The 52,738-nt window shown below is 31.1% G+C and overlaps 1 protein-coding gene, 1 long non-coding RNA gene, 1 other non-coding gene and 2 pseudogenes across 4 annotated transcripts; 3 read left to right on the forward strand and 2 right to left on the reverse strand.

The window, feature by feature from the left end:
* Nucleotides 1-12,680: 12,680 nt before the first annotated feature.
* Nucleotides 12,681-17,664, forward strand: LOC112805921 (profilin-1-like; annotated as a pseudogene).
* A 623-nt stretch (nt 17,665-18,287) lies between these two features.
* Nucleotides 18,288-21,207, reverse strand: LOC112697539 (vacuolar-sorting protein BRO1-like; annotated as a pseudogene).
* Nucleotides 21,208-21,412: 205 nt separating this feature from the next.
* Nucleotides 21,413-23,990, reverse strand: LOC114924161 (uncharacterized). The gene is made up of 6 exons (XR_011874651.1): nt 23,377-23,990; nt 23,085-23,285; nt 22,376-22,562; nt 21,811-21,944; nt 21,585-21,720; nt 21,413-21,474 (listed from the first exon to the last, which is right to left on the reverse strand). It is a non-coding gene; the product is annotated as an uncharacterized lncRNA (long non-coding RNA).
* A 2,193-nt stretch (nt 23,991-26,183) lies between these two features.
* Nucleotides 26,184-26,256, forward strand: TRNAF-GAA (transfer RNA phenylalanine (anticodon GAA)). Its single transcript has one exon. It is a non-coding gene; the product is annotated as a tRNA-Phe (tRNA).
* A 17,971-nt stretch (nt 26,257-44,227) lies between these two features.
* LOC112697542 (uncharacterized) lies at nt 44,228-46,941 on the forward strand. Of its 2 annotated transcripts, XM_072221469.1 has the most exons (3): nt 44,228-45,075; nt 45,172-45,635; nt 46,615-46,941. In XM_072221469.1, the coding sequence occupies exons 1-2, from the start codon at nt 44,451-44,453 to the stop codon at nt 45,618-45,620; spliced, it is 1,074 nt and encodes a 357-aa protein (XP_072077570.1). In that variant the 5' UTR covers nt 44,228-44,450; the 3' UTR covers nt 45,621-45,635; nt 46,615-46,941. The 2 variants fall into 2 exon arrangements, with proteins under 2 accessions (XP_072077570.1, XP_025606556.1); XM_025750771.3 differs by lacking the exon at nt 46,615-46,941 and having other exon boundaries at nt 45,172-45,914.
* Nucleotides 46,942-52,738: the final 5,797 nt, after the last annotated feature.

Consider the following 52,738-nt stretch of genomic DNA (forward strand, 5'->3'; position numbering starts at 1 on the left):
CTTGATAAATACAACGAGTTATAACTCAAATGATATAATCTTTCTTCATTTTTATCCTCACTTAGAAGTCTCGTGTTCAAATATCACTCTTAATTTTTTTAAAAATTATAATGCTTGAAAAATAAAATAAAATTTTAATATTACAGCCCAAGATTTTACCGGGCGACGGCTCAGCCATGGCTAATGAGCCAAACTGATCGCGCCGTTGGTAATAAGCGTTGTATAGTAGTACAACCTCCCGTCTAATATACTGTCATGTATAACAACAGCTTAAAACCAATCTTTGGTTTCACATGCAGTAAATCTGTAATGTCATAAACCCACACCTTAGCTTCATAGTAAAATAACTATAACTTAAAATAAATCAAAATATATTTGTAATTTCTTAAAACCAAGCGCCACTGAACCGTTTAGTGACTGTTCAAAACTGCTACAATAGCCTCTATAACTGCCACAATATGTTAGTTGTGCCGTAGTGATGATTAAATCTTTTTTATTTTTTAAACCATATATTTAATATGATAAATAATAAGTATTGGTACTATATAACTTGTTTTTAAATAAAGATAGTGCGATAAATAATTTATTTTAAATTTTGTATTTTTTATTATTAATATACAAACAACAAATTAAAACAATGAAAACTATTATAATGTGAAAAGAATAATATTTAAGCCAAAATATTCAATTAGTATTAAACCACTTTTTTACATTAGTCCATGATAATAATAAAAAAGTCTCGTACCAGTCCATAAATTTAACCCAACAGAATATATAAATTTCACCACAAATTTAGTTTTTATTATTTTATCTTATCTTGTCTTTATTTTTTATCTTTATTTGTTCTTATCTTTTATAGAAAATGTGCTATATATATTTAGCTTTTACCTTTATAATTTATCAATCAAGAAATACAAAATATAACATTCTTTATTCTCTAGTTTTATTCTCACTTAATTTCAAATCAGAAGTAATAATGATTTATTCCATTAGCATTTATAATAATAAATGAGATCATCTATATAAGTCATATAATATGAAATAGCTAATGTGATTATGTGATTATGATCAATTATATGTATTTCCCATAAATAGATTAAGAAATTATAATTTTCTAACAGTTTTCTACATGGGTTATACATATATATTTTTCTAACATAATTAATCAAATCTTATAAACTTTATGCGCACATCTGAATGCTATTTTAATTCCCTTATTACTTTAACAATCTGGTCCATCTCAAATATCAGTTATGGAATTATCGCAGCTTTTGTTACATTAATGTCGTGACAAAATAACGATGATTACCATAGTAATATACTCAACGATATAGATCATATTTGAATGAGAAAATTCAGAAATTACATGAAAAATGATCTCATGCTTATTTCTAATTGGTCCAACTTTAATACCTTTATGAGATTATAAGCCAGAGTAAAAACAAACTAAATACTTTATTGGTTCTTTAATCTTCCTCAACCAAAGCCTTTTTTATTCTTAATAGGGCTAAATTCCAACTCCTCTAATGGAAAAAGAGTTACAGAGGCAACTTTGATATGTTGGAGACCAAAATTCTAAAGTCATTATTTATATTTGAGTATGACACCATTAAACCCTAAAACCCAAATAAAATAGTATCTCTAGTTTTATTCTCATTTAATTCCAAATTAAAAGTAAGAATGACTTATTCCATTATAGCATTTATAACTATAAATGAGATCACCTATATAAGTCATATAATATGAAATAGCTAATGTGATTATGATCAATTATATGCATTGCCCATAAATATATTAAGAAATTATAACTTCATAACACCTTTCCGACAGTTTCGTTTGCGCTTTCTTCCGGCAGCCCTAGCTCCGCCACGCCTCTCTCTTATATTATCTTCCTTTGCGTCGCACGCGCCTCCACGTGCCTCCACGCTTTCTCTAAAGATCGCTGCTTGCTCTTTCTCTCTCTCTCTCTCTCTCTCTCTCTCTCTCTCTCTCTCTCTCTCTCTCTCTCTCTCTCAAGCGCAACATCTTCTCTATTTCTGCTGCCGGTAGTCCTAGCTTCACCACGCCTCTCTCTTTCGCGCTCTCTGAAGCTCGTTGTTTGCTCTCTCTCCCTCAAGCACAACATCTCCTTTTCTGTTTCTGCCGTCTGTAGCCCTAGTTCCGCCGCGCCTCTCTCTTTCTCTGTGTCACCGCATTGCACGTGTCTTTCTCAACCATTTCATCGGAACTTATCCAAGCTGCAAATCATTGACATCTTTCATCTACCAGTTTGCTATAACTTTTGAATCAGCTATAAGAAAAAAGGTTGGTTATTTATATCGTGGCGTATATATATAATTGATGAGGTCTTTCATCATTAGAAGTTTGAAAATCTTGAGTCCTATTGTGTGTCCCCCCGTCACATTCCTCATTTTATGCTGATGTCATGTCCAACAATTATATAACCGAGTCAAATTATTAACTCCCCATATAAATATAGATAGAAAAAAAAAAAATTAAAGCATTATTGTTGTGGAATTTCCTCTTTTGTGCTAGCAAATCCTGTTGATTAACTAGAAACATTTACCTTCTGGTGAATAAGAGGAGGGACAAGTACTGTGTAAGTTAATACTAATAATTAGTTTTGACTTTTGATGGTAAAATTGAGTAAGCTTATGTAATCAGTATAATTGGATTATGAGCCAATCATTTTGAATTGGTTTATAAATGATTTTTTTTATTTTTAGCGTATAAAAAATTATAATATTTATATATTTGGTCGATATAATTTTTAAAATTAACTTGTAATTTTTAAAAAATTATTTAAAATATTTATAGAAAAAATAAATGAAGTGATTTCTTTTATAATAATTTTTTTTGTCATTCTCTTTTTAAAATAAATACTTTTATTTGTGACTAAAAAAATTAAATGCAAAATAAATAATTTATTTATAAATTATTTTTAATATAAACTCTTATGTTTTAATTTTTTTAAATGGTTTAATTAAATTATTTATCCCATTAAAAAATATAGAAATAGAAAATAGATTAATAGTAGAAGGAATATAACATAAGTAGAAGAAAAATATTGTAGTAATCATATGCGAAAATGAAAGGGAAAAAAATAGTTGTATGTAAATTTGACACAAATTCAAAAAAAAAGAAGTTTTTTGCATGAAGAGATATATAAATTATATAATTATTTATATTTTCTATTTATTAATTTAGACTTTTGAAATAAATATTTTATAATAATTATTTTAATAACTGTGCATAGCTAAAAAGACCATTAACTTGAGAAAGAGATAATATTTTTAGAATATTTATTTATTTACAAAAAGATCATGAAGTATCATTTTTATCTAAATATTTGGGATATAAATATTAATATTGTCTCTAATTTTTTTATCCTATTTATTTATACTTCAAATATTTCAGAAGTAACTCAACGTTATTCTCATATTTAACCCTATAAAATACTACTAGAGAGTGCATTTATTCTCAAATAAATCCTATTTTTTTATTTAGTGGAAAAAAGAACCTAGTTTTACTTTTACACGGATAATTGAAGAATACATACTAATGATCATGAGTTGGAGAAAAAGAGGATTTAGTATTTCAAATCTTTTATAATTTAATAATGTTTCTTTACTTTTCTGTTTAATTTTATTGATGTAATTTTAAACTTCTTTTGAATTTATTCAGAATGGTTATATCATTAGAATTTGGAACATGTAATATTTAAATGAAAACTCACATATAGTTATTTTTTACGTGAAGTAATAGCTTTTGCGGTAAAATAACTTCAGAACTCAAGTTATAGTTTTAAAATAGGATTTTTCAACAAGAATACAAGATTATATTCTGTACCAGTGATGAAATTCAATATTCGCGGCTCCGATAATTGCTACATCTTCTGTTGTAAGAATAAAATGTTTTATGGAATTCCTTCTCTTATTATGAGGTGATTAAGCAGATGATGACGTTCCATTGTTGATTCAGCATATTGATTCTTCAACTGCAAATAGCTTTTATCATCGCAACTTCATAGAAAATTCGGCATCACGCAATAACATAGCTAGTATGGTTATTAATCTTTAGACAAAGAAAACTATGATAATTTTTAGTTAGTCAATATTAGTCTATTTTTTTAATTATAAAAATTTTTATTTTTTAAAAAAAATTTAAAATTTAGAATTTAAAATAAAAAAATATTATTTAAAATTTAAAATTTAAAGTAATTTTAAAAAATTAGTCAATACTAGCTGAATCTAACATTGCTCTTGAATAAATAAATGAGTTCGCATTGTACAAATAAAGGCTCTTTATTATTTTGTGGAGTTTATAGCCAATATGGCGAGAGATGATCTTTATAAGAAACTCCTCCTTTATGGTCATGGTCAAATTAGTCAAACAAAGAATAAGTGATGTATGTTACAGAAGTTATTTTGATACTTAAGTAATATATGTTATGTTACATAAATTCTTCCATATCATTAATTTTATGGTTGAAATTATTTAGGTGGCAACATTATCCAAACTCGCGAATATCTACTCCATTTTTACTCGTTTAGGGTGAGTAATTATTTGTCTCCGTATCGGAACAGGTTTTAACAGAACAAATTTTTGGGCGGAACGGGGTCGGATTTAAGTTAAATCCGTCCCTATCTGTCCCGTATATATAGTATATGTAATATATATAAAATAATTAGTAAATGATTAATAATATTGTATTATATTTAAATTTTTATTTTAATTTATGTTATGTATGTAAATGATGGTTATATAAATTTTAAAATTTAATTTTATTTGTTGGATTTTAATAATTATAGGGACAGATAAGAGCGAAATAGATACCCGCAAAGAAGAATTAGGATTTAAGTAACATTTTACTACTCGCAAGTAAGAGTAGGGTGAGTTCGATACGAATTTCTGTAGACAAAACAGAATCGAATAAGACAAAAATCCGCTCCCATCCGTCTCATTTTCACCCCTAAAATTATCATGTAATTTAGCTTAATTATAGCTCGAAATGAGAGACAAAAGAGAATGTCTACTAAAAATTTTTGCCATACTTTTATTTTGCAGCACTTTTTAATTTCTTTTCCATGAGCATTTAAAAATTTATCTTTTATCATTTTGACTTGTCATAATTGTTGTCATATTAATGGTACTTTATTATTATTTCACAATACAATTTTAATATATGACAGATAACATTAAACGGAGAGGAACAATAATTTTTTTTATTTATTTTTACTTTTTCTATCTGTAAAAATAGAGAGAAAATAAAAAATACATTATAGTTTACTGGTATAGCCATCAAAACCATACAAATATTGTTTTCTCAGTTTCTCGTTACAAAAACGATATTAAATGCATACATTAGTAAATTTTTGTTTCCTGATTTAATTCTGTAAATAATAAACTTTTAATTTAAATAAAAAATTCCTAACAGTTGAGGACATTATTATATTTCAAATAGTGTTTGGAAGCTAGTGGTCTTGATTATTTCATGCATATATAGATATCAACGCCGGATTAAGTGGGCAGTTTGGCATAATAAATTCATGTACCCTATACCAACCTAGCTAGCAATGCAGATTTTTTTTCAGATCAAAACTATATTCATAATATGTTAAGAACACATGCATTGTCTTGTACGTCCAAAATGTTGAACGTTGAACTGTTTGAGGGAATTATAGATGTCACAAATTGTCCCATTAAAATGAAGCATATTCCTTGTGAAGGAGGAAAAAACAAAAACACAATCTGTTACATATGTCAATTTTAATTCTGTGTTCCAATTATTGATGATGCTAGCTAGCGGTGTCTCAAACTTTGTAACCAATGTATGCATATTTGAAAAGTTAGAATTAGGCTCTTCATTAATGACTAATGACTTAATGAGTGTATCGCTATGGGAGTAAGATACAGAAAGAGAAAAGTAATAACTTGAGGATTTTAATATGCACCACCAACTATGACGGGTTTAGCCGTTTATGCTAATTAGGTTTTTGTTTCAACTGGGTTTAGAGCGGACATATAGAGCAATGCTACGGATTTACGTTGAAGATTGTGGGGGCAAGTGTCTCCATTGAAATTTCATAAAGTTTTATGTAGTGTATGAGATAAAAATTTACTTGTTTTTAATGAATAAATAAATGAGTTTAAATTTGATATACTGACCGTATAAAACGTTTTATACAATTGTATAATTATATCTATTTTTGAATGATCATTTATACAGTTAATATGAAAGATAGTTACTCTTACTGATATAGCATTATTTAATTGAATGCACATGTAAAATTACTTTACACTGATAGTGCATCAAAATTAAATTCTAATAAATTTGACCCCACTTTAGTTTTTGTCTTTTTAGTGTATCTCCCGTCTTCACAATGTATAGAGAGAAGATCTCACTATCTAATACCGAAGATAAGTGTGAATAGAAGCTCTGTTAGAGTTTTTCCATAAAAAACTGTCCGAGAGAAGAGGAGAAGGGTAGATCACAGAAGAAAGGAAGAAGGACTATCGGAAGAGAAGTATTTTTGGAAAGCAGAGTTCTATGTCCAAGAATATAAGACTGGATGATTGAGGAACAGGCACAAGGTAAAATACAAGGAGAAGTTGTTGTGGAGGGTTGCTTAGTGACAACTTCTGCAGCCCCAGCTAGCGGCACCCGTTCTTTTGCGGATATGATGAAAGGGGGAAAGAGGATAGAGAAGGAACTGAGCCCACTATGGAGAGAGAGAGTCTAACCTTAACGAAACAGAACAAGATAATGATGAATATGATGATGAAGTGGTAATAAAAAAATGCCTAATGGCCTGTATAATTTGGTAATAGGGGAGCACATCAAGAGGGCGATTAGAGAAGAATGGTGAAACTTGTTAATTGTAAAACTCCTGGGGCATAAAATTTCTCTAAATATTATTAGAAGGAGACTAGAGGTTATGTGGGCTAAACAAGACAGTTTGGAAGTCATTGACTTAGGTAATGAATTTTTTCTCGTTCATTTCTTTAACTCTGAAGACTTGGATCACGCGTTAATGGAGGGTCCTTGGAAATTTTTTTATCATTATTTGGCTGTTCAGTTATAAAGACCAGATTTTGACCCAGCATCAGCCACAATCAATAACACATTGAAGTACAATATCACTTTGTTTGGGAAGTAATAAAAGAAGGAAGTTTTGATATGCAGAAGATTCACACTAAAGATAACCTAACAGATGCAATGACAAAACCAATCAACACAAAAAAGTTTGAATGGTGCAGATCCTCATACGACCTATGGAATACATGAACAACATGAATTTTGAAAATTTATCAAAATTAGCTTTAAGTGGGAGATTGTGAAAATTAGTAAAGCTAATTTTAGAAAATAAATAAATAAATAATAACTAAATAAAATGAAAGGTAATAAACAATCCTAATTTATAACATTTGAATTTTAATGGTTGAAAAAGAGAAGAATTATATACCTCTAATTGACGGATGGTTCATATTGAAGAGACTCACCTATAAATTGAATTTTTCTTTAATTCATTTCAATCAAGTCATCCAGATAGAATAACATAATATTTTTTTGAGTAATTTTTTCCTATATATGATAGAGAGAAGTGTGTTCTTCTTTTGTCAAGAGAGAATATTATTGTAGTCTCCTTGTGATAGAGAGAAGTTGTAATTCTCAAAGAAAGTTATTCAATTGTTTCCATATTTTATACAAATTTCTAATTTTTCATCTCTATAATTTTTGCTGTGTCATTTGTCTGGTACCTAACATTACTGTTGTTATTGCTGCGCATTTTTTTTTTTATCCTCTTCCTAGTGATTTTGTAGCATTATGCATTTTTTTTTCTTTTTAATTTGTTTTTATTTATTTTTATTAAGAGAGTAAAACCAAAAAAATGATGAGAGGGTAAAGTAAGAAGAAGATGATGAACAAAAAAAGAAGAAGATGATGATGATAATGATGAAGAAGAAGGAGGAGGAGAATTTTGGTGTATTTTGGATTTGAATTTTGGTGCATTCTAGATTTAATTTCAGTGAATTCTCAATTTAATTTCGGTGCATTCTGGTTTTAACTTGTTTTAAACTGAGTTTGTTTTTGTGTCATCATCATTAAGAAATTTCGATGCATTCTGGATTTAAATTGTTATACATATAAAAAAGACAACAATAATGACAATAACGATAATAATGATGATAATAAAGACGGTGGAGGAGGAGGAGGAGGAGGGGGAGGAGATCGAATAAATTCAAATGAGAAAAAGAGAAGGAGATGGAGGTGGTGGTGTGGTGGTAGTGGTGGCGACGATGACAAAGGAGAAAGATGAGAAAAAAAATAGGAAGAGGAGAAGAAGAAGAAGATGATGATGATGATAATAATGAAGAAGAAGAATGAGAAGGAGGATGAGTTTTGAGTTATCGTTTAGTAACTTCAGTGCATTTTGTATTTAATTTTGGCGCATTCTAGATTTAATTTCGGTGCATTTTGGTCTGAACTTGTTTGAACTGGATTTGTTTGTATGTCATCATCATTAAAGAATTTTAGGGCATTTTGGATTTGAACTATTATACATATAAGAAGAAGACGAGGATGATATCAATAACGATAACGATAACAATGATGATAATGATGATGGAAGAGGAAAAACAGGAAGGCAGAGATAAAAGAAATTCAAATGAGAAAAGAAAGAGGAAGAGGATGAGGAGGAGAAGAAGATGGAGGAGGTAGCGTCGTGGTGGTGACGACAACAATAATAAAAGAGAAAAAATAGAGGAGAAGAAGAAGAAACAAGAGCAATCACGAGTGAAAAAAAACACAGATAATTTAAAAAAAAGTCCAAAAAAAAAACTGTCAAAAGACAGTTACATATAGAGGCGTATTTAGTAGCGTATGAATGTTAATTAGGTTATACTAATGTAGTTGGACTTGGTTGAATAATTAACTTAGTTATAGAGTATTATTCTAATAAAAAAATGTTAACTTCGTAGTAATAATAATAATAATAATAATAATAATAATAATAATAATAATAATAATAATAATAATTTGTTAGACTCACTATGAAATTTTAATAACGGCAATTAGTTATTTTAACTTATTCTTCTTGGAAAAAGAAGTTTTAGTCTTATTTATTTATTAAATAAATCAGGCCAAATTAGAGCAAATTTAGGGTAAAAATTAAGGGTAGTGTTACGGTGAGGAAGCAATTTTTTTTCCTCACCTGTTGAAACGTACGTGCGCAAATGAAAAATTAACGCGTGTGATGTGTGTCTTGATGGAGGAGACAAGATCTGCAAACTATCAATATCTATGTTGCGTGTTAATAAAAAAGGATTAATTAAGTAAAACTGATTAATAGTTAATATTGTTAATTAAGGGCATGGGCTTTTTTTACTGGACTTCGAATATTTTTGTTATTTGTTTGGTCTTTAGCTGATTGTTGCTAGTTTTGGTGAATGTGATCATTTATTTGTTTCATATGAAAATTAGGCTTGGAAAAAAAATAACTGAATGTAAATTAAAAATATGAATTTAGTTTGATAAAAAAAATTTCACACAGAACAATGTAAGAAATATTATTGAAATTAAAAATTAAATAGATTGAATTTAAATTAATAATTTAATGGGATTCAATTTGATAAAAATAAACGTACTGCTATTATTTTTATCGTATAATTAATTATGTTCATTCGTAAATAATTATTTATTTTTGTTTTGGAAATAATTATTTTTTGTAATATACATAAGAAAAAAATCAAATTTTTTATCTTTATGATAATACAAATAGAGAGTTTTTATTATGTTAACATGACGCTCATACATTAAATTTAAAAATTATTTACTTAGGTGTTGTCACTAGAAATCTTTAAAATTTTATTTATAAATTATAAATTATTATTTTTTAGATTGTCACTTTTTGAATTTTTAAATATGCTTTATTAGGTTATTAGATATTTAATTTTTTATATTATTGAACTAATTTAAAAAATTATTTATAAATTATTTACGTAAATTGTTATTTTTTTAATTTTTAAATTATAGTTATATTTTATTTTTATTATATAATTATTACTCTTTTATTTAAAAAAACAAATAAATTATAATTTTTGAAGAAACTAAATTCACATAATAATTAATATGGATTTAAACCAACGTATCATTATACACAAACTTATGGAATCGTCAAGTATCTTATAATGGTGAATTATACTGTAAAGATATAAGTTTACAGATTTTTTTTATGGGATGAAAGAGAAATTAAAAAAGGTAGGACTCACACTTTGAATAACAATAAAATAATAAAAAATAATTATAAAAAAAATTATTTTCTCTCTCTATACCACTTCAATCTATATAGTAGAGTGCCCTTTTCTTTTTCTATACCACTTCAATCTATATAATAGAGTGCCCTTCCTATAATATGGATTTAGTATTGTGAGTTTTGACACTCTCAATGCTACTGAATTTGATTACACCTAATTGGTTGGTAAGTTTATTGTTTTAGAAAAAATAAATTTATTGATAAATTTATTTATTTCATCGATTTTTTTTTTGCAAACTTATTCACAACAAACTCTTTTTATCATTTTAAGTTATTTGCTTAGGTTGTTACTTTTTTAAATTCTAAGTTATTTGCATTTTATTCTTTTAAATTATTATTTATTATTTATTTCGGTTGTTATTTTTTAATTTTAAGTTATTTGCTTAGGTTGTTATTTTTTAAAGGTTTAATTATTTTGTTGGTCTCTATAGTTTCACCAAATTGTTAATTAGGTCCCTATACTTTTTTTCTTTCAATTGGTCCCTACACAAAAAATAAATTTTGAAAATAAGTTCTTCCTAGTGTAAAAAATATTAGAGTTAACTGAATATTTTTTCTTAAATTGAAGATATTTATAATAAAAAATTTAATTTAATATTTGACCGCATGTATTTTGGTAAAAATATTATGTTAATTTTAATATTTTTAACATGAAAATGACGTAACTACAAAATTAAAAACAGTGTAGGGACTTAATTGGAAAAAAAAGTATAGGAAGCTAATTAAAAATTTGGTGAAACTATAGGGACCAACAAAGTAATTAAACCTTTAAAAAATAACAACCTAAGCAAAATAACCTAAACAAATAACTTAAAATTAAAAAATAACAACCTAAATAAATAATAAATAATAATTTAAAAGAATAAAATGCAAATAACTTAGAATTTAAAAAAGTAACAACCTAAGCAAATAACTTAAAATGATAAAAAGAGTTTGTTGTGAATAAGTTTGCAAAAAAAAATCGATGAAATAAATAAATTTATCAATGAATTTATTTTTTCTAAAACAATAAACTTACCAACCAATTAGGTGTAATCAAATTCAGTAGCATTGAGAGTGTCAAAACTCACAATACTAAATCCATATTATAGGAAGGGCACTCTATTATATAGATTGAAGTGGTATAGAAAAAGAAAAGGGCACTCTACTATATAGATTGAAGTGGTATAGAGAGAGAAAATAATTTTTTTTTATAATTATTTTTTATTATTTTATTATTATTCAAAGTGTGAGTCCTACCTTTTTAATTTCTCTTTCATCCCATAAAAAAAATCTGTAAACTTATATCTTTACAGTATAATTCACCGTTATAAGATACTTGACGATTCCATAAGTTTGTGTATAATGATACGTTGGTTTAAATCCATATTAATTATTATGTGAATTTAGTTTCTTCAAAAATTATAATTTATTTGTTTTTTTAAATAAAAGAGTAATAATTATATAATAAAAATAAAATATAACTATAATTTAAAAATTAAAAAAATAACAATTTACGTAAATAATTTATAAATAATTTTTTAAATTAGTTCAATAATATAAAAAATTAAATATCTAATAACCTAATAAAGCATATTTAAAAATTCAAAAAGTGACAATCTACAAAATAATAATTTATAATTTATAAATAAAATTTTAAAGATTTTTAGTGACAACACCTAAGTAAATAATTTTTAAATTTAATGTATGAGCGTCATGTTAACATAATAAAAACTCTCTATTTGTATTATCATAAAGATAAAAAATTTGATTTTTTTCTTATGTATATTACAAAAATAATTATTTCCAAAACAAAAATAAATAATTATTTACGAATGAACATAATTAATTATACGATAAAAATAATAGCAGTACGTTTATTTTTATCAAATTGAATCCCATTAAATTATTAATTTAAATTCAATCTATTTAATTTTTAATTTCAATAATATTTCTTACATTGTTCTGTGTGAAATTTTTTTTATCAAACTAAATTCATATTTTTAATTTACATTCAGTTATTTTTTTTCCAAGCCTAATTTTCATATGAAACAAATAAATGATCACATTCACCAAAACTAGCAACAATCAGCTAAAGACTAAATAAATAACAAAAATATTCGAAGTCCAGTAAAAAAAAGCCCATGCCCTTAATTAACAATATTAACTATTAATCAGTTTTACTTAATTAATCCTTTTTATTAACACGCAACATAGATATTGATAGTTTGCAGATCTTGTCTCCTCCATCAAGACACACATCACACGCGTTAATTTATTGCTTACCCACATACGTTCAACAGGTGAGGAAAAAAAATTGCTTCCTCACCGTAGCATTGGCCAAAAATTAAAATAGATAATGTCTGTCAGTTACTAGTAGCCAATATGCGTGAGAGGATGGTAACTAGCAGAAAGTAATCTTAGTGAAATTGTGAAAAGGGTCTCTCAATTCATGTCACGGGTACAAAATTTCATTAAAAGGCATTCCACTAAGTTTATTGGTACAGAATAAGAAGTCACATAAAAAAAAAAATCAAATAAACAAAGGCAAGTGAGGGAGTCAAAGGTGATGTGTTCGTTAGAAGAAAAAGTGGTCAAAGCCAATCATACTGCACCCAATGATGGTGTATTTGTTGAATATCTTCAGTTGAAATGACAATTATAGTTGGCACATGTTGGATCAATGTTCACTGGAAGGCTAATAAGTCATATATAATTGATAACTAGAGTTTTTTATTTTCTTGCAAGTATTTGAAGAGCAAATAAAAAAGTTAAATTAAGTGCACATAAAAGTTTAATTTTTTTTCTATTCATATTTTGTTTTTTAGAGTAAATGTCCATGCATCTGTCTTTAATAAGCTCAAGTGTTTTGAGTTTTTATAATAAGTACAATAAATAATTTATAAATAGATCCTAAATGGGGTTTAATAATAATTATTAAATTTTTATTTTTACCATAAATATTTTTAAAATTCATTTAGATAATCCTAAATTTGTTATCTTCACTCAGTGACTAAACCCACTAATACACTCTCTGCTCTCGTTCTCTTTTCTTTTCACAGAATTTACTGCCGTCGTCAACGATCTCTACCCACGGTCATCAACCTCAACAATAATTCCTATCCATTGGCTTTCTCTTCCCTTTTCATAGAATCCACTGTCATCAACCTCTCTTTCTCTTTCCTTTTTACAGAACCCACGTCTACTGCCAATTTATTTGAGAATTTCCTTTTCAGTTTTAGAGTGCCGTCGTTCTTTTTGCCTTCATCGTGTTCCGCATCTTTCCGTCGTCCTCAGCACTGTCCCCCCTTCATCGTGTAACTAGGGTGTTTGTAAAAATGTCTCAACTAAATTTGATGGATCACGCACCTTCCATGCCTGGGAAACAAAAACCAATGAAATCGTTGTACATTATTCTGTTGGAATTTTGTTCTTTACGTTGTTGGTTTGGATTTTTTTCTAGGGTCGATTTGTCATAATTTTGGAAGAACAAAATTCTACGTGAAAAATTCACTGACACGTCAACACTCTACCCTTTCTCAATCGGTTGCTAGGAATACAAAGACCATTGTTTTAGGTGGGTGAGAATCACTGGAGTAATTTTTAATTGCTGGAGGCGCTTAGTAATTCGTCCAAATGATTAGGAATTAAAACGAGCATACTCTTTTTTTATGATCTTAAATGAATAATACATTAAAGATAACATATTTAATCTTATAAATTTTTTAAATTGAATACATTATATTTATTTAGTTCAATGTATATTTAAATTCATATCACATAATTATAAAACAATTTTCACCAAATAAAAAATTCTTAATCTATACTCTTTATAATTACAGAAAACGAAAAATTGGAGCTTTCTTTAATTTAAATAAAAAATTTTACTTTGAAATATGACAATATAATTTAATTTGTAATTATGTGCTTACTATTAAAAAAATCGTACCTTTTTTTTTAAACAGCAATCATCTAATTATAAACTTATCTAAAATATATAAATTTTATTTCAAATTTTATCTAATACTATGTAATGGATTTATCAAATAATTACAATAAATAATAAAAATTTACATATAGTTATTTTTATGTAAAATTAATAATTTATAATTTTTAAATAATAATTTAATTAAAATTATTAAATTATTTATAATATTTAACTATTAATTTCATGTAAAAATAACTATATAAGAGTCTTCATCACTCGTTACTCTCTTGTTTTCAAAGATAGTATTCATTAATATAAATAAGATTGGGAGTAGAACCATTTACATAATACCGGATACAGGGACCCAGACAAAGACAACTGGTCCTATGTTTTTTTTTTTTTTTTTTTGTACACAACTGCTCCTATTTTGTGACCAAGAGAAAGGGGTAACGGCTAAAAAAATTGAATAGTTAACTATTGCCCAATATAGACTTTTGGTCGTTTTCTCAACATGATATATGTGCTTTTTATTTTTGGTCTTAGCATATATGTCTTAAATGCAAAGCCGAAAAGGGAGTCTTAAATTCTATATGGGCTATGAAAACAGTTCATGGGCCAAATTAAAAAAAATGGGCTCTTAAATCTAGATTACTTTGACCCAAAACAATAACTGAAGTATTTTAGGCCCAAAAAGGATTTACCCAAGGTCCAAAAGATTAAAAAGGATTGTAGTAAACTCAGACTAATGACGAAAAACAAAATTAGACCAAATAAAATAAGACAAATGACACCCATACCAACAAAAAAATCAATCAATGCATGATGAAAACAAAATATTTGATGACCCAAAAAGAAAAAAAAAAAACAAAATATTTGAAAACAAAAAAGAGAAATGTAATTCTTCGTACTATGAGTCTATGACCCAAATAATTAAGGTCAGGGTGTAGAAGAAAGGTCAGACCAAAGTCACTTAAAAATACTAAAGACATGGGTGAGTCTATCCAACTTATTCAGGGATATCACAATTCGTAACCGATCCGAATCCGAGAGCAAGTTACTGTTCTCTACCATTATTCGAGATATTACTTACATATCAGTAATTTTCATGAAATAATTTTTCATGTAATAAGGGAAGTAACTACCCATTACGTACCATAAAGGCTCTATAAGTAATGTTTTAAGTTATTATTTTCTCCCACAAATATTCCATCAACTGAGGTATTTCTTATTTAAATTTATCTAAAACTCTTGATTTTTTATTGAGTCTAAATTATTTACTAAAAAAAATGTTAGGAGTCTAGAGATTTTGTGATTTATAATTAAGGTGTTTGCTACGGTACGATGATAAATTAATACGTACCGATACGTTTAAAATGTGGACAAATAACAATAAGTCATGTGGAATTTATTTTCCACGTCAGCATTTAATTTTTTCTTTTTTAAATATATAATATATCACCACTTTTACTAAAACACCCTTTTAATTAAATAAAAATAAAAAATATTTATTTATTTAATTTTATAAAAAGACTTAAACATCCTTACTTACTTTATTTGATTAGATAAAAATATCCTTTTAAATTAATCAAATTTTAGAATTCATTTAACAATTAATCTTAATTTTATAATTTTAAATAATTAAAACAACAAAACAAAAACATATTAAAAAAACAAAAAATCAAAATTGTTCTTCATCTTCTCCAATTCTCTTTAACTCTTGATTATTGGTGCCCCCTCTAAAGAAAAGCAGTTAAAGACCCAAACCAAAGCGACAAAACCCTAGCCCGGCCGCTGTCTCCGGGTTCTCAGCGCTTCCGCTTCTTCCTCTTCCCCTGTCCGAAACCAGGTAGCTCGGCACGTCGTACCCATTCTCGCTGGCTTCTCTGTTCGTGGCTTGGAGCAGTTCGCCGTCGGATCACCGCTTGCCGTCGTCTCGCCGGTTGCCGTCGTGGCAAACCTACGTCGATGACCACCTTCTCTGCGAAATTGAAGGCAACCACCTCTCCTCCGCCGCAATCGTCGGCCAAGACGGCAGTGTTTGGGCTCAGAGCTCTAATTTCCCTCAGGTTATCTTTAATACTTCTCAATTTCTCTCTCCAAAACTCTCCTTCTTTCTTAGTGCTTTGTTTTCCAGATTCATCTGTTCTTTTTTTTTTAGTTAATTTTCCTCCGATTTATCAGATTTGATTTGCATGTGACATACTGACATATCCTATGGTTTTGGTGTTAATTTGATACATTCACGCTTTAACCATAGCTGTTTAGTTTTATCAACTGGAGCTAATTGATTAATTTTTCAGTTTCTTAATGTTTCACTTGTTAAGTGCAATTTATGCTATAAATTAAAGCTTGGAGAGAGTCATTAGGAATGACTTGGAGTTTGGACTATGTGATTATCTGATATGAGATGCATTCCTTTTTATTAGTATGTAACAACATAAGATCAATCATACACTCGTTATTGTTATATATGAAATCGGATATTCACATCACTTGTGCAAGTAACATGTGGCTGGGGATTTCAAGTGTGTTTGGTTCATAGCACAAGTCAAGTGATCCTTGCAATCTGAAATAGTTTTAGTTGATCTGTTCTTGATTGGTCTTTTGTGTTGTGCAGTTCAAGCCTGAGGAAATTACTGCTATCATGAACGACTTTGCTGAGCCTTGATCGCTTGCCCCCACCGGGTTGTACCTCGGTGGCACCAAATATATGGTTATACAAAGTGAACCCAGCGCTGTCATTCGAGGGAAGAAGGTACTGACTGTTTCTAATTATAGCTTGAATTTTGATTGCACAAGTTCATCAAAGAAAATACAACAATCTATGATAATGTGAATCTGCTAATCTGATTGAGTAAATTTATGATGTAATCATGGATTCAAATTGTGGTATGTGACTGCTTTAGGCCATAGCTCACAATGAATCAGCATCAGCGTAAAACTCATTGCTGCACCATGTCCATACCGTTGTTACCTTGATGCTGGTTTTGGCCATTGGTTGTTAAAATCTCAACTTGTCCTTGTCATGCAGGGTCTTGGTGGTGTTACCATTAAGAAGACGAATCAGGCGTTGATCATCGGAATCTACGATGAGCTGATGACTCCAGGGCAGTGCAACATGATTGTTGAAAGGCTGGGTGATTATCTCATTGATACGGGTCTTTAAGTCTTCTTTGTTATTTCATGTTATCTGCTTGCTTATTTCACTGGCTCCTATACAAGGCTTCGCATCGATTTGCCAAGAGAATGCTCGATTGTATTGTAATAATATTAATTAATGGTTATTCAAAGTCATGGGATCTGCGTCTAGGGAAGAAGTTATGGTGCTTGAGAAGTGAATGATAACTATAATCTCTGTTGTTGTGATTTTTAGCGGGTATCTGTATACATTTTACAAGTGGTTTTAATGCTACGGGCATAGATTGGCATAACTTTCTAAAACCTTATATCTCCCATCCTTTTTCTTCTCAATTTTATCTATGCCCAAGGAATATAATGTTATTATCATCACTGATTCACGGTTCTGTTAGCATCATAGTATATTTCCTTTTACTCTTGGAAGAAATGTTACACCTAATAGTTCTCATCAATTTTGAGATTTCTAAACTGTGTTCTTGGGGTGTCAAATTATGAGTGGAGAAAATGGAAAGGGATAGAAAATAGGGACAAAGAATCTCAATCCATTGGCTATGGACTTTTGATTAAAGTCTTATGTCTGCATTGTGTCTCCATTTAAAATTTGACACATGCATAAATTTCATCTCCGTTTTCGCCAAGAATTTGGCACTCAGAAACAAATAGGATAGAAACAAATATTTGACTATCCACAAGTACCAAAATATTCATGGCTTGACGCGCACAAGTTTTCTTTAACCTCAAGAACCAGATGAATTTTTTATTAAACATGGTTCAAATAAGATGTTCCCCTTAGGCCTTAACAACATAATTTCTTTTTTAATTCCCTTGTATTTCTTGTGCTTCTTACGATCCAACAATTTCCTTTGTTGAGTTTACGGAAATATACAACATAAAAGTTCACAAGGGACAATCCACATAGTACATTCTTTTAGAGACAAACAATCCCGAACATGATACTACTCATCACCATAAAAGAGGGTAAGAAATCTTTGAATATGTAGTGATACAAGTATATGTTTTCTGACGAGTTGGCATGTATAAATGGGGGAACCCCACTCTGCATAAAGTAGAAAATTGGAAATAAACCAACTGTACTTACAACATTTTTTGTATAAACTATTCACAAACCAATGACAATGCAAACTAACAAAATACAAATCCAGAAACGACCCAAAAAGTACATACCAATTCTCCACGCTGGTCTAAAGCTTCAAGATAACAGTTATATCTAAATCCAATTTGTTGAGGAGATAGCTGACGGAAAGAATAATCTCTCTTATTATAGAAGACGGTTGGATAACACTATTGCTGCTTATAGTATCCACCTTGATGAGGTGGAGGGTATGGAGATGGAACGGTATATGGAGGCCTGGGAACAGAACCAGGTTGCTGAGCCGGCGCATTATAGTATGGACCATGCCATCCAGGATATGCAGGTTGGCCATACTCTGCTGGTGCCTGCTGATGAACCTGATGGGGTTGGTATGGAGCGGCAGATGTTGGTGGAATGTGGTATGGAGGTGGAGGCTGATGCGCTACTGAACCATATGAGGGAGGGGGATGTCCGTAGGAAGAAACCGGAGGCTGCTCAGGTGGTTGATAATAAGGTGTTTGGGGACGAGGATCTGTTTGTTGTGTACTGGGTCTTTGGTTTTGGCTTCCAACTGGTGGGTAGCTACTACTAAAAGCACCTGAGTTTTTATCTTGGAAACTCAGACCAGCCACTTGTCTTTGAACATCTTCAATCATTTCTCTGCACTGGATGTTCCTTGTCATTACGAAGTCATTGCTCTACTGCTTTACATTTGTGAGCGCATCCTATCGAACAGAAATTTGCATAAATAGCAAGTACTTGTTTTCAACCATATATTTAATCATACTCAGATAATTTCTTGCATAATAGAATTCAATCAACACATAGTTGATAAGTTCTAACCTGCAGAGTAACATAGAATTTTAACCCTTCATTAATGTTGTCTTTTATCTCTCGAAACTTGGCTATGGCAGCTTCAATCTGCTTATAGCATTTTTCACGTGAAGCTGAGATATTATAAGGAAACCATGAAAAGATCAACCATCAGACAAGTAGGGTGACTACACCAAAAAAAAAAAAGAAAGGGTAGCATTCTGTATGAAATAATAAGAGCCATTTCAACTATTACCACTGAAATAGAAAAGAAGGTCCATTAATTAATGCATCAGTTTAAACAATTTTCTGTTGCTGGTTAATATTCAGTTTTGTGTACATTAAAATCAGATTCAATATTGAGGAGAACAACCAAATAGATATACCTTTATAGTCTTCAAGATTGAAGAGAGCCGAGAATTCATCATTCTGAGCCTGTAAACAGAAGCAAACGGTTGTTAGAATCACATGATTGAAGATTGTTGCTTGCTCACAATAATCAATGTAGTAAGTAAAAAAGGAACCCCAGAGAATTTTGTATTAAAAAAAAAACCACCAAGACAGTTTGGGAAATATTTCTCTTAGAAAGTTCTAATATGCATCAATTCTTTTTAAGCGAGCGCACATAATGCAATACCTGGATCTGCATCAACAGTTGCTCCTGTGCCTCAATATTTGAGCTATTTCTTCACAAATATGGTCATATTTTGCTATTTCCTTCTTAAAGAGATCCTCATGAGAGCCAGTGGATGTCATCAACTTTGGTAATATATCATCCTGAAGATATTTTTAGAAATACAAGCAAAGATAAATAGTACATGTTATAGATTCATGAATCACGGATTACATAGGATGGAAAAAATTCCACAAGAAGCATCCTAATCAGGTGTACCTTTCTTTTCATCTCTTTAAGCATGTCTTCAAGACCAGCCCTTTGGGCTCCAAGAGTTTCTACTTGCCTCTGAAATAGCGAGCACAAAATTTGATAAGAATTATAAACACATCTAATGCCAATGTTGTAGTCATTTTTTAAAATTATAACCCTATGAAACAATTAGAACATGTATTACTAATATTCCTTTTGTAAACTGAAATCCCTTTTCCTACTGCTAACTCTAATCAATACTCCATTGTCCCACAATATGACACAGATAGGATGAACTGAAGGACTGTAAAACAAAAATATTACTGAAATTGCCAATATAGCAAAAAATTTGTCACATATACCAGAAAATTCTAAGAGAAAAATAACAGTCATATAAATTATTGATTCAAGAACTGGTAGTGAATCTTATTCTTTGAAAATCATAATACACAATCATAATTCATAAAATAACCATAACAGGACCAAAAACAGCAACTAACCAGGCTCTGCTTGAGAGATCCCACAATAGCATCTTCATTTTGATCTAAAGACATAATCGGCCTTGCCAAGGTTGGAAGTGCGGATTCAATCTGGTAAAGTGCATAGGAAGTTCAATGACTGAGCAACATGTCCTAGCCACACCAAGAGCCAAATGAATCATAACAAATAGTACAACAATTTACCGGGCGGGCATCAAGGATTGACATGAATGCCGAATTTTCTCTAACCGAACGCTCAGGGTTTAGGGTTGGGTTTTTGAGTTCTATACTTCTTTCCAAGTTTTCAGAGGGAGAAAGGGCCAAAGGGTATCTATCGAAGAGGGGTTTTTGATTTCTGAATCTGTTTTTTTTTTTTTTTAATGAAGAAATAAAAACGACGGCGTTTGGAGGCCTTTCGTTTTGAACCGGTAACACTCCAAAAGCCGGGCTGGTCTAAAGCAAAAAGTTTGTACCTTGCAGCAAAGAAATGAAGGCTTCAGCAAGATCCGGTGTCAAAAGAGGAACTTTAAGCATCAAGTTGATGTTATTTCCTCCAATGTTGACAGCAACAGAAGCATGGATTCTCACCGTGACATAGAGGGCACCCAAGCTGATCATTCTGAAAGCAACAACAACATTTCCATTCAACAGGTGACTCACATGAATCAAAATGTAAGTATTTCTTCCTCCCATTATACAATGGTTGCCCATAAGCATAAAGTACTAGGTTTAATATTCTTTCATTGATCAGACTGCTACAAAGGAGCTAAGCAAGGAAAGTGCTATGGCCATGATAACAGTTACTTCAGAACAACAAAGTCCAGTTTCTGTTCTTGATCTGCAATTTTACAGTGAAGACCCACCTTCTCCAATAAAAAAGAAGACAGAAATCTCAAAAGATTTAGGTATATTCTACACTTAAGTTTTTGTGATATTCACATAAAATCATCTATAGGAAAGGAGTTTGGATTACATTTTAACTCTTTCATATTTATATTTCTACAGATGAAGCTTTAGCCACTCCTGATAACATAGGGCATGCATTGGACCTTCCTCTTTCATTCAATAACACAAAGGCCAACTTCAGCAATGGAACCAGTGATGATGACCTTCAAACTCAGAATTTGGATAAAGTTCTTTGGCAAAATGACGATAATAGCGAGAAATTCACCAATTGCAGAGAGAGAAAAGATTCTGACCGTAAATACATAGTAGAAATATTGCTCGCATCAGGGCTGCTCAGTAGCCCCAGCTTAATCCAGGCAGTTCATTCACCAGGTCACCTGATAAACCCAAAGTTGTTCTTTGCACTTGAACTATGAAGACAAACAAGCTGCAGTTCAATATGAAGCACAATGCTGGGAAGATTCTTAGGATAAATAATCTTGAAGAAATGCAAAGAAAACTCATATTTGATGTTGTCAATGAGATTCTAGTACAAAAAATTAGTGCCTTAATATATGTATATTTTGGCTAAAAAATAAGTTTGAGATTCTTAATATGCAAGGAAACAGGCAAGCATTGTTTATAAGCCTAAACCAGTACAAGTGATGTGATGATAAATAAATATTTGAGCCTTAATCATTTAAAGAACCTTTACAACTCATGAAACAGCTTGAGTTATATGAGAAAGTGGCAAGAAATTTAACTTTGTTAACCAAAATATCATATAATAAAGCACTCTCAATCATTTTTAACTATGTCACATCACAAGAATGGACATTGGATAGGACCCAGCCAAGTTAAAGGCCACAGGATGCATACCTTTGCAATGGAAACAATAAGATCAATGTCCTGCAGGAATGCAGAACGTGTAATATGCCAGCCATTATCAACACGCTGTAACATGGTTACCGTGTCCATCGGGTTCTGGATAATTGAGTGATAGTTAGGAGCATCTTCGTCTGAGACTGGATAATGGAAGAGATTATATCGCTTGTCATATAATATCCTGCCACAGAAACAGAAGAGACAAAATCAGAGAGCCAGAGAGAGAAGCTTTATGTGTTCAATTAAATATGACAATGGCCCAAGTGAAGCCAAGAGTTCATGAATTTAGAACATATTAGTTGCACTTGTCTTACTTGCAATGCTTATTCGTCACATACTCACATCAGTTATATCAATTTAAAACAATTTATAGATATTTTGGTTGGTGTATTTTAGATAGCATTCAGAGCTTGGTTAATAATTAAGGACTTTAGGATCATTCTGCAACAATGTCATTAGAAGTTTAAGACATCAATCAAACCAAGAACAGGCCAAAAGGTTAAGAAAAAAATGTTTTGAGAATTGCATAGACCTAGTAACAAATCTGGCATACTGAAGCATCCACAAGTATGTTAACCTAAGAATCGTTTAGGAGTCATATAATTTGTTTACTTAAAGGAATCACACAAGCTAGTGTTAACCAAAACATCATCAATCATGTTCTTGTCACTGCTTTTCAAGATATAAGCATGAGCCCACAAACCTAAAGACAAAGCACCCAATCCAGTACAGGAACTAATCACACTTTGCATGGTGTAACCGTCAGGATCATGAATCCTCTGCATCTCACAGAACATTCTCAATGCAGTGTCATACTCACCAGCACTTGCATAAGAGTCAATCATGATGTTCCATGAAACCTCACTTCTCTCGGACATTTTCTCGAACACCTTGTGTGCCAAGTCTAGAAACCCACAAGTTGCATAAAAATGAATCAAACTGTTACAAATATGAGTATCCGATTCAAACCCAAGTTTCAATACATGAGCATTTACCTGTTTCCCTTCAGAAAGAGAGAACAAGTAAGCACATGCCTTTAATACAAAACGGTATGTGTAATTATCAGGAATAACCGCTGCACTTTGTTGTTCTCGTTCCATCATTAACATTGCTCTGTAAAGTTCCATGGACTTGTGTTTTTGATCTGCGGTTCTAGCATAGGCTCTTATGAGTGTGTTCCACGTGAAGGAAAAAGGAACAGAGATAGCGCCGGCGACGATGGAACAGAGCTGCTCGACGGAAAAAGGAGGCGACCCCGGCGACGATGGAACCGAGCTGCGCGACGATGCTTTCAAAGCTGAAACAGTAGCTGCACGATGGTGGAACAGAGCTGCACGATAACGACGGTGGCTTCGAAGCTCGTTTCGGCGACGGCGTCGGGAGATGGACGGAGGTGAGGTAGTGAGATCGATGACGGAGAGAGGAAGGAGGAGCTCGAGGGTGATGGGAGGGATGGGTTCGCGTTTAGCGTTGTGTGGAGCTAAGGTTGCTGGGTTGGGTAATTAGCTAGGGCATCTCAGTAGATAGGAAGAGGAGAGAAGAAGATGAAGAAGACGAAACCTTCAGACAGAGGCCTCAACGAGAAGATTTCTGAATGCACATGAAGAACAATTTTAGTTTTTTATTTTTTTAATATGTTTAATAAAGATGAAGAACAATTTTGATTTTTTGTCTTTTTAATGTATTTTTATTTTGTTGTTTCAATCATTTGAAACAATAAAATTAGAATTAATTGAATTTTAAAATTTGATTAATTTAAAAGGATATTTTTGTCTAATTAAATAAAGAAAGAATGTTTAAGTCTTTTTATAAAATTAAATAAATAAATATTTTTTATTTTTATTTAATTAAAAGGGTGTTTTAGTAAAAGTGATGATATATTATATATTTAAAAAAGAAAAAATTAAATGCTGACGTGGAAAATAAATTCCATATGGTTTATTGTTATTTGTCTACGTTTTAAACGTATCGGTACGTATTAATTTATCATCGTACCGTAGCAAACACCTATAATTAATAATTAGCTATCATTAATATTTTTAATAGTGTGAAATTATATCTAATAGTATAGAATTATGAAAATAGATTCTCTCCATTTTTTTCACAATTAATAGAGTAAAATGTTATCTCTCACTATTAATTTTATAAGTGAGACCAAACATAAATATAAGAGAGTAACAAAAAGTTAGAGATCACACTTTACACTGTCAATTTTTTTAATAATTGAGAGGATTAATTTTTTAAAATTACTCACTTTTTCTTTTATTGATTAAATATTGGCCAAATTTTAATAAAAATATTACTCTCCTAAACTTTTTCATTTAGTAATCTGTTTTAAATACATCTTGTAACAGTAATATATATATATGTGTGTGTAATTATTGGTAGAAAATCATAAGTCAAGGTTGCGAGAACCGGACCGGTCAATGAACCGGTGAGATTACTGGTTCAATGGTTTAATAGTTCGACCGGGGTTCAACCGGTTAATTAAATATTAAATAAAATTATTAAAAAATCTAAAAATAATTTTAAATATATTTTTAATAAAAAACCGTTAAAAACCGGCCGGTTCGACTGGTTTACCGGTTAACCAGCCGGTTCGATCGATTTTTTACTGGTTTTTTGTTAGTCGGTTTTTGAGCTTACCCGGACCGGTTAACTGACCGGTTCCCGGTTTTTCCGGTTGAACCGGCCGGTCCGGTCCGGTTTTCAGAACAAAAGGTACGAACAGCAATTTAAATCAAAGGGAAATAAAGTGCAAACTGTCAAAAGCAACAAAAATTTAAAAAATTTTAATTGATAAATAGTATTATAGGAAATATTAAAGGCACACCACCACCACCATCGCCACTCCTATCGCTGTCACTGAAATATCCACAATTGTATCTGGTAACTATTTTTTTTTTTTTTTTTACTTTTTTACCTACTAAGCACTTTAATAGATAAGACAATTGGCTAAAAAATTTTTTAAAGTTTTTACATACTTAAAGCGATGATTAAATTTGAAACACTCGATTAATGTTTGAATAAAATCATTCTATTCCACCACACTTCTACAGCTTCTCCGTCGTTTAAGAAAGTACAATACAATTAGTGATGAATTAAATCAATTAATCATGCAAGGTAAACAGTGGAAAAACAAACAAAAAAGACCACAGAAGAGGTTCTTTCAATTTGTTGCCTAATATCACCCTAACACACACTCACATCACGCACAAATTCAACAAAATGTATTCGATGCATAGTCATTATCAATATTCACCATCCCCTACCATTTTTTTTTAAAAAAGACCAATAATTGGCAATTATTCAAGCAAGAAGCTTCTCTCATTTACCATGAAACGCGTACCTGTTTTGAGTGATTGATTGAACCTGCCATATTCTATCACTTCATATATTCATTAACAGATTAATATTTGTTTGTTATAATAATTAATGTATGTATTCAATCAAAACTTTTTTAGAATGACAAACCACGTGTGCATCCATTCTTTCGGTTTCTTTACATTCTTAAATTACCCGACAGTTCATGCTTCACCCTGTTCTCAATTATATGCACGCTTGTGAGTCATTTCTCAAATGATGTTTATCATATTTGCAAGAACTAATCAATTTAGGTTGATCTAGTGATTAGTGTATTAGTCTGTTTAAGTAAGTTCGAATCTTATGCAACAATCTGTTAACCAGCCATAAAATACTTCTTGGCCTACTAGAGGATATCGCGAGAACTAAAAATAAAATCCCAAGAACTATTATGTATGAAATATAGATTAATACTAAAAAATTCAATAAAACATCAACAGCGGGGATAGCTCAGTTGGGAGAGCGTCAGACTGAAGATCTGAAGGTCGCGTGTTCGATCCACGCTCACCGCATTAGTTGTTATAGGCTTTTTTTCTCTACTAAACCTTTCAAGAAGGAAACAAGAGAGGGTGCAGCAACGTATGATTGAATTGCTGGATTGTTTGTAAAGCCTAACGTAGCTCTCAAGAAATGAACCAGCTGGCTGGCAAAAGAAGACAAGCTACCTCTTCAATCTATAATAAATCAAAATTCATCCTGTCAAAATCATATACATAGTGTGATCTTATATGATTACGTGAGTTTATATGGAGGGGTCGCAATTCAAATCCAATCTTAGCGTGTGTGTATATATAAGTAGAATAATTATTTTTCACATGACGTTAATTAAGATTATCTATAAAAGTAAATTAATTATACTTATTTATATTACATAAAATAATAAACAAGTGGCACAAAATAAATAATAAGAAATTAAATATCAATAAATCATATAAATGGATTATTATCCTTTTTTTGTTGTATATACGAGATAGCAATGTTACTTTTTTTTTTTTGGTGATTTGACAGCAATGTTACTTGGTCAATAAATATTATTATTTTGAGTTCGTATTAAATAAACAATAATTTATATCACATTTATAAAGATTTGTACATAAAAAATATATATTTTATATTTATATTTTTTATAATTTACAGCATAAATTAACACAAGTTGCATTCATATTTATTAAAATTTATATACATAAATTAATATAATTTAATTTGTGCAGGCTAAATAGTAAATACTGGCTAAAATTATTAAAAACTGCTAGCTTCAGAATTTTCTGTTAGGAAATTAAGTTCAACGATTTAGTTATTAACTAATTAGTTAGTATTGCAAAGTTAATTACCAATAATATTTATTATTTTTTATTAAATTAACTTATTTATTTATAATTTACATACTAAATTAAATTTAAAAATATTATTATATATTAAGTTTAACAAATTTTTTTAAAAAATAAAAGAAGAAAAGTTCATTTATATTTTTTTTAAATAAATATAATATGACAATGAGACAAATAATATATACATTTATATATAATTTAAAAAAATATTTATGGCCTTATGGGGTACCTTCTACCTGGGTCCGTCCATGTCCGATGATAATTTTGGGTGGAAACAAAAAATGAAAAGAAACATTAGAATGGGGATATGGTTCAGCATGTGATGTGATAGTGCTCACACCGAATAAGACAAGGTCCACTTGTCCAAAATGCATGTTAGTGGTTGTGAGAAAAATATACAAAAGAAGAAGATATTAACTATGATTCAAAATGCTTTCTGGATCTGAACTGGTTTAACTTTTGCTTTTGGAAAAAGAAAGTTATTTTAGATTTGTGATCAAGAATTAGAGTCATGTTTTACATATGTACATGCATGACACAAGGCAAAAAAAACTAAAAGCCATTTTGGATGGCTTTTTATTGATATATGCATGGAAAAGTTTTTATTTTTCATAGTACGCATAGATGAAAATTTCTCTCAAATTACGCATGGTCAATTAGTAATTTTTTCTCACAAAATAAAAATAGACACTATTTTATGCAGGGTAGCTACGAAATGGGTGCTGACATCTAGGGGTGCACGCAGGACGGATCGGATATGGCCAAAATTTCGATTCGATCCGTGTTAAAATCATTAGATCGGATCGGATCGGATCTAATATCCGCAGTTTTTTAGGTTGGATCCGATCCTATCCGTCGGATCGGATATCAGATATATCCGTAAAACACAAAAATATTTTTAAAAGCTTATTTTTATTAAAAAATATCAATAAAATTTATTTTTTCTATTCTTTTAAATATGCTTACTCTTAAAATAATATTAAACATACTTTTTTTAAATAATATAACATATATGATAATTATTAGTTGAAATAAAATATAAAAAGAATATTTAGTTATTTATTTCTTTATTTTTGCGGATACGCGGATATGCAGATAGCAACACAAAATCCGCAATCCAATCCGATTAGTGTGCAGATCCGATCCGATCCGATCTGATCCGAAAGCCTTGCAGATCGGATCCATATTCGCAATTTTCAGATTGAATTCGGATAAACACCGCGGATATGCGGATCGGATCCGATCCATGAACACTCCTACTGGCATCTGACATACGACCATGCCAAGCTCACCTACTACGAAATGGAGCACTTCAAGACTGAACACACGAAGTGATATAGAATAGTGGATATATCATGGATTTTTGAATATCTATAGAATAGTGGATATGTCATGGATTTTTGAATATCTGAGAACATGCAACCTATTTATTAATTAACTACAATCATTAAAAAATAGAAAAATATCATTTATGTTCAGTAATTTTTTAATTAAAATTAGTTTTACAATAAAATGAATTAATTCAATATGATAAACCATTAACAACTCCTTTAATGTTATATTTGATTGATTGATCAAGGATCCTATCGAATGGTGATGGTAATGGTAATGGTAATGAGGAATTGAGGACGTTGAACCATCTAAAATTTGGCTCATTTAAAAAACTATTGTGTAGGACAAGCCCCACGTACCACACATTAATTGTTCAGATTGACGCAACGTGAACTGCACAACAACAAAATAAATGACAGAGTTTAGTATCTATTATAATTTAGTATTCATTAATTGTCGCAACAATTAATAAATACTAAATAAGGCAAGTTATGGCTAGTTTTAGTTACCAAACATTTTCGTATAATTTATAAGTGTCACTGACACTTGACTGATAAATGTTATTTTTTTAAAAGAAAGTCTTTTGTTGTTTGAATAAAAATCTCAACATAAATGTTAATCCTTGTTATTCATATATTTTTATCATTGTAATCATTGTCTTCAAAATTCAAACTCTATATATGGGCTTCTAAAATTTCAGCTAAATCATAACATCCAATCTTCATATTCTTTTTTTTCTCAATTTTAATTTTTTTCTCTATGCTAGTTACACTTCTAGTCTTTTATAATAAAATTGTATAATATAATAATATAAATTTGTATTATATAGTATTTTTTATTATCTTTAAAAATTTGATTCAAAATAATAAAATTATATAATATAAAATTGTACTATTTAGTATTTTTTTCATTATCATTGATGATTTGATTTTAAATAATAAAGTTCTATAATGTAATAAAATTATATATGATGAGTTTAGAAAATTCTAATTTAATTTGATGATGATCAAACATTATTAAAACAATAAATTACAAAATTATTAATTTGATATATGTTAATTTAAATAATTTTGCTATGCAGATTTTTGTTTTGGACTGAAAAAAAAAAGAAATATACAGCAAACCCAAATTTGATTAAAAATTATCAGCATTGATATAAAATTATTTTGATCCTTGTGGCCAAATATTTTATTATGAAATTGGGCCAAAAAACCAAATTAAAAACCCAACAAAGAGGCTAGTCCAAAACCAAAGGAGACGGGGCACAATGCATTTCTTTAACTTAATAAAACCTATTCCTTTAATTATGCTGCATGCTTCCAACGGATCTCATTCTTACTATGTGGTAAAATTCATATTTTATCAAGTGAAATTAATGCAGACATTTGAAATAGGAAAGAGAAAAAGGGATTGATTAGATAGCACTAAGTGCTACACGCTACCTAAAGCAAAGGGAGTGGAAAAATTAATTTATTCTTATTCTCTCTTTGTTGCATTGATTATGGTTCATAACATCTCTTTCTTCTCTCTCACTTCTCTTTTTCATTCGGCCATATCAACACAGGAAAAGCATGGAAGCTATGGCTAGATACCGAAAAGAAGAAGAAGCAAGTTACAAGACCATTGTAATGATGACAAGAAAAAGAAAATAAAAAGTATGTTGTGGCTGAGATCTTTACCAAGAAAGGTAAGATTTGGTGAGGTAACCTCAAGCTCTCCATACCAAAAATGGAAGAGAAGATTTTAGTCAGAGGAAGAAGATCCTTGGAGAGATGGCTTGTTTCTGATTCTGCTCAACCACCACAGGAGGTAGCTATAGTGGCTACGTGATGGAAGAGGCAAAGGATGGAGCAGATGAAGCTGTCATCATCATGAAGCATCAAGGACTAGGAGTCCATCTTGGAGTGCAAGGCAAATTGGAAGGCTCGGATTGATGATTATTGGTGACCAATGAAGAACCAGAGGTAATTGCATGTTGGTTATGGCATTCGGTTACTTCTCTTCTCTATCTCTGGCCGAACCGATTTGCATGAAGAAGAAGAAGATTAGCTTGGTTCTTTTGGTTTCAACCGTGGAGGCTTCTCCCTCTATACATAGGGAGAACAACCAGGACTTGAAGTAAGGAGTGAGAGTGCAAGGCACAAAGTTCTCCGAGCTACCTAAACTAACATATATTCTTCTCATTCAATGTATTCTGTTTTGTATTTTTCTATTTAATTTTGTCTGTCTTGAGTCTCATGAAAAAGACAAACAGTGAGGTTTGTAATAAAGAGCCATAGAGCGAAAAAAGGCAGAGAGTGCAAAATTAAAAGAAAAAAGTCATAGATGTCCTTAGAGTTCCTTTGTACATTTGTGTTGTGTTTCATGATTCTGTGAGAATTCTCTTACAAGTTGGGTTAGCACTTAGCAGCTGAAAGCTTGGCAGTGACCAAGTCAAGTTTAGTTTTGGGTTTAGATTCTGGACTTATCCCAGATAGGAAGGGTAGTTCCTAGGGAGAATTGGTGTTTGTAATCAAAGATGATTATAGTAAAATTTCATCATTGTTGTGATGGAGACTAGATGTAGGCTGCACTGCACTTAGCAGATGAACCAGATATATCTGGGTGTAATTTTCTCTCTCTTTTACTCCATTTCTGTTTTTGCTGCACAGAAGATAAAATCGAAAAATATCTCGTACCGGATCACGAGATAAAAAGAAAAAGTCTCATGACTGGATACAAGACAAAAATAAAAAAGTCTCCAGAAGTTGATCCAAATACCAACAAGTGTTATTAAGTAAAAAAGGGGGCTAAGATTCAACTCATCTTCTCTTAATCACTGAAATAATCAATATAATATAATTTCAGTCGTAGAATGGCCAACTTGTGTGTGCCACCAGTGAGTTAGCCACTTCGTATGTGTTAGTCTTAAAGTGCTCTATTTCGTGACCGATGAACTTGGTATGGCGTATGTTAGATGGCAGCACCCATTTCGTGGCCACCTTACATAAAATGGTTCTTATTTATATTTCGTAGGTGAGGATTACAAATTGGTAATGCACAATTTGAGATGAGTTTTCATCCATGTGTATTATAAAAATAAAGAATTTTCCATACTTATATCAATAAAAAAGCCCATTTTGGATAACTGTTCATTATTAGTAAATGGTTGTTGCAACTTATAATAATTTCTCTACTTTATTTAGTTTGATCTTTTAAAAAAATTGCTTTACAAAGTTCAGCTGCACTACATCACACTAAGTGATGCGTGTGTCAATTTGAGATTAACTTGAAACATGAATAGAAAATTTCATGAAATCATTTTTGTGTGGATTAATACTGATTTAATTTGTTACTCAATAAGAATTAATTCCAACTTAATTACCCGATGAATTATAAATTCTAAAATCTTATTTATCATTCATTTTTAACTTGTAATCGATCACCATTATTGATTTAATGTCCAAACAATCATAACATTAATGATCTGATATTCATTAGTTTCGTAATATATATCGATATAAAGTATTTTTTATTTCTTAATTAAAAAGAACTCTCTTATGTTTTTATATTCTTATTCTATATTTTATATTCATAAAATTATTATATTTTTTAAATGTTTATTGGCTTGAGTATTAGATTATCTTTTGCGAGAAATAAAAAAATTATTATAGAGGGACAAAATTTTAGATAAATTTTTAAATTATCTATTTTAAATTATACTTTTTCATTACATAAAAATAATTTACACATAACATGTAATTACTGAATTGGCTTTATTCATACATAAAGAAAAAAAATCTTATAATTTTCTTTTATAATTTTATTTTTGATATGATAATTATTATAAAAAGGAGACATAACAATATTAATAATACATTATAAAATTATAAAATATCAATAATTTATAATATATTTAGTTAAGAAGTTATCACATATCTTATTAATTAAAATTAGTTCTTTCAAAAGATTTAAAAAATCTAAAACCAAATCATAAACTATTAACTATTTAAAAGACACAATATCCATATATAAAATACAAGATAAAAATATCAAAATAAAACTATTACCGAAATAAATTAGGATGAAAAAGTAAGGTAATTTTTTTTCTTTTAAGAATATAAATTTAGAAAAAAAAACTTATGAGTATTTTTTTATAAAAAAAATATTTAAAATATACTATGTGATTATCAAAGTATAATTATGTAAATCATTATTAATATTTATATAATAATAATATCTAAATATTAAATATGTTAATATTAAAAGAAAAAATGATTTTTTTTTAAAATAGGTATAAAGATAGATATGTAAAAACTAATTTAAAAAAGATAAAGACTTGAATGTATAATATTAAATTGGTTAAATAAAAAATATTAATGAGCTAAATAATAATAATTGACAAATAAACTCATTATAAAGTAAAAAAAATACATATAAAACTATTAAATTATATATTATTATTTCTTTAAGCATATATCTCGTATATAAATATAATTTCTTAAAATTTTAGGAAGTCGAGATCACTATTCGCCCTCTCTACCTTGATCCTTATTTGCAGTGACATACCACATTTTTTAGGTTCTACTCTAAATACAATTGTTGAAGAGTTTTCAACAAAAAAAAAACTTTTAAATCAAATTATGAGATAGATCGAAATCACTGCTTTACTTCTCCTACATGCTCTACAAAAAAAAAATTTTGAACAACAAACACATTCTCAATCAATTATACGTCAAAGAAATGTCGTCAACCCCAGACCAAGTAACATTTTTCTGCACTCACATGCTTTTAATTAGTTACCCACACAAAACCAACTTTAATTTGCATGGAAGATAGATTTATATATATATATATATATATATATATATATATATATATATATATATGCGCAAATTTTATAATAAGAAATTATATATTGTCAAAATGTTACTATACTACGGACTAAATATATATTTAATTTGTGCACATATATCTGTTTCCTTCATTTTTCTTTTAATTTGTTGTCGCAAAATGAATTGATTCTTTCTTTTAATTATTTAGTTTTTGTTTTCTTCTGATGGTTTTGATCAAAGTATCTTACATTGATGTAAAATTAATTAATCTCATAATTAAATTGATCTATTGTGATAGATATTTTTGTACTTAAATGTTCTAATTAATGTTTAGTTACTTTTTGCATACTGCAATAAGTTTGGTGCTGCTGAGAATATGATTCTTCATTTTATTTATATGGTTTTTTGATGGAAAGTTAACATATAATTTTAACAAAAAAATTAATTATTACCCTTAAAAAATACATTATTTCTTTCTAAAATCTTTTCATTGTCCAAACACACTTACCCTTTTCCCCCAACAACTTCAAAGAATATATTCATGCGTGCCATATATAAGATTCGTTTTTACCAATAATCTTAACTGAGACGCAAGATTAATATATATAATTTTGGGATTTCCACGAAGAATACAAGTTAGTTGAGTATAGTAGTGTGTTTGATTCCATTTTATTATTTCTTGAATACCCCCATAGTGTAATGTTACTCCCGTGGCCGTGAGTACTATGATGGACCCCACAAGATCTATGTCTACTAATTGAGCAGAGGATTTAATATATAGCATATCACATTATCAAATTAATTAGAGTAATCACCCAATCCTGTTTTTATCTATTTTTATGAAGGACAAAATGATTTTTATCGAAAAAAAAGATATTTTGATTCTCAATCTTTTTATTTTGGGATAATATGATTCTTTTATTTAAAAACTATTTAAATAATAATAAAAATTAATTTTGTAGGAGTTTTATTTGTATTTTGTGAGGGGTTTTAAACTTTCACAAACTATTAATAAGTTTGTTTTTGAAAAATTCCTTCACTAATGGTGGTTAAGTGAAGAAAAACTATCAATGAAAAAGATGCCACAAAAAAAAAGTAATTGCAGTACAAATATCTTTTAAAAGAAAAAAATAATATCGAATAAGAAATGAAAAAAGAAAACTTTAATGTTAATAATATTGATATTGGTGATGATGACCGTAGAAGAGATAATGATGATGATAAAGTAATAAAAATAATAGAAGTAGGAGTAATAATAATGAGGATGAAGAAGGTAGTAGTAGTAATGGTAATAGTTGGTTATATTATTAAAAATAATTTTGTGGAGGTTTAAAACCCTCCACAAAATACAAATAAAACCCCAAAAAATCAATTTTTATTATTATTTAAATAGTTTTTTAAATAGAGGGATCATATTGTCCCAAAATAAAAAAATTGAGGGTCAAAGTGTTTCTTTTTTTTTTACAAAAATCGCTTTATCTTTCGTAAAAATGGACGAGGATCGGGTGTGCTTTACTGGATTATGAGAACCGGGAGGGGTTAACAAGGATGTGGTGTCAGGCCTTTCAGAAATCGGACCGTGCGACAATGGTTTCCCAAAACCGAGGGTCCGATTTGGTGCCTAGAAAACGGATGGTCCGTTTTGTTGCATGGTGGCCACGCGTCGAGCAGTTGTAGCTCCCCAAAGAGGTTGCCCCATAGACGAAAGTGATGGATGCATTAAGGAGTCTCACCCACCATCCGAGTTATTTCATTCAGCTATCATTTTGAACCTCAAAACTCCATAGTTGTGCTTTCTTCCTCTGCTGCTGGTGGGTTTGCATGGTGAAGAAGAAAACAAAATGCCAAAAAAAAATAAATCTAAAGATGTTGATCGCTCTGAACTTCATATAATACACTATCTTAGTCATTCTGAATATGTAAGTTTATTTTAATTTTTTTTTAAAAATTTTATTATTATAAATATTATTGTTAAAATTTAATTATTGTTATTATTGTTAAGATCTGAACTTAGAATTAAGCATAGAATGGTTAGGACTATTTCTAATAATTTTCTTTAAATTTTTCATGATTTTCGGATATAAAAAAATTATTGTTAGTATGTTCATTATTATTATTGTTAGTGTGTTGATGGTATGAACATTGTAGGACGGGGCTATGTTGCAGTTTAAAAAAAATGCAATAGTATACTCTTTTATCGCTTTAATAACAGCTTTCCTGGAACTGAATTCCATCCCAACGGCAAATTCACCATCTGCGACAAGAGGAATTCCTGCCACCACGACAACCATAAAACCAATTTTAGAAACACAGATATTTAAACATTCGAAAATTAAGCTACAACATTTTTCATTGCATCAATTATGATCAAAACCTCCAAAATAATTGTATTTAACTAATTTACTAAATAAATACTAATTTATATTCAACTAACCGGCTAACACATACTAAATTTAATTTAACTAATTTGCTACTTTACCATTATATACTATTAAATACTAATTTATATTAACATAATTGACAAATTCACTAATAAATATTAGTAAATACCAATTTATATTTACTTAATTCACAAAATTACCTCATAAGTACTAACAGATATTTAATAAATTAACTTCATAACGAATAAATTTTAATTTATACTCAACTAATACAATAACTCCCAACTAAATTTCCTATCTTAAAATTAAATACACAAACTGGTGAACAAAATTAAATACTTGGTCCAACTAACTATCAACATATATTAATAAATAATTTCAATCCTTCTTATGAGTTTGGAGAATTACGTACCTGAACTGATATAATCTGGGAACTCCGGAACATGCATGGCTTCCAATTCTAAAACTCGCATGAATGATGGCTCCTCAAACGGCACATTGTTTGCCAGTGCAGTTGCCACGTCAGACACATCTGGAGCTATAGCTCCCTCACCTGCAACCCCATCTCCATTTGGACCAACAAATTCATAGTTGCTTTCGAACTCCTCTTCACTGTCACTATTGTAATCTTCCCGTAAAATATTCTGGTCGGCCTCAGATTGCTCAAACTCAACATACAGCTCGATGAACAAGAGTTGACTCCGATTTTCAATATACATGGAAAACATTTCTTGCATGCTCGCTTCGTCCGTTACGTATTTCGTTTGAAACTGGACAAATCCACCAAACACTTGTATAGGATATCTATACAGAATACAAAATATTCTTCTTGCCCTCTGAGAATTAATCTGTTCACAGATCACACCTTTGAGCTCTTCAAATGAGATTGTGAAAGGAATCACAACATCTAATGGATTTTCACAAACAAATCTGACTCCTTCAGATGTTTGTAACAAAATCTGACCAAAATAATACACCTTTAATAATACTCTGTCACTCATTTCTCTCAATCACATTAACAAACTCATAAACTTTGGTTTTGGCTTTTTAACTATCATGCGAAACTAGTAAAGGATACAGGAACTAAGAACCAGACTAAAGAGACGTTGAAGAAGAAGAAGAAGAGAATGCGAGTTGTTCTTAGGGTCAGATCCGGTTTCACCAACTTTTATTTAAAGCCCGAACGAAATCGGACCATGCGATTACGTGTTTTGCATTCAAAAAATTAATAAAAAAAACATATCGGACCCTCCGATTTCTTAAGCCAACAAAAAAAAAAAATTTTCCCTCCATCAACTCAGACCCTACGATTTACTTCATCTGGATTCACACCATCTCTTCCTTCACAAATCGGACCTACCGATTTGCTGTGCCAAAATTGAAATTCATACAACTCGGACGGTCCAAATTGTTGGGCCCAAAATTAATGAAAAAGCTGCCCCACATCCTTGTATTGCACCCCAATGCCTCCATATCCGGAGAAAGCACACACAAAACCACGGTATCAAAAAAATTGACCCACTAGACTAAAAGTTATTATTAGTTTGCACTTTGAATTTTAAGTAAAAACTCAAACTAATCCTTAAACTATTTTTGAGTGACTACTTTAGTCTTTTATTTTTTTTTTATTAACTGTTAATTTCTAAACTTTGATGGTTTGAAGTAGGGATGAAAATGTATCTTTTTTACAAATTTAAGAAACAATTAATACTATTTTTTATTACTTAAAAAATAATTTAAATATTATGATTAATAAAAATATTAGTGTATATATATGCTATTGTATGCTATATATTATCCTATATTATATTATGAAAAATATTATACAAATCTAAAGAAAGACAACCACCCCCAGAAAAAAAAAAGAGAGGTTCAGAGAACGACGGACATAGTTTCAGTTGACACACAAATTATCATGAACTAAGAATATTCTCATGAATACGACATATTACATAAATATAAATTGTGTAAGATAGAAATCATGTGAACTGAGTAAATTAATGACTGATATATAAACGATAGAGTAAGTTTTGCACGAGCACAATTGGACAAACCTAAGAGTGATTTTTTATTTTTGTTTTTTAAACATACTAATTCACAAAGAAGTATGTGATGAGATCCACAAAAGATGAGTCAAGTCTCATTTTTTTATTGTGATTTGTATCCTTAAATTTGATGCGTTAAGTTTGTATATGTATTAAAATATTTCTATGATATATTATCATTTTAATTTAAATTTTGTCAAACTAACTTTATGAATATATATATATATCTAGACACCTTTATGGACTAATAAACATAACCTTTCCTATTGAAACATTACTACTAATCTACTATGTCAAATTTAAATTAAAAATAACGCTTAATTAGAATGACAAACTAGATATCTACGTATCTAGTAACCGGGAAATAAAAATAAAAATGATGACAACGATTTGTTACTTTTTTATTTCAATTTAAATTTTCATATACTATATATATACACAAGGCAGTAGTCAACTTTATCTGTCCGTTTCTAAAATCTAAAGCCAAATAAAGATTTACTAAATTTATTTACTTATTACTTGTCATGAAACATTGAAACATTTACTAAATCGGTAGATCCTTCGATGTCTGGGTAACTGTTTGTGCCTGTTTTTTTTTTTTTTTTTTTAAAAAAAACCCACAGCCACTGGACAGTTAAACGTATAGGTAATTAATGTTGTTAAACGGGTTTCATTTTTGCTTAATATGATGTTCCGATCCATTGATATATAATATATTTGCTTGATTTGTTTCATTTAAGGAAATCCAACAATGTCTGGGCAGTGGCCAGTGCGGACAGTACCTGGAATTTTTATTTTCTTGATACGATTCTTTTACCACTTCCCAAAATATCCATATATACAACTCTTTTATTCATTAAATAAAATTCATAATAGATACAATTAACTTAAAGAACTCTACTAATTAATATAGAATCATGACAGATCCTAATCTAAAGATCAATGAACATTTAGGGTTACTATTCCGAGAATTACCTGAAACGTTGATTTGGATTCAAACGTGAGATTCAGATTTTTTTGTGTGGTAACGTCTGACTTGATATGCTGAGATGTCGTTTGTCCAAGTTTCTCATGAGGAAGTGAGGGGTCGTACTTGCAAAACACTCTGATGCTTAAGTCAATAAGGATCTTGGCAGATTTAGGTGTATTGGGACTTAAGTATGGTTAAGTACTGTTTTCGTCCCTAAGGTCTGAGGCAGAAATTAAAATCGTCCCCAATCTTTTTTCGTTATTAAAATCATTCTCAATATTACAAAACGTTATAAAATCGTCGTTTTCTACTTTAATTTTATTTTTTTTACTAAATTACACTTAATAAATAATTAAAAATAATATTAAAAAATTAAAACAAAACCCGCCCCCATCCCATTCCCGTAACCCCACACCCCCACCCCTCAATGGAATCGAATCTCCAATACAGAGGTAAATCAATCACAATGCACAGGGGTTAATCTAAGAAATATTCACGAAAATTAAGCTCATATGGTCAATCTATCTAAGAACATGATCATTCCATCACTTGCAAATTAGGAAACCAGAATTCAATTGAAAAAAAAAAGATCTGCTATCAAAACCAGCAAGATCCAAACACCAAGTCGCTGGCTTTTCCAACTTTTCCCAAAATAAATCAACAAAATTTTAGATTAAACAATAATTCAATAATCATTAATTACAATTTCAGTTTTTAGATCCAAAAACAGCAAAATAAGAAATTAAAAAAATTAAAAAATCACAGAAGAAGAAGCATAAACTCAAGCAGAAGCAAAAGTTTAAGCAGAAGCAGAAGAAGAACAAGCAGAAGAAGAAGCAGAAGACAAAGAGGCAGAAGAAGAAGTAGAGGCGATCATAGAAGAAGAAGCAGCGCCGGCAAAGTCCCCCTCCCGGACTCCGACACTCTCCACCGCATATTCGCCACCGTTAACCTCCTCAAATCCCACTCCCTCTCCGACTGACATCTCCCGCATCGCCACTGCTGCCCCATCCTTCTTCTTCCCCTCCTCTGCCGCCTTCTCCCCCAATAACATATCCTCCGTGTTCCACTTTCACAATCGTTTGTCTTTTGCCTTTTTTTTTGTTTTAGGTAGTGATAAGGGGTGGGGTGAGGTGGGGTGGGGTGATTTTTTTAATATTTTTTATTTTTATTTAAAGGGTAAAATTGTCCAAAAAATTCTGTTTATGAACATAAGGATGATTTTATAATGTTTTGTAACGTTAAGGATGATTTTAATAACAAAAAAGGTCGGGGACGAATTTAATTTTCACCACAGACCTTAGGGACGAAAACAGTACTTAACCCGACTTAAGTATAACTAAAGGTGTCAGTATTGTTGAGTTAAAAAATTAACTAAATTAATTAATGATGAAAAATATTACTTTATTGGACAAATTAACTAATTAGTTTTGATTATTTTGGTTGAAGTGATGCAGGCCAAAAATTCAATATTCAGCTGCAGCCCACTATGAAACAAATTAATTATGCTGATAGGATGACAATACAAACAAAGCCCAAAAGGAAACAAAGCTGAGAAATCAAAACGGGCCAAATGAATTGATCCAATCCAAACCCGATAGCAAGCAACTCCCTCCCATTTGCTTTCACCAAAAGCAACGTTCACTTTTTTTCTCTTGATCAGAAATCACAGAAGTGAGAGAGTGCTTAATTCCTAAGCTATTCACAGAAGAAGAAAGAAAGAGAAGGTTAGGCAAGAAAGGTTGAGGTCAAATAAGCAAAATCAAACCAAATCTAACTAAGGCAAAGGTCAAAGGTAACATATTTTCTATTGCATGCATATTACTTTCTTCTCCTCTTTTCAATTCTCTGCCAGTCTAAAACGGGATACATGGGAAAGATGATCTCTGTTTTTCACTGCTGTGCATCTACGGTCATAAGTGTGTCTTGGAGACCAAGTTGTGTTTCAATGGCCATGATCTAAGTTTACCATTGAAAATGTTTATTTCTGCTGTCTTGTGGCTTTCGATCAACTAGAGAAGGTCAGAACAAAAGTTTCTAATTTGAGGATTAACTGGAAAAGGTGATGTGGTGATTTAGTAAAGCACACAGCTCAAGAAGTTGATTTAGGGAGAGTAACTCAGCTACATGCAAGGAGATACAAAAGAAGAGTTTTGATCATTCAGAAGCTAAGGAGAAAAGAACCAGAGTTAAGGTTTCATAGAGAGCTTCCTGAGAGGGTTCAACGTTTTGGACAGTGCTATCTAGAGAAAGAAGCATTCCGCCAAGATGAAGAACTTGATTAGTGTTTGCTCAACCCGGTTCAACACATTGCATCAGAGGCTGTTGAAGCATCAATCTCCTTCATGTTTTACAGATTGTAATTTACTTTTCAATGTTTATATTTCTGTAATTTCTTGAGGTAAAAGGCTAATTGAGAGAGTCAGTGAAAAGCCTAAGAGTGGAAAGAGGCAGAGAGATATACATGAGTGAAAAGTCTAGAGTTATTTCAGATTTCTTTAGGTTGAATCTGTGTCTTGTATCTTGTACCAATGAGGTACCCCTTTCTTAGTTGGGTTAGCACTAAGAGTGAAGAGTTAGGTATTAGTATAACCAAGTCAAGTTAGATTAGAACTTAAGTGTGAAAGGATTGTGTCAATCCTGTGAAATTGGTGTACGTAATACTTTAACTATAGTGGAAATTTTACCACTGTTGTGGTGGAGACTGAACGTAGGTTGCATTGCACAAGGCAACCGAACCAGGATACATGATGGTGTCAGCTTCTCTCTTCCTTGCTCTGTTATGCTTTCTGATATTCATGAGTCAAAATGAAATTGTCTCATAAATTTTTCGCTGCCAAGTTCAAACAGGTTCAGATTGCAAGTTTATTTTAAAAGTGTTATTTTATTAAAGTAAAAGATTGTCATAGATTCAACTCCCCCTTCTCTAAGCCTGCTACAACCTTCAACTGCTTTTATAGGTGATGAGCCAATAACTACCGTTGGAGTAGTTCCATTTCTGGTGGTGGATAACCGTCCCTTTATCTTAGGGTTGTTGAGATCTCTCTTCTAGAAGTGGGTGAGAGATATTAGGAGTAAGTTATAACCCCTTGGGGAGTGAAGGGGTTATCATGCAGCACTTCATTCCGACCTGTGCAGAAGTCAGTTATGAACAGCTGCATTTTGGGCTTTCTCTATCTTCGGGCTTGGCTCATGTTTTGGGCCGGGTATGAACAATGTCCTTACTTGAGTCCGATCTTTTTGTTTAAGTCGGATTCAAGTATGAATGAAGTCGGCTCTTTTCAGGTCGGTTTATGCATTTAAGTCGAAAAACCGACGTGATTTTAGAATGTCAACCGTTGCGTCTATTGGTTTTCCTTTTGGACACGTAAGATGCATTTACGTTTGTAACCTTGCACGTCATTTAATGAGGAATTTTTATATTTTTCTCCCTGGGTCTTTTAAATACTCCTCCCCTTTTCTCTTCCTTCCTTTTCATCTCTCTGTTCCTTCTGTAAAACTCGCGCCTTTTCGTTCTTTCCAACCCTTTCCTTTTCCTTCAAACCTCCCTTACACTAGGATCTTGCTCTTTCTCTGAAGAGCCTTGAAGAACGTGAGGCATTTGAAGAAACTTGCTTGCTGCTCCTACCATGCTGTTGACCTTCTTCAACTTCTTCGAAAAAAGGTTAATTTTCTTTTTTGTTTATGCAGTATTTTTGCTGTTTTTGGTTTCCTCAAAGGTTAGCCATTCTTGTGTTTTTTTAGTATTTTTGTGTGATGTTTCTTTGTCACCTTGAAGGATCTTTGTTTGAACGTAGATTTTTTTATGGTAAGTCTCTATTTATTGATGAAGCTATTTCTGTTTCAACTTTTTTTGTTGATTAGTTTATTATTTTTGTTATTATGATACTGTCATGGTCTTCTTCGTGTAGGAAGATGCTTGTAAATGATATTTGTTGTGACTGCTTTCAACACATTGTCATGCATTTTCTAAAAATACTTTCCTGTGTTTGTCGAATGTTATAATCTGTGAAAAGGAGTTTCTTTAATTTACAATTGGTAGTGATGCCTTAGCTTCTTTTTTCATAATCTAGGTATATATTTCTAAATGTCTCACTCAACTGTTTCAAAAATATTTTCAAGGGTTCTTGATGATATGTTGAAATAGGTAGACTCTTCGATTCTTTGTGTGATTCCTATGGTAGATAGCGTTTTTGTAGACGAGTTTCGCAAACACCATTGGATTTGTAGTTCTAGGGATGATGATGTAAAGTATGAGTTAGTTGCCCCTGACCCTGAAAACCGAGTTTGTTTTGGCCGAGTTGCTGTTCGGAGTCGTATTTTATTTTCATGTATGATTGTCTTTTTACCCGCCTTGAGGTAGTATTTTTTTTATTTTGAAACTGAAGTTTTATCTTACTGTAAAGTTTCTCCTTCCGAGCTACACCCAAATTTTTGGGGGTTTATGAAGATTTATCAACTCATAAATCGCGAACTCGACTTTCCGATTTCTTTGAAAAATCTTTCTCTATTTGTTTTATCTTACAAAACTCTTAGTGCAGCCTCAAATAAGCAACAGTGAATATCCTTTTGGGCTATTCAAAGTCAGAATTTTTTTTAAAGTCCGTGCTGCTGAAGGTCACCATCCATTCTTTCTGAGTGAAAATAATGAGCCCCGTTTTCAGTTGTACTGGGTAAAGGCAGCCCCTGTTGAGAAATATAATCTGACAGACTTGGACAAAGTCGAGGAGGCTGTAGTCGAGTTATTCTGAGAGGTTTTGGGACAGTCTCCAAACATTGACACTAAAAAATTCCTTCTCAAAACTCTGAGTTATGTCTATACCGAATTAGGTAGTCTTTACTACTATTTCATAGATAACTATTCGTTTTTCCGATTTGTTTGTTGATGTCTCTTATTCATTTTTGCAAAAAATAAAAAGTGGTTCCAAAGCTTACCAGAAGGTTCAAGAAGCCAAGAGGAACGCTCGAACTCGAGTTGCTTAGTTGCAGGAGAGCGGCAAGTCAGATACCCCTTCTCCAACTAAGTCCAATTCGAGTACCTCTTCTCAATGCAAGTTGGCAAACCCTCTTATTCCTCCTCCTCATTCTTTAGTTCTTACACCTCGAGTTCCTCCCTTCTTTATTGATATGAATGATACTTCTATCAAAAACCACCTCCAGGTCTTAATCCGAGAGAGAATTTAAACTGCTGAGGTATGCTCCACTTTGCTGAAAGAGTTGGAGAGGATTGCTTTAAATGCTACTCAGCATTTTTTAGAGGTCCTTTGAGTTGAGGTAGCCACTCTTCGAGAGGAAAAAAAAGGGGTTGGAGGAGGAGAAAGTAAGTTTGAAAATTGAGTCTTTTAAAGCCCGTAATCCAAAAAGATAATGAAATACTTTTATTTTTAATTATCAAAATTATAAATTTAGGTATAGAAAATAAAATTAATTTTAATATATAAGGGAATGTTTTTTTAAGTTAAAAAAATCATAATTACTAAAATAAATAAAAAGAGTATACGTAAAGAAATATAAAAGATGACACTTAGAAGTGAAAATTTAAAATTTTAAAAATTTAAATTCAAATAAAAAATATCTTTAATTTGTTGAGAGTTGAAACCATATTACGACTCAAAACATACATACATACACAAAAGGAGTCAAAGTGTATTCAATGTTTTAACAACTCTCTCTCTCTCCTGGTTTCCCTGGCACTATTAAAAAAAGCAAATACCACATTCCTTCCTTCTTTTCTCTTCAATTTCCATGCCAAAATAACTATAATAAAACATTTTAAAAAACTCTTATATTCAACAAAATCTCCAAATTCTTTTTCAAATAACAAAAACCAGAGATAATGTCCTTCCTTTCATGCTTCCACCTCTCAAAAACTTCCGACGACTGTCCGCCGCATCCACCGCTGCGGCCGCAACACTTCTTGACAACACAAACCAGCTACACATACCAAACCGCCGCCGGCACCGTCACCGTGACATGGTCTCAGTCCATCTTCGGCCGGTCCCTCCAGCTCCATCTCCACAACCACCACCCTTTCAACCCTCCCACCTTCAACCTCCGCATCAACGCTTTCCCTTTCTCCTTCCGCAACAAGAAGCGCGGGCACAAATCTCTCTCTCACAACATAAGAATCTTCTGGAACCTCTCCAAAGCCAGGTTCGGTAACCGTCCGGAGCCTGAGTCTAATTACCTCCTTGCCCTCACGCTAGACGACTCCATCGCACTCCTCGTCGGAGATGTACCGCTCAAAGATGCATGCGCCACGTGCAAGGCACGTGATCCCAAGAACCGCCAGGTACTCGTCACCAGGAAAGAGTACGTCGACGTCCACGCCAACGGTGTCTCCAACAGAATCTACTCCACGTCAGCAACGATCGCAGGAAGAACGAGAGAGTTGGAGGTTGAATATCACGGCGGCGGCGGCGACGATAGCGAAAACTCGAGGCTTCTGTTTAGTTTCGACGGTGAGGAGCTACGATAGACAAATCCAAATCCTACTTTTCAAATTTATTTACCACTAATTTTGTATGTATTTTAATACTGTATTCGTAATTGTACAGGAGAGAAGGTTTTGGAAGTGAAGAGGTTGAGGTGGAAGTTTCGGGGGAATGAGAGAGTGGAAATTGGTGAAGGTGGTCACGTGCAAATCACGTGGGACGTTCATAACTGGCTATTCAAAAAGGAGGAATACCAACACTACTACAACAACTATAACAACTCCTACAATAATAAGAATAACAATCTGGGTAAAAGTGACGATGGTCACGCCGTGTTTATGTTCAAGTTCGAGGAGGACGAGGATTTTGGGGAGACTTATTGGAACGATTCGGAATGCGGAAAAACTGGCAAGAGTTTATTATTGTCATCGTCGTCGTTTTCGATGTCGTCTTCGCTGGGATCATTCGGCGGAAGCTCCTCCGTGATGGAGTGGTCCAATCTTGAAGAGAGCGAGTTGATTGGTCCCGTTGGATTAACTCTTCTTGTTCATGCTTGGAGAATTGGAATTTGATCGCCGTTACTTTCTGTATGTTTCAATCATCTCCTTCTTTCTTCTTGCATTTCATTGAGCAAATTACTTATTGGATTTTCTTTAATTCTATTACTGTTTACTAACACAAGTTTAGAGATGGTTAGGATATAGATTTTTACGTTGACCCATTTGTTATACAGAGATCATGTATTATTTTATATTGATCTTATGTACTTTTCTTTTTTTAGTTCAGCATATGTAAATTGTAATTTTTCTTTTGCACAAATTAGTAAAATTTTACGTGAAATGAATTGCTGAGGAAAATTAATCAAATTATGCGTGTCGTTATTTTTTTAATGTTTGACCGTGTGTGTTTTAAGTGTTTGATAAAATGAGTGAATGAGAGCATATTAATTAGAATCAGAGTTTAATTGTTTTCATTTGATAATCAATTAAGTTTGTTTGTAATTTTGCACAAGAATAAATCGTTACTAATTACAGCAAAATTGGTTGAATAGTCTAACTAATATTCAATTGTTAAGTCCAATTCATTCAATTGTTAATATTAGTTAACATCACAAGATATTGATGCTGTCATTTTCAACAAAAGTAAAAAAGGAAAAAAATAATAGAAAATAAAAACGTATTTGCTAATTTTCAAACAGTGATTTTGATGATCAACACTCACTTGGTCAATTAGTAAGCAAGTTCGTCTTTAAAATTGTAAAAAATCGAAAAAAAAAATAAAAATAAAAACTCATCTTGAAAGAGACAATATGTGAATTTGTCAAATTCTTGATGAAGAAGAAAAAGTTCTAGTGACATGTGGAAGGTTGAGAAAACACAAATTAAGACCTTGCTTGATATCTTGATGACTAATGCAAAAAGTTCATTGGTTTTAGTAGTGATATATCAAATTTGAGTTCTGAAAATAGAAAATTTTAGGAGATATAATTGCAATTTTTTAAACCGAATTAATTAAATTATCATATAATAAGAGGTGAATTTTTTTTCTTTTGACAATCTTGATTAGGTTGGAAGGATGAGGGAACACAATTAAAGTGTGTGCTTGATTGGCTACAGAGAAAATTTGATGTGGCCAAAGGAGCAACATGCAATTCACAGTTGCTTTGCCTAACGAGCCGGTTGTTTGTAGGTTGTACTATACCAGTGGGCTTAATTTGGTCCACATAATATTTTTTTTTTTTGAGATAATGTTTCCATGGTCAATGTTGTGATCAACGTAGAAGAAAAGAAATAAATAGCTCAGCTTCCAGAGATATTTATTTGGGCTGACTGAAACATTTAATTTTTAGTCAATGAAATGAAGTAACGAACATAATCTATATATTTCTTGTCACTTTGCTACATCGTCAGAAATTAGAATAAGGGTGCATTTTTTATTTTATAACCTTTTTTCCACTGTTTCTTTTTTTTTTTTTAATGTTGAAAGCTGATTTTAATTAGAATTTTTTTTCACTTTTTAACAAAATAGAAAATTGATTTATTTAATATTCTGATTATTTTGTAAGATTATGCTAATTTGTAATAAATGTGATTTGTTTAGTAGAATTAACTACTAATTTCCTTAAAACAAGTATGTATTTTGTACTGAAATTTTATAAAAAAAAACTTTTAAAAATTTTCTAATATTTAATTTATTTTAATTTTTCAACTAATATTTTAAATATGTTTTAATTATATCGTTGGAGTTAACGTCATTAACGAAAACGCTGATATAATAATCCTAAGTATAAAATGATCACATTACTTATTGTCAAGATCTAGGGATATATCTGAAATAATTATTAAATATTAAAATTATTTTTATTTTTTTAATTTTTAAAACTATTTTGATTACATAAATAGTAATCACCTTGTGTTAGCAAATTTATAATGGTGCCAAGCATTTTATTATTATTATTATTATTATTATTATTATTATTTGTTACATAGAATTCTTTAATGCGATCGGATGTAATTTTGGAGGGAGCTGTATGTACTATCTGATCTGTATGTACATCATTTATAACATGAAGAGACATGTACCATCATCATCATTAAATAATTTGACTAATTTAACTGATTTAATTAAAATTTTATCTAATAATTTTCAGTTATTAACTTCAAATGAAGTTGATTTCGTCTGAATTTTCACCCGATTAAAAATTTTTCTTACAAAATGTTGAAGTTAATTGAAACAAAATTATTGGAACAAATAAGTCTGATCTCATATCATATGTGATTGTAAAGGAAAAAGGGGTGGCCAAGTTTTTTTAGTTTGTTTTCGTACTGTTGTCTTAGAGTAGTATTGTGAGGAACTGATTAGAATCATTACTAGATATTTATTTTGAAGAGTGGATGGACTAAGGTCATCAGGTCAATGATTGTTTAAGAGAAAAGTCTATATGGATAGGGAACTTTTCATAGTGTATTATTTTCGCTCTTCTCCTAATTATTTCCTTCTTTTATATATTGAATGTATACTTATTTTGAACCAAATAAAATTTAGAAAACAATCTCACTTAATTTAAGATTGGATGTCGTACTAGATGTTTTATAAAATCTTTTATTCATGTTCGTTTTTAAAAAAAACCTTATGCTATTAAGGATTAAATTCTAAATTTTTTAAATATAAATTTCTAAAATTATATTATAAAATTATTCATCCAAAAACTTAAATTAATAAAAAAAATAATATTAATAATTATATCTCTAAGTACTCACCTTCTAAACTTTCCGATTCTAGCGAAGCAACATTAAAAAAATGATCACAAGTGCATGCAAATCTTAAGAGATCAAATCCACAAAAAAAAAAATCTTAATTGCTCTAAGAATTAATTGACCGAAACAAAATTCAACTAGAAGAATATCTAATTGTCATAAAATTATTATTTTTTTCAAGAATTTAAATAAATATAAAAAGACATAAAAATAGTTATATTTCTAACACGACTCTTAAATAATAGTCTTTTTTATTTGAAGTTAATTTGTTTAAATTTTTTACATAGACTTCTTTTTTATTTTTATGCACTTTTTTTTCTTTTGAGAATAACAATGATTAAATTTTAAACCTTTTACTCATAAAAATTTTGATATTATATCATAAAATTACATTTTTTAAAAATTTAAACTAATAAAAAAAGTTATATAAAAATTGTATCTCTATTGAAAATTAACTAAGCTTATCAATTAACAGGAGATAAGTTTTAAAATAGTCCATAAATTTATACTCGAGCCTCAAAATGATCCTTAAAATTAATAGTTCTTCAAATTCGTCCGGGAAATTACACTCCGGGACTCATAGTAGTCCCTAAGTCATTTTCCGTTCATCAGAACCTTAAAACGACGTCGTTTTAAATTAAAAAAAAAAAGCATATCATAGACCCCAATTAAAAAAAAAAAAGAAAAACAAGAAGCCTACTGTAGAAACCCCTCCCCATCCCCAACTCTTTCCTTCCTCTTCTCCATCCCCAACCCCTTCTGTTCCTTTCCCCATCCCCATCCTCAACTCCTTTTTCTTCCTCTTTCCCTTCCCCATCCCCATTCCCAACCTCTTCTTCTTCCCCTTCCTCTTTTGCGTTCCCAACCTTCTCTTTTTTCTTTCCCTTCCTCTTCTGCGTTCCCAACCTTCCCCTTCCCCTTCCCCTTCCCCTTCCCCTTCTGCTTCCCCCAATCTTCTCCTTCTCCTTTTTCAATTTTGGCTCTTAACCATTTTCTTTATCGGTTCACGCGCTGATTTTCTCTTCTTCCGATAGACACAGAATTAGCAGCAGCTCAAACTTAGAAGCCAACTCAATGGCCAATTGGATCTCCTCCAAGCTCAAAATTGACGAGAACATTCTCCATTAGATAAATTATACTATTCCAACAATGATGCCTTCTCATTTTACTACATTTTTTGAATTCTTTGTCATGGTCAATTAATTATCCAAATCTAGGGAATAACAATTTCTCCATATTAATTTGATTTATCAGCATGTTTATAATCTTTTTTTTCCTCTATTGCATTTTTGAGAATTTCGTAACGGGCGGGAATGTGTTCCTTTCCCCTTCCCCTTCCCCTTCCCCATTCCCAACTCCTTCTCCTTCCCCTTCTTTTTTTGCATTCCCAACTTTCCCTTTTTTCCTTCCCCTTCTGCTTCTCCCAACCTTCTCCTTCCCCTTTCACATATATGCTCTGCGTTAAGTGGAGTTAGCTTGCTAAAATTGGGATCACTCCGCAGCTTTTCACGGTAGTCATTGTTCTCCAGTAATTTCTTCTTCAACTGATCCTTCAGAGACACGGAACTTCTGATTTGGCAGGAGCAACGTCAATGGCACTGAGTTCATCGAATCCAAGCCTCTCGTTCTTGCGAAGAGATTCAGCAGCTTGCTGGTCGATCTGAACCGCCCGTTACGAAATTCTCAAAAATGCAATAGAGGAAAAAAAGATTATAAACATGTTGATAAATCAAATTAATATGGAGAAATTGTTATTCCCTTTTTTTTTTCTCTTGAATTGGGGGGTCTACGGTATGCTTTTTTTTTTGTTCAAAATGACGTCATTTTAAGGTTTGGAGTGTAATTTCAGGGACGAATTTGAGGAACTATTAATTTTAAGGATCTTTTTGAGACTCGAGTGCAAGTTCAGAGACTACTTTGAGACTTAACTCCAATTGACAGTAACCGAATTGAAGAATTCAAATTGAATTACAATCACTAGAGATTGTTAAAAAAATATAGAAGCTTTAATATATATGACATAATGACAATTTATATCTAAATGTATAAGAGAAGCATAAAATGAATTCATCAATATTGATAAGAGTAAGAAAATTATATAAAAGTCAAAATTGAATCAAATTTAAAAAGTTAAAATTAGTCAAATTACAAAATGATAGTTAAAATTTGTCGCTAGAATTTATCATAATTATATAAATTAAGAGCAATGCTAGGGAACCAAAAGGGTATTAGCCAAAAACTAGCCAAATACTTTTGGGTGAATCCAAAATTTCTACAAGTTAATATATATGGATGTTTCTTCTGCTAAGTATGAGAATGTTTCTTTTTCATACTAAATGGATGTTTGAGATAAGCCTCAATCTAGTCCCTGAAGTTGCACTCGAGCTTCAGAGTAGTCCATAAACTTAAAAGTTCCTCAAAGTCATCCCCAAACTTACACTCTGGGACTCAAAGTTGTCCTTCTAGCAATTTCTGGACACCTGGCGCAACCGAAAAACTGATTTGGCAGCTTTCGTGACACGTGGGCCTTACTGAAACGACGTCGTTTTGGCTGTGGCGCCAAAATGAGATGAAACGACGTCGTTTCATGCTGAAAGCCTCCTTCCTCCTTCCTCCCTGATCCTTCCTCCCTCCTCTCAAAACACAAAACAAACACAACAAAGAGTGAGGTTTCTTCTTCTCCGAGACAGTTACCAATGGCGCATGTGCGATTGCATTAACCGCACTGATTTCAGTCAAAAACTCAGGCCCTGTAGCATCGCTGTTGTCATCTCCTTCATACACATAGTTGGGAAGGCTGGTTTCTTTGACACAGGTAAGCCAAAAATGAAAAAAATATGTGCTTTTTCAATGTTTTGATGTTGTTGTTAATTTAACATTCACCAAAGTTCAGGCCGTTTCTTTCGAATGTAATCTGTGGCTATGAACGCCTCTGTTTTGGGCTCTGTGCTAGGGTTTGATTAGTTACTAGGTTTGTTACGGTGGAAAAAAAAGGAAAAATTCAAATCTGAAATGATACCTAATGTTATTTCTCAGTCTTCTGCAGTGCAGCTCATTGAAATTTTCATCAATTTTTCTTTTTATCGTTTTTATTCTGATTGCTGCTGATTTGTGCTGATTTTGTTTCTTAATTGTAGAAGTTTATATGATTCTTTAATCAAATTGATTGTTGTACTTGTTGCTATGTTTTGAAGATTTGTTTAATGGAAAAATTATTGGTGAAAAACTGTCTAAATTTTACTGATATTCTCATGCCTTTACTTCGAAAGAGCAATTTGATGGGTTGTCCTGATCAAGCCATTTGTCTATTATTAAGTTCTACTTAAATCATACAAATGGTTAAATCGGATCCTTAAAGATCACCAGATGGATGAAATCTTTAGCTTGTATTTACTTGCAATGGATATCATTTTTGTTTCTTACTTATCCTCACATTTTTCGTCATCCGCATTGCATTCAAGACATTTTTTAAGTTAGGATTAGCTAGTGATCTCCAATGTGATGTTGATGTATAAGAGTCCTTGATGAACAAAAAAAAAAAAACAAAGTCATGTTACCTTTTGTGTGTTAATATGTAAACTATCCCTGTGGCATATGTGGGATTGTTTTTCTGGTTCTGTTGAGTGTAGATGTTTATTTATCTAAGGTGGTGCAAAGAAGGTATAAATTTGCTGTGACCATTTCCCAGCAAGACCGGAGTTGATCTGAAACTAAGTAACTATTATAGGGAAATTACTGTTGAATAGTGCACAACTGTGGAGTAACTGTGTGTAAGTGAATATTTAAGGTGATGCGTTGTATTTCCATACTTCTAGTACTTCTGATGCTCTTTGTTTTGGTCATCATAAGATTATACTGTTCTCCTTTTGAGCTACTGTTTGTTCTAAAGTAGAGGATTTCATTCATGTAACTGATATTCACTTCCACAGACATTCATCAGTTTCTAATACCAGTTAGAAGCAACTTAGTACATTAGCATTGGGTCTTGTTGGACGGCTCTGACTAGGTATGATTACATATAGTTGTAAATGGCACTTCTTCATTCTGGAAATGAAGATATGTAGGCAGATAGCTATTGAAGATACAAAAGCTAACTTTGCTCCGTTGAAAGGCTTTATATTCTATATTCTGTGAAAAGCATGATTTCCTCAAGATCTATGTTTAATACAATGCCACATACTAACATCATTAGGCACCCTTTTAAGAGTTACAGTGGAAAAATAAATAAATTGCTTGAGTGGTTTTCAGCTTTGTTCATCGAAGTTTCTCTGCTACATAATTACGTAATTTTTGTATCGTGGCACTATTTCTATCTAATATACACTGGATAGTTTCATAACAATTGGATAAATCCTACATCACAATTGTGTGACATCTATGTACTTATGCCATAGTTCGTGCTTGCCATAACCGTCGGACTAGAAGACAAGAAC

This window comes from Arachis hypogaea, chromosome 16 (assembly GCF_003086295.3).
Source record: "Arachis hypogaea cultivar Tifrunner chromosome 16, arahy.Tifrunner.gnm2.J5K5, whole genome shotgun sequence".
Lineage (NCBI taxonomy): Eukaryota > Viridiplantae > Streptophyta > Magnoliopsida > Fabales > Fabaceae > Arachis > Arachis hypogaea.

What these genes read in the sequence shown, in the direction of transcription:
- LOC112697542 (XM_072221469.1), top strand. Translation starts at nt 44,451, where the DNA reads ATGTCCTTCCTTTCATGCTTCCACCTCTCAAAAACTTCCGACGACTGT. An exon ending in GCTTCTGTTTAGTTTCGACG is followed by an intron (nt 45,076 to 45,171) that starts GTGAGGAGCTAC and finishes GTAATTGTACAG; the next exon opens with GAGAGAAGGTTTTGGAAGTG.